The following is a 72,089-nucleotide window of genomic DNA, read 5'->3' on the forward strand; positions in this document are numbered from 1 at the left end:
AAAATTACAACTTGGAAAATCTGATTTTAATTTTTTTTAAGGTTTTTAATATATTTAGACATGAATTCGAGTAATTCTCTGGTTTGTTCAAGCAGCCTCGAACGCCCGTAGCGTCTAGATGTGACACTAGCTGCATTGACATTTCACATGTAAGGTGTTCGTTATTGTCGAAAATTTGACGAACATTATTTGTTAGTGTTTGAGTTTGTCAGCCCGGGGCACTACATCCTTGAGCTTCACTATATATCCCAGTTCTCTATCACTTAAGAAGTCTGGGATATCAACAGTGATGTCATTGATTGAACGTTTGTGTCTGGCTGTCAAATATTTTGCCTCGAAGTTGAGCATCATGAGGGAGTCGCCTTCCTCTATGATCACTGGTGGTATGTCAAGTCATGTCATGGGTTAACTTAATGTGTTAACGAACGTTTCTGATGAACGTTTTGCTTTAAGCATGTTGAGCATCTGGATGGGGTCGGCATCCTTCACGACCTCTGGTGGTACATCTAGCAAGTTGGACAGCGTGGGCAGAAATTTTCTTCGCTTTCAAATGTTCCGGAAGTAGATTTTGAAGTTCTAAAGGCAAACTGGGATTTCGTTTAACTATTGTGCTCTTTCTTAGAAGGTTTCCTTGGGCACAAACGAATTCCAGTTAACACTTTCTTCGGGATCCAGAGGCTCATGTTTTCCATAGATGTAAGCCTTCATAACTGCAGTCGCCATCACTACACAAATGCAGTATAATCTCCACATTTTTCCAGTAGTAAAGTTATGCACTCGAACTCTAACGATGATTTACTGATCTAGCTGCACTGCTCTAAATAACAAAGCGTCGCTTGCGTTAATGTCCGAAGGTGGAAAATGGTCAGATGGGTAGTTGAAGACTTGGGGTCGGTAGGTCCTATGGTGACCAAATGGATTGATTAAGATTAAGCCACCCAAAAGGTGGCGCGGGCATGAACAGCCCGAAAGTGGAGGCTCTTTGGAGCCATTACCAATAGCTGAAACTGGAGATCTGTAAATGGATGTTTTTTTTTTTTGGGGGGGGGGGCGGTCACGGAGGGCAAGCAATACCAATTTGTAGAGCTGGTGAGTTAATGAAGGCGTCTAGGTCTTCTGTGGTTTCTTAGTCAGTCTTGCTGCTAGTTGACATGGCTGTGCTGTCATTGGAGTTCAGTGATGTGGCCTCCATGAGATCTTGCACGCACTACGGGAAGTGTGACAATGGAGTTCTTAATGAAATTTACTCGTCTGAGTAGTCTGTGGCATAGTTCGTTGTTGGTGGTTTTGGTCTCAGCCTGAGTTTGAGGCTGGCTCTGAAGTCGACGAGTTGTGATAGAAGCTGGTTCGGTAACATCGGTGGTGGTTGTGGTCGTAGAGAGCACGTCTGCGAGCGCGTGTCTGCGGAGATAGTGATGGAGGTAGCTTTCGGGGTTGGATTGGAAGATGCTGTTTTTTGTGCAGCCTTTAGTGGAGCTGACGTCTGAGTTGATATCGACCTAGCAGTCGACCTTGTGGAAATCCCGGGTGTGATAGTGGAGGTAGTGAGACTTGCGTCAGGGGGGTATGATGGGGTCCAGGCCATTGTCTAGGTACAGCACATTTAGTTCTCTGATGAATCGGTGATTGTCGGTCCCCATTGGGGGGCCCTGGGGGCCCCATTGTGAAGGCTGGCTTGACTGGTAGGAGGAACCACTTTTTGATACTAGGAATCGTCTGGTTGGTTGGTGAGAGCTGAGGTGTTGGGTATAGCATCAGGGGCTCTGGTGGCGGGGTTGAGAAGGTTGGCTTTCTTGGTTTCAATCTGGGCCTTGATTTTTTCCTGTCTGCCGAGAAAGCGGTGTGAAATTGCAGGTTGATTGCCGTTGCAGAGATGGCAGACATGGGTTGTCGATTTACAGATCCAGTGGTTGGTCCGGCTAATAAAGACTGTTCGGTCGGCGATGTACTGAGGTGGGAAGAGAGGAAAGTGGTGGTGCACTTTGCTAAGTGTGCAATCTATATTTTTTTTTAGATCCTCCACACAAGAAAGAGAACAATATTCTCACTTTCTTGACTATGGTCGATGGGTGTAATCAGATGGCTTGTTTTAAGATCTTAAAGACGTCGTTTGTGGTGAAAGTATGGCCGTCCATGGAGAGAGTCCTGACTTTTAGGCGTTTGTGGCGCAATGTTGTTGTTAAAACCCCCTCAACGGGTCCTAGTGGCGATGGATGTCTTGTGTAGTTAGTCAGGATTGCTGGTGTGGACCGGGTGTGTGTGTGTGTGGTGGACCAAATGAATGAATTGATGAATATTAAGCCACCCAAGAGATGGCACGGGGCATGAATATCTCATAAATGGTAGATTTTTTGTTTGTATTTGAGGGTGTCCAGCTGCAGGACACTTCTTTTGACCAGAAGATTGGCAGTATTGATGGCTTCAGGGTGGTTACTGCAAGATTCAGGGACTCTTAAAGCTCTAATCAGGTCGTTGATTGCTTCACATTCCTGGAGATAGTGAAGTAGTGGCTTTTATGTGATTGTTTGGCAAAAGATGCATTCCCTCTGTCTGGGTTAATCAATCTCCCAGTTGCATCTGTAACCTAGACATAGTCTATATAACCGAACTGCTTTTTCCCTGTGTATTGCTTTTGGGGTATTTAACCGTTTTAACTTGGTGGCCTGAAGATACCATATTGCAGAGGGCGAACCTTCTGCTACTCCGTTGTTGAGGGGCTTTGTTGAGGTGCAAGTGTTTTTAGGTGATGGTGTTTTTTTATGTATTCGAGGCAGAGTTGGATTGTTTTATCAATCACTGGATAACTAGTTGCCAATTTAGCAATTTCATCGCATTTCTCATGTAATGGGATTCCAACATGGGATGGGATCCAGTTTAGGGTTATGTTGAGTCTCTCTTTTTCCTTTAGCTACTGCTCCAAGATACAAAATGGTGTAATTATTTCCACGTTGTCGTTCTACCGCTTATTTTCCTAATATTTGAAGTGCAGCTTTTGAGTCTGTGTGTATGATTGCATATTGAGTGTTTTGTGCAATCACACATGTGAATGCCTTTTGTATGGCAAACAGTTCAGTTTGGGTTGAAGATACTTGTCCTTCTAGTCTCCAATAGGCTTGTTTGCTATCCGTGCAAAAAGCAGCACCATCACTCTCATATTGTGTCAACCGATCCGTCTGTGAAGACGTGAGCGGCTACTGCTATGCTTCTCATTTGATTTTCTATGATGCACCTTATGATTGTTGGATCATAGGCAACTTTTTTCATTGGAAGACTTTCTTTCCAGTAAGATATATTATAGGTTCTATTACTAGCTTGAAGGTAGGCTACATGGAGCCTGACAGCGGAGTGGACTGCACTTTGGATTTGTATTCCTGAGGTTCCGGGTTCGATCCCCGGTGGAGGCGAAAACAAATGGGCAGTTCCTTTCACCATGATGCCCCTGTTACATAGCAGTAAATAAGTACCTGGGAGTTACACATGCTACGGGCTGTTTCCTGGGGGTGTACTCGCCTAATTGAGCTTGCGGGGGTTGAGCGTTCTCCTTGGTCCCGCCTCTCAACTGTCAATCAACTGGTGTACAGATTCCTGAGCCTACTGGGCTCTATCACATCTACATTTGAAACTGTGAATGGAGTCAGCGTCCACCACATCACTGCCTAGTGCATTCCATTTATTAACTACTGACACTGAAAAAATTCTTTCTAACATCTGTGGCTCAACTGGGTACTAAGTTTCCACCTGTGTTACCTTGTTCGTGTCCTACCCGTGCTGAAGAGTTTTTGTCCACCCTGTCAATTCCCCTGAGAATTTTGTAGGTGGTTATCATGTCTCCCCTTACTCTTCTATTTTCCTGGGACGTGAGGTTCAGCTCCTTTAGCCTTTCCTCGTAGCTCATACCTCTGTTCCGGGACGAGCCTGGTGGCATACTCACAAGGGTGGTAACAAACAAGGGTGGTAACAAAAAGGATGCTTGGTAGAGAACCGGGCCGCGGGGACGCTATGCCCCGAAATCATCTCAAGGTAACTTCAAAGTAAGGCTCCTCCCACAGTGGGGAACAAGTGTATTTTGGGTGTAGTTGATCACCCCCTCTATCAAGAATCGTGCTTTTAAACTGTAGTCGTTTGGAAATTTTCCCGCTCTGGCAGCCCAAGAGTTTCCATTGTTTTGTCGAAGTTCAACCACCAAGGACTATCTTGCTGGGACTGGATCTGGGGAATAAATTATCTTTGATAATCGTACCTGTTCTTTGATATTTTCTTTGTTGAAGAGAGTGCAAACTAGATTCCAGTCTGTTTCAAGACTGGTCTACATAGGGAGCTCCCAGAGCAGCTCTCATAGCATTGTTTTGGGCTACTTCAAGCTTTTTCCACTGTGATTGGATTGACTGCAGGTGCAGCATAGTCTATCTCTGATCTGACTGCCTGTACATAGTATGAGCGAAAGACTTGCAGATTGGCTTCTCCAGAGAGGGAAGTTAGCAACCTGAGGGTTGCCGTCCGGGCCGCAGAGTTCTCTCAAGTAGGAGACCTCAGCATTAAAATGTGTCCAGGATTATTCCTAGATACTGACAAGTGTCCACCCATTCAATTGGTTGACCCTGTACTGTCAGTGGGATGTTGGGCGTCTGTATTTTTATGGGCATGGCTTTTGTCTTGGTGGGGTTGAGTTTGATACCAAGCTGCTTTACGTTTTCACTGATGTAGTCTAAGCATTTGTGTGCAAGGCGCGCCGCATCCCTTCAGTTTATGATAACAATGTCGTCTGCGTAATTTAGCAGCCTGCTGTGATGTAGGAGTTTCAGCCTCATTATTCTTTCCATTAAACAGTTGAAGAGAAGGGTGCTGCGAATGCATCCTTGCGGTGTACCATATTCATGTCTTTTCGTGGCAGTCTCTGAATAAAAATTTCACTCTTGCTTCTCTGAGACAGTTTTTGGTCCAGGAGAGAAGGTTGCCTTTGACCTCTTTGTCGATGAGACGGCAGAGAATAGCTGGGGCGCGAGCAAGTTCAAAGGCTTTCTCGAGGTCCAGGAATATCAGCATTCCTGGTCTGTCATTCTAGTGGGCTAACAGTTGTAGTACATTCCACTGTACCAACTTATATAGGCATACATGTCCTGTTGCGTCTTAAAGGACATAGTTTAGGCATGTTCCAGTCAAGTCTGTTGCGTGCCACTCTCAGCCATCTTGGCTACAAAGGTTTGGAGAGAGAGAGATGGGCCTTGGATTAGCTGGATCTTCGGGTTTTGTGATCGGCACTGTCTGCCCTATTCAAAGCTGTAGGTCTAGTTTGAGAAGTCCTGGCTGAAATCAGTTAACCTAAGGTATGCAGCGTTTCCCTCTTGGCCGAGGTATCGAATTATATTATAGGTTGTCTCCAGAGAATGTATCTTTGTAGTTTTTCATAGACCGACTGAGCTCATCCAGTGTGAAATGGGTATTAGTATCAGATTTCTGCACATGCTGTACGGATTCTGTGCCACCTTTTGTCCTCTAATTGTCTGAACTGCTAGTTCATCTGATGGAAGCTGGTTACTGGCTGCTCTTTCAGCAAATTTGGTTGCTAGTACCAAGTGGTGAAGATGCGAACAAGCGTGAATAGTCCCCCCAAGCATATATGCAATCAAAAACTCCACACCTCAGAAGTGCCTCGAACCTATGCAGATAGAGGCACAGGGGCACTATGCAACTGGCGAACACAGTACCTTAACCACTCGATCATCCGTGATCGTACAAAAGACGATGGTAGCCTTGGCTATTTAGCCTACCGTCCCGACGGCACTTAGGGATGAACTTGGGCATAATTACTTCATCAAATCGCCTCATTCTCGTGGGGCCACGTGAGCAACATTATGAGGTGATTTGATGAAATAACTATGCCCAAGCTCACCACCAAGTGGTGAAGACTTCTTTAGTCGACCAGATCGGAATTGTGTGTTGGGAAGACTTCATGTTTTTGTATTCTGATAAGTAATCGCATAAAACTACATATTATATCAAATAACTATCAGAATTGTGATGAAAGGGGGGGGGGGGGGGTTAGGGGTAATTCATATTTGTCTGATCTCATGCTTGTAACTCCACAAAGGTTTTGCCTTTTTAAATTTATGCACATTATTAACTGACTGACTGTTTAGTTCGACAGTAATAGTTTGAATTTCCATGTCCAGGTAGGTAATCCAAGGCAGAGTTCAGGTGGGTGAGGGGGGCGGGTGGGAAAGTTCCTAGAGTCCTTGACTATAGATCAAAATTATTTCATTTTTTCGCAAAAGATAAATAAACTTTCCAGCATTGTTTTAATTTTTGCGAGTTTTAAATGTATCTTGTGAACAATTACAAATCTGAACATATTTTAAAACTTTAATTGCATACCATATCATTGCTTTTATTTAAATTGTCTGACAGATTGACTCTCTGAAATAAAGGTGTGGATGACAAACTATTCACAGCAGAGAAGAAATATATACTTACATTTAAGGATTTAATCATCATCATGAACTTTCATGATCAGAGAAATCATACGTATGTCATCCACAAACTTTAAAATTAATATTTCTTTCAAAAAAATCCTCATCACTTTGTTGATGAGGATTGGCCGTCCAAACCAACAAGTTCTCATGGCCGTCCAAACCAATATGGCCCCACACGCACGCTGCCGTTCATGTGAGAACTAATCGTCATAAAACTGGGAGTTGGGCTGTTTTATTAGAATCAGAACTGAATATATTAATTTGATTAATATAAAATGATTCAGATTTTATCTCTCTTACGAGACCTAGGAAAATAGTTGTAACTCAATCCTCACGGTGACGTCACAGATATGACTAATATTAAACGTATAATTCATTTTTTATGAGCGTGAATAATCCTCAAAATACCTAAATTTAAGTTAATTCGTAGTTAGTCTTAAAAGCTAAAAATCCTCATGGCGGTATATTATTAGTAGTGTGTTTTAAGTAGTTAATTATGTTACAATGGGAAATATTTCATAATTATAAGTGGAAAAGGATCCAGTTATAAATGAATATGTATTATAAAGGGAGGAGTCACTCTTACTATCTTGATTTTAATGTGTAAACATTATTACACTCAATTGGAAAATAAGATTTCTGGTATATATACAATAAAATTTATTAATATAAGATAAAATTTGTGTAACATATGTAAAAGATTAAAAATTATAACCTGTAGGTTTATAAATATACTGAATGGACACAAATTTAGTTTCAGTAATGGTCATCGAATTAAGTTTTCATTACTTTAAAAACAAATAGTGTTAGTAATACACATAATTTGATATAATTACAAGCTTTGTCGTCGTCTTGTAAATATGGGAATACATAATGGGATTAATTAAACTAATTAAAATTAATTAATAATTAATTAGAATGGGAATAAGTGAATATGGGAATACAGGGGTAATAGTATGCAAGCAATGCAGGGTGGTATTCAAGTGGATGTTTGATATTGACATGTTTGTAGATATGATAGCATTCTTCGGGTTATACAACTTGAAGCCCACTTTTGGGATACTGACATGGGTCTGTCGGGTATCTGTGCAGAGTTTATCACATTTTTTATGATTGCTTCATGTTGCGAGTGAACCCTGGCTCTTAAAATAGGCAAGTTTGGGAGCGTCTACCCAGCGTCGCTTAAATAGGGTGACGTGGGGGTTAAAATTAGTCCTGCAAGCGAAGTCCTCGGGTGTCCAGGAGGGGCAACTATCTGTTATACATTTTAGTGTATATTATTAAACACATGAAAAATATGCATATATACAAATATACAGAGCATTATAAAGGCAATATTTTAAAAATAAAAACAGGATAATAACATCGACTAAAATAATCGCCTAGATACCTTATTTCCTTTTCTATATTTTGTGGATAGTCATCAGCCATTATCCTTTTAAAATTAGGATCGTCCTTCCATCCCTGCGCATATTGGGAAGGAGAATTGCTGTCATTACTACTACTGCTGCTGACGCAAGTCTGTATAAATGACGTATCCCTCAAACCCCTGTTTTTCGAATTCACTTGTTCAACATTAACACTTGCTTCAACAGGGTTCATAAAAATATCATCGCTGTCTGATATTGTTTCCACTACTACGCACTTAGATGTGGAAGGACCCTGTAAATTCGAAGTAACCTGGGAGGGAGAAACATTGGTTTTTATAAGGCGTGCTCCGATACTTCTCACATAGGGGGTTGGCCTTCGTAATTTTCTCCTTACTGTCCTGCTCCTCCTACTAGGGGTTATTGTAGGTGTTTCATACATGGGCGTATCCCCCACGCGCCAAGGACCACCAGCGGCAGTAGTAGCAGCTCGAGATAACTCCGCATTTTCAAGCAGGTGCATGTTAATTTTCTTTATGGGTGATACTAAGATACTCGGGGATGAGGCTGTGGAATCCAACTTTGCAGTTACTGGAGTAGATGTTTGACATGTGTGGGACATTTGGGGCTTGACTCTATTTATTTAAATATTAATGTAATGAAAATCAATTACGAAGGATCACCCGCTTTTATAGTAAAGAGGGAAACTAAGAAAATATGACCATTAGAGAATTCCTAGATGAACCAGTAACTATGGATAAAATACTAGAGAATATGATCACTTATATAATTAATGGGCTGTATAATTTAACTGAATCAAAGCCTCAAACACCTACATTGGGGGGTTATTACTGGAACTTCATATATGCCCAGGAACTAGTGTGGTTCGTACACCAGTTCATTATGCAATAATCTAATCCTATGACCAATTATAGAATCATTGTATTTGTCACCAATAAGAACATAGATTATGAACATGCTAAATTAATAATTATAATAAACACATGTTAATCCAGAAAACAGTGTTCCGCATGAATTATACTACAGATAATGTAATTTAAGGAATACGGAAAGGGTCTTAGCTTGAAGACATTTTCCAAGACATCAGTTATGACTCATCCTCGGAATCTCCTGAACTCATCATGGAACACTGGGAGATGATTAACACGAGAAATGACAGCTCGGGGAATTCTTCACACACGCTGTTTGAAGCAAATATGAAGGCTCCATGTCCTTGTTCTCTCTTGCTCCGCGTTCCGCATTTGCTACACAAATTATTAACTACGAATAATATCATCTCTCGCAGTTGTGATTGAAATGCTCGGATAAGGACGGGTTAATTATTCAGAGGAGTTAAATAATATTATTCGCCCATTTTACGATGGTAAACAAGCAATGGAGATGAATTAAAGTCTCTCCAGGGCATTCCCGCGTGACGTTAAATTTATTACCAGATAACAGTTATAACTATAAAAGCTCTATTTGGCATTAGTTGGGGATCAGTTTATCTGTAAATAATTATCACACAGAACACCGTTGTTTTATAGAGAATCAAACTCAATTCTCAGACACACTGGATAGAGTTGTGTTTATTATAATGGAATCTGACACAATACTGGCGTCTGGTGACGTAAGAATTCTAGCTTTATTGTACAGATGTAATTATTAGTACATGTGAACTCTACGTTTGGTTAATTTTAATTACTACAATGATTAGTAGATTTAGTAATAATTAATAATAATACAACAGTGTTGTATTAGTGTTGGAAATTTCCAACATAACTCCGGGGGGAGAATTTTAGGGTCGCAGTGTGATGTGGAGTACTGACACACCCATCCCGAAGTTGGTATTATTATTAGTATGTTAGTATGTTAGTACACACATAACGAATGTCCCGTATTTGTCAAGGACATACAAGAAACTTAAGTCTTGCTGATTTCATGTTAAATGGAACATGTTATTAAGAATTACCTAAAGTTGATAATTAAGAAAGCTTACAATAGACTCTGGGACTGGTGTCGCTATGATATGTAATGTGTATGTTACAAAATCTCAAAGTCTGCAAACTCTCAGGTACTCTAGATAAATAATGTTATTTATAGCCTATACAACAATTAAAGATTTAAATCCACAATTCAAACAACAGAGAATCTACTGCAATGAGAATATCCTGGGTCACAGTGACTTGTAATGGTTTGTTACTTGATATCACACCACAGTATCATCTTGGTTGCTTAAACTGGATGTAACGGGATTTACTCTTGGTCAGAGCTGTAATAGGCTTGCAGTTTCCGCTTACATTGTTGAGCAGCAGCTCTAGTGGGGCGGTTGCTCGGAGGATCAGAATTACTGTCCTCGGAAACTACTGGGGATGCTAGTTCTGGTTGATACTCTCGTTCAGCCAATTCGAGAGGAACCAGCTTCTCTAAAGTTTTTAGAATAGTGTTGCCTCGGCATAAAACTTTCACTACTCTCAGGACACCTTGATGATCTGGATGAATGGCAACAATTTTGCCTATGGGCCACTCTGACCTTGGTCCATCACTGTCGACTAGTACTAGGTCCCCTGGTTTAAGCTGTACTTTATTGTAAGGACTCGAAGCTCCGTAGTGGTACTCTCGTAGAGCAGTGAGGTACTCTAGAGTCCACACCTCATTCCACCTGTTAATAACCCTTGAGAGATGCTGGTAGCTTTCCACCAAGTCACCTCTGGTCACATGTGACGGGTCTACGGGGTCCTCTTCGGCTAAAGGGATGAGAGGGCTCAGTAGACCTCCATGGATCAAGTGTGAGGGACTCAGAGGCTCTCTCTGGGTGAAATCATCAGACAGGTAGGTTAATGGGCGGTTATTGACTCGCGCCTCGATTTCCACAACAATGGTTTGGAGTTGGGAGTAACTGACCTTTTGTCTGTGTAAGGTTTTTCGTAAACACTTCTTGACTGTGCCTATCATTCGCTCATAGAACCCACCTTGCCAAGGGGCTCTTGGTGCTATAAATTTCCAGTGACATTGTCGTCTCTGTAAGACTGACTGTACTTCTGGGTGATTCCAGACTTCTCGCAGACAGGCTTCTCCTGCCACAAAATTGGAACCATTGTCCGATATCATTAGTTTGGGACAAGATCTGCGAGCAGCAAATCTGCGGAAGGCTTCAGCACTCATATCTGAAGTCACTTCTAAATGTACGCCTCTGGTTGTAGCACACGTAAAGAGACAAATGTATGCTTTCACTGGTATCTTGTCTGGGTTGCCAGTGAGAAGTAAGGCTCCTGTGTAATCAACACCAGTGGTTTCAAAAGGACGAAGATGAACCACTCTCTCTTCAGGGAGTGGTGGAGGTCCTGGGTAAGGACATACTCTAGCATCGTATCTTTTACAGATTACACAGAATTTAATTATTGACTTGACTGTCTGACGACCTTGAGGAAGCCAGTACTTTTGTCTAAGGTCGGTGAGAGTATCTAACACTCCACCATGTAAAGTACCATATTGATGGTGATGTAAAACAAGAAGTTTAGTGATGATGTGGTGACGAGGTAGAAGAATTGGATTCTTGGTGTCCAAATCAATTTTTGCATGAAGCAAACGTCCTCCACATCTTAGTATATTATGAGTGTTGGCATCATACCAGATACCTAGAGACTGAGTTAATTTATCTGGAAGATTTTCATATTCGCTTCCTTATGTCTATTGTTGTGCACGTTTGATCCAGTAGAGGATAGGATTGGGAAACTTATGTCGAATTCCTATCTTAGCAAGAAAGTCAAACACATGTGCTGTCACTCTTAATAACTTACTTAAGTTAGAATAATTGTGAGGATCAATGGCTAAGATTCGTTGAGGTTCTGGTTCTTTCATGGGAGTGGTGATATTGGTCACTATGACTTGTGGCTTTTGTTTCGGCCACTGACCACCAACAAGCCATGAAGGTCCATTGAACCACAGCGAAGACTTGATAAGTTGTTTTATCGTTAACCCTCGAGATAAATAATCTGCAGGATTGTCCTTAGTAGGAACATGTCTGAATTTATATCCAGCAGATAACTCATGAATTTCCCTAACACGATTACTGACGTAGGGAGTCTTGTTGTTGTTTCTTACCCATTGTAAGACAATCTCACCAAAGTGGATATTATTGAGTGTCTTTGTCAGGCAATGAGCCAATCTTACTCCCACCAGCAATGCAGTCAACTCCATTTGAGGTAAAGATCTCTTCTTAATGGGAGCAACTCTTGCTTTAGATGTGAGCAAAATTGATTGTGCACTATTAACCAAGTAGGCTACAGCGCCATATGCTTTGCCAGAGGCATCGAAGAAAACGTGCAAATTGGTGGGTAAGTTTGGTCCTGAAGCATTACGAGGAAATTTCAAAACACCTAACTGATTAAAATCCGTTGAGAGTATCTGCCATTTAGCTTGTAACTCACTTGGTAACGGATCATCCCATCCCATATGTTTCTGCCAGCACTCCTGCATTAGGAGTTTGCCCCTTATTAATATAGGACTAAGTAAGCCTAAAGGGTCAAATGGTTGACTGACAAACGAGAGCAATGTTCTCATGGTAAGGGTTGAGTTATCGGTTTGTACTGGCTTGACATTCATCTCGTCAGTACTGGTGTTCCATTCCACGCCTAGAACCTTTAATTGATTGGGTACCTGATAACCTGGAAATTCTTTCTCGATTACCTGGTTGAGTAATCCATTATTTGAGGCCCATGACTGTAGTGGCATATTGGCTCCTAATAGCTCACGGTTAGCCTCATGGTAGATTTCTACCAAACTAGTTTGATCATCAGTTGTTCCCTGGAAATTGTCAACATATAAGTTGTCGCTAATGTCTGCCTTATAAGGGCTATTTGATTTCCTCAAATGTGTGTCTAATGTTGCTTGCAAAAGAAACGGTGAGGACGTAGCTCCGAATAATACTGAGGCAAAACGATATGTGATGATATCACTGTTAGGATCCAGTGGGTCCTTAATCCAGAGAAACTTTGTGTAGTTACAATCTTCCTCCTGCAAACCTACTCGGAGGAAAGCTTTGCTGATATCAGCAGTATAGGCGAAAATACCCGTGCGAAATCGTAACAGCACATCATGTAGCCTTTGTGTTAGGCTAGGTCCGTTTGGAGACATTCATTTAAAGACACACTGCTTGGCTTTACTTTAGCACTACAGTTAAAGACAATACGAATAGGTGTTGTCAATGAGTCTTGCACCACAGCGTGATGAGGTAAATAATGACCTATTTTTCGGTCATCGTTATCAACAACTTCAATAAATCTACTGTTAAGTTGTTGTTGGATGAGTTGATGATACATGTTCAGTTTGTCTGGCTGCTTCTGTAGTCGTGCTAATTGAGACTGCAATTGTGAGGCTGCCATAAAATAATTAACTGGAAGTTGTGGATGGTTCAACTTCCATGGGAGTCTTACCCAGTATTGTTTATTTTCATAGACAACTGTATCCAGATATTGCTGGTAAGTCCACATATCATCAGGGCTTGGTTGTTCAGGGATAATACCTAAAGTGTGTAAATCCCACAAACGATGTACAGGTGGATCAGACTCAATATCTTCAGATATTTCTCTGAAACGTAGGGGTGACTGTTCTAAGCCTAGTCACGCCACTATTATGTTATTAGCCTGTTGGTTTGTTGGCGCTGGATTTTGTCGGAAAAGCACCGGTCCAGTAAGCAATTTGCCTCCAGCAGATGACAACAAATTCATTCCGTGTTGTCTGGTGCATCCAGTTATAAATTTGTAATAATGATCCGCGCCTATAAGTATTCCAACATCAGTGAGGCAGTCAGAATTTATTTTATAATCTGCTAGCCTCATGCGGTTTCGTTTAAGATGTCTCGCAGTGCGAGCTAACCCTGTGACCTGCAGGAAGTTTATCTACTACTACCACTTGTATTGGACTAGTGGAAGATCCAAGTCTCACTAATACCTTAACTACTTGGTATTCACGAGGTCCACTATTGGTCAAGAAACCAGAAATATTTAACCTCACACTTTTGGCAGGTTTTAAATTTAACTGCTCTACTAACTGTTGTGTAATGAAGGTTTTCTGTGATCCTTAACCAAAAAGACCTCTAGTGTTAACTCTAGATCTTCGGTTTATTAGTCTAAGTTGAGCTGTAGGCAGAGTGGTATTATTGCCTGACTCAGTAGCAAGTACATTTATTTCTTGATGCACTTTGCAATAATGCACTGTGGTAGAATTCGTGGAATTCTCCCCAGTGGTCATGGTTGGTGTAGAAGATTTTCTACATAAGGCGTAGTGATGTACACCTTGGTTGCATCTATTGCAGGAACCTAGCTGCACTACACATTTTTGGGGATCATGAGAGCCCATGCACTTGGTGCACTTGTGTATTTCTTGCAACCTGTTAATCCTAGTATTATAAGTAGGATAAACAGAGAATTGGTAAGTGGCATGTCCTTGATTACAGAACAGACACCTTCTCTGGTTAGTTGGCTTGGTCTCTTTAGTAGACAAGTCATTGGTTATCTCAGAAGGAGACACCGAATAAGTACCTACATTTCCACTTCTTTTCCCAGTGGATGGAGTAGTCTTGGATTTATATTTACTAGACTTATTCAAAGTCGGTTTGGGTTTAACTGAAGTGTCAGTATTAATTGGTTTAGACTCAGGTTTAATTTTATCACGAGTCTTCAACCTGTTAATCGTTATTCTCAGTCCCTCGAATATTTGGTCAAGAGTGAGAAACTCGGTATTATAGTGTGAGCAGAGCTCTGTTAAGACATTTCGAGGTAATTTCCTCTGCAAAAGTAACTTGATTGACCATTCTGAAGCTGGTATATCAACTTTAGTACCTAAGGCCTTTACTAGAGACTCTACTTCTAGTCTGAAGCTTTGAAGTGACTCTGGTCCACTATTTGGTGCATTCAGATCTAGCAATTGGTAATAGAGGGTAGCTATACTTAACTCTTTGTTGCAATAGTTCAACTTCAAAAGTTTTATAGCTTCCTCATAATTACTCTCATCGAGAGTTAGGTTATGTATGACCTTTTTAGCCTCTCCTTTGAGCAGACTAAGTAGGTACGAAAATTTAGAAACCTTGTCAAGAGACTGTTTCTTGTGTATATGAACTTCAAATGAAGTCCAAAAATTGTCCCAATTTTCTGTATCTAATCCTGAAAATGTAGGTAAATCTAAAGTAGGTAAACGAACCTCTGGTAGTTGGTTACTGAATTGAGACCCTGTGTTACTGGTATTGGATTTAGATTGTTTTGCTAGTTTAGATAGCATGTTAAGTTTATCTTGAGTCTCATCTTCATACTGGGAGATATCGTCTACAATTTGACTTACTTCATCAGGATCAGTTTGTGGTATTCAGTAGAGTAAGATAAGACTGACTTGTAGACTTAACTAGATCAAATTTCACATCAGCTACTCTTACTGATGTCTCTAAGTGATAAGAGTCAATGGGAGTATCTTTAGATAAGCCCTCAGCCTTGTTAATTAATCTGGTCAAATGACCTTTAAGGCCAATATAGGTTCTCCTTAATTGCTCAGGAGTAGCCATGTTGGGCTTGGGTCCAAACTTCATGGGATTAGTATACGTATTACTAATGAAGCTTGGGTACTTGTTCATTAGTAGACAAGTAACATTAAATGTAGCCTAATTTAATGTGGCTAATTTATATTCTACCTCACTTGTGGTTAAATGTACCTACCTACCTAACAAGTAGCTAGATATTTTGTGCATTGTTTGAACTTCACCATTAGTTCTCGTCCGGTTAGCTCTTCTATATCACCATCAGAGGTAATGGGGATCATCCAGCAATACATAAAATAGATACATACAAATAATGAGTACAAGAGAAATATTATGGAGACACTCCAATCAGAGTTATCTGAAAGTTTAATCCCACCCTGGATAGGGTCAGCACAAATAGTATAATACATACACTACTGACTAGCTTAAGTCTAGTCGTGATAATTCCTACCTAAGAACTATAAATTTATTTAATCTGGGCTTTTACCAAATTCAGCACAATCTCAGCCTAAATTCTACCTAATAAGATTGGTAAAGATTATTGTGGTGCAGTAAGGTGAATATAATTGTGCTGTATTTTTGGGTTTTTTGTTTTTATAAGGGTGCACTTGCACACACAAGTGAAAACAATTATGTACAGTTAAGTTTGACTTGCCAGCCACAGCCGTTTGTGATAGTTGATGGTGTTGATCAACATGCCAACCACATGCAACCTAGACTCACCTGACAAGTGTACACCATCTCTGGTCAGGTTTTGTCTATAAGGTCTGGCTGTAAATTGGATATAAGTGGCATCCAATCTCACTCGTTTTTTCAGCCTGAAATTTATGTACTTAGCAGCTCTCTGGTAGTATTCTGGTGTTACTCCCAAACGATTATCTTGACTTGGTTGGCGAGGTTCCACTAACGTGAATACTACCGAATTACTGATGAGCTTGAAAGAAGAAATTATGTCTTTAAGGTGCTTGATCACCTCAGCTGGATGCCGAGTAGGATGGATGTCATTACCACCTAAGTATATAATGGTTAGATGGTGAGGCCACTCTAACGCAGGTGTTAGTGTGGAATTGTTATAAAAGTTATGAGCTGTTGCTCCTGGTGACCTAAAGATTCTTACTTCTGTATGAGGTATAGGTCTAAGTGTTGTGGGTAATTGACTGTGTCCCACTAGTGCTACCTTATACATGAGGTGAAAGTAGCAATGAATTGGTGTGACTTAGACTAACTTATGTGTTACGCTGTTGGCAGACACAATTAATTAAATAGTTAGTCTAGATTACATCACACAAGGATTAGTTATTAATAATTAGTATTTATAATTATAGTTTATGTTTATCCGGTTCGAAGGACCATAATGTGGGACATTTGGGGCTTGACTCTATTTATTTAAATATTAATGTAATGAAAATCAATTACGAAGGACCACCCGCTTTGATAGTAAAGAGGGGAAACTAAGAAAATATGACCATTAGAGAATTCCTAGATGAACCAGTAACTATGGATAAAATACTAGAGAATATGATCACTTATATAATTAATGGGCTGTATAATTTAACTGAATCAAAGCCTCAAACACCTACATTGGGGGGTTATTACTGGAACTTCATATATGCCCAGGAACTAGTGTGGTTCGTGCACCAGTTCATTATGCAATAATCTAATCCTATGACCTATTATAGAATCATTGTATTTGTCACCAATAAGAACATAGATTATGAACATGATAAATTAATAATTATAATAAATGCATGTTAATCCAGAAAACAGTGTTCCGCATGAATAATACTACAGATAATGTAATTTAAGGAATACGGAAAGGGTCTTAGCTTGAAGACGTTTTCCAAGACATCAGTTATGACTCATCCTCGGAATCTCCTGAACTCATTATGGAACACTGGGAGATGATTAACACGAGAAATGACAGCTCGGGGAATTCTTCACACACGCTGTTTGAAGCAAATATGAAGGCTCCATGTCCTTGTTCTCTCTTGCTCCGCGTCCCGCATTTGCTACACAAATTATTAACTACGAATAATATCATCTCTCGCAGTTGTGATTGAAATGCTTGGATAAGGACGGGTTTATTATTCAGAGGAGTTAAATAATATTATTCGCCCGTTTTACGATGGTAAACAAGCAATGGAGATGAATTAAAGTCTCTCCAGGGCATTCACGCGTGACGTTAAATTTATTACCAGATAACAGTTATAACTATAAACGCTCTATTTGGCATTAGTTGGGGATCAGTTTATCTGTAAATAATTATCACACAGAACACCGTTGTTTTATAGAGAATCAAACTCAATTCTCAGACACACTGGATATAGTTGTGTTTATTATAATGGAATCTGACGCAATACTGGCGTCTGGTGACGTAAGAATTCTAGCCTTATTGTACAGATGTAATTATTAGTACATGTGAACTCTTCGTTTGGTTAATTTTAATTACTACAATGATTAATAGATTTAGTAATAATTAATAATAATACAACAGTGTTGTATTAGTGTTGGAAATTTCCAACAACATGCGCACAAGGCCGGCTCATCAGAAAACATGGGGGTTTATAGTCAGGTCTGGTATAGACTCATCCTTTGATTATTGTTGTTGTTCTCGGTCAGGAGTAGTGTTTAAATCTGCATTGGGGCTACATGCTCCCGCAGCCAATGGCAAAGTCAGGTTTAAGGTGGAATAAGATGTTGTCTCGAACAGTAGAGACTCAGTGTGTGTGTTTGGGGATTTGAGTCCATTTGCGTGGATTTTGTAGCGTAGCTAGGGTGAGAGGCAGCCTCCTTCGTAGCAGCAGTAGCTGCAGCAGCATCAGCAGATGGTGAGTTGGGAGTCTCAGGCGAGCTTAAAGTTCTGAGCAGCAGCTGGAGTAGCAGCAGAAAGAGGGATTCTAGAAGACCCCGAAAGGAAAGTAGTTATAGTTTCCGGGGTCAGGTTTGTTGAGGATATGATGACAGGTCCCATGATGACACACAAATTCCCAGCAGATGTGGACTGGGCACCTCCCTTGATAATTTCTGAAAATATAAGAAGAAAAGGAGAAAAGTTTCTATAAAAATAACCACATACGCAAAATATATAATATGTAATATATATATAATATATATATATATATATATATATATATATATATATATATATATATATATATATATATAAATATATATATATATAATATATATATATATATATATATATATATATATATATATATATATATATATATATATATATATATATATATATATATATATATATATATATTTAATATAAATATTTTGGTAGCAGTCTTTCTTGTAAACACACATTATTAAATATGACCGAAAAAGTAAGATTAATAATTCTAACACGAATTTTCTCAATATTTCTTATGTTTCTTTTAACTGTCGATGGTAATTGAAAAATCAATTCTCTAAAATTCATTTTTAATTCTAATCTGATGCGACACTTGAACGCGTTTCGTAATAACTTATTACATTTTCAAAGACTTTAGTTTACACACACAACTATAACCTGCAAACACTAAACAGAGTTCTACTATGCTATAATTTAAATGGCTTTCATTTTATATACCTGCATTTGGGTGAGGTGATATGTTACAACAGTTTTGGATGAGGTGAAAACAAACTTTCAACACAAGACAGAACACGAAACAATGGGTATAATATTGATTAAGTTAAAGGGAAGAATGGGAGTAATTGCAAAGGGCCTATTGGCCCATATTTCCTGATGCTCCTATATTGGTGTGGAGTCATGAAGTGGGTAGAATATAGTTGTGCATTAATTGGCTGTTGATTGCTGGTGTTGGCTTCTTGATGTGTAGTGCCTCGCAGATATCAAGTCACCTGCTATTGCTGTATCTATCAATGATTTCTGTGTTTTTTGTTAAGATTTCTTTGGTGATGGTCTGGTTGTGGGAAAAGATTATATGTTCCTTAATGGAGCCCTGTTGCTTATGCATCGTTAATCGCCTGGAAAGAGATGTTGTTGTCTTGCCTATATACTGAGTTCTTTGAGGCTTACAGTCCTCAAGTGGGCATTTGAAGGCATAGACGACGTTGGTCTCTCTTAAAGCGTTCTGCTTTATGTCTGGAGAGTTTCTCATGAGTAGGTTGGCCGTTTTTTTGGTTTTATAGTAAATCGTCAGTTGTATCTTCTGATTTTTGTCTGTAGGGATAACGTTTCTATTAACAATATCTTTCAGGACCCTTTCCTCCGTTTTATGAGCTGTGGAAAAGAAGTTCCTGTAAAATAGTCTAATAGGGGGTACAGGTGTAGTTGTCTCTTCAGAGGTTGCATGGCGTTTCACCTTCCTTCTTATGTCTTCAACGAAACCATTGGAGAAGCCGTTGTTGACTAGGACCTGTCTTACCCAACAGAGTTCTTCGTCGACTTGCTTCCATTTTGAGCTGTGGCTGAGAGCACGGTCGACATAAGCGTTAACAACACTCTTCTTGTACCTGTCTGGGCAGTCACTGTTGGCTTTGAGGCACATTCCTATGTTTGTTTCCTTAGTGTAGCCTGCAGTGTGGAAACCTCCGCTCCTTTCCATGACTGTTACATCTAGAAAGGGCAGCTTCCCATCCTTCTCCATCTCGTAAGTGAAACGCAACACAAAATTCCTCTCAAATGCCTCCTTCAGCTCCTGCAGATGTCTAACATTAGGTACTTGTGTAAAAATGTCGTCAACATATCTGCAGTATATGGCCGGTTTCAAGTTCATGTCAACTAAGACCGTCTGTTCGATGGTACCCATGTAGAAGTTCGCAAACAGGATACCTATGGGACAACCCATGGCGACCCCATCTACTTGCTTATACATGTGCCCATCCGGGCTCAAGAAGGGTGCCTCTTTAGTACAAGCTTCGAGTAGTTTCCTTAGAATGTTTTCTGGTATGTCAAGAGGAGTACAGGCCGGATCACGATACACTGTCCGCTATCATCCCGATTGTTTCATCCACAGGTACGTTGGTAAACAGTGATTCTACGTCCAATGAGGCTCTTATCCCTGTGGCCCGTGTTCCCCGCAGTAAATCAACAAATTCCTTTGGAGACTTCAGGCTGAAGGCGCAAGGGACATAAGGAGTCAGCAAGCTGTTGAGTCGCTTCGCCAGTCTGTACGTGGGTGTGGGTATCTGGCTGATGATTGGCCGAACTGGGTTTCCAGGCTTATGTGTCTTGACATTTCCATATGCGTATCCAGGTTTATATTCCCCAATAATCTTTGGCAGGTGGAGTACAGATTTTTTGGTGTTCAGAGTTTCGATCAATTTGTTGACCTTTGCTTTCAATTCGGTTGTAGTGTCCTTCGTTATCCTTTGGAATTTAGTTTGGTCAGAGTATGAGATTTATTTTCATCAGATATTCGTTTTTTTTAAGAATGACATATATTGGCGACTTGTCACCTCTCCTGACGACTATCTCCTTGTTCTCACGAAGCTTAGCTGCCGCTTTGAGCTCAGGGAACAGTATGGTGCTCCTGTAGTTGCCTCGATTCTTTCCTCCTTCTGCAATAAATTCTGCTTGTAAGGTGTCTTTGGTAGTGTCTTATTCTTATACGCCAGATATTCGTCTTAAAAAAGACGAATATCTGGCGAAAATGAACCTCATACTCTCTGACCAAGCTAAATTCCAAAGGATAACAAAGGACACTACAACCGAATTGATCGAAACTGTGAACGCCAAGAAATCCGGACTCCACCTGCCAAAGATTATTGGAGAATATAAACCTGGATACGCATATGGAAATGTCAAGACACATAAGCCTGGAAACCCACTTCGGCCACTCATCAGCCAGATACTCACACCCACGTACAGACTGGCAAAGCGACTCAACGGCTTGCTGACTCCTTATGTCCCTTGCGCCTTCAGCCTGAAGTCTCCAAAGGAATTTGTTGATTTACTGCGGGTAACACGGGCCACAGGGATAAGTGCCTCGTTGGACGTAGAATCGCTGTTTACCAAAGTACCTGTGGATGAAACAATCGGGATGATAGCGGACAGAGTGTATCGTGATCCGGCCTGTACTCCTCTTGACATACCAGAAAACATTCTAAGGAAACTACTCCAAGCTTGTACTAAAGAGGCACCCTTCTTGAGCCCGGATGGGCACATGTATAAGCAAGTAGATGGGGTCGCCATGGGTTCTCCTCTAGGTGTCCTGGGGGACACCTAGGGGAGAACCTAGAATGAATTAAGGGAGATGCGTCGTAGTGGGGTTAGGCTGGAGGGTTGATATTGGGGTGCTACATCGTGAGACACCTGAGCAGAGTTGCCAGTAATGTGAAATGTTTTTTTTTTATATTTTACTATAGGTTCTCTTCTGAAATAAGTAGCAGATTTGCAAAGGTAAAACCCCTAAGCACTACAGGGCATCAATTTTAAAGTAATATTACTGGTTGGTTTTGACAAAAAAATTGGATATACTTTCTTTGAGATCACTGCATTTGCAATTAGGGATAGATATAGGTTCATACAACGCTGCATTTGGGGATTATTAGCTAGCTCGTGTTAATTGTCCATACATTCACCGCTGCTGCTGCTGCAGCTGCTGAAAACATTAATTCGCAAGGTGTAACTCGTGAGGGATATTTGACCGACGATGTGTATTGCAATAAGGAATCCTGTCTTGTGTATGGGATGAACTGCATATCCTGCGACTCCTACGGTATATCTAAGGACTTAGCAGAAAAATATACATACGCCAGTGTGTATGAATCTCGCGAACGTTTATATGATCTTAAGAGATGCGTTCCTAAAGATAGACCTAAACCAGGAACAATTAACATCTCTAATTCTCGCGGACAAAATCTACCTTATTATAGCTGCCGCCACCCAATATGAAATAGGAGAACATTTAGAGAAGAATGAAATTGCTCAGGATATTTGCAAAAAATCTAAAGATGGAGCAATGGTAGCCGGTTTAAGAAAAGATACTTCCGATAATCGTTTATCACCTTTAAAGAGGTGATGAGTGATGTGGTAGATTTTATGTAGAAAAACCCTGAAATTTCACGAGTAGTACTGTCCTGAGGTATTGGACGTACATGTGCTCGAAGAGATGAAGTATGGGAAATATCCTATCTTCCAGTTATTGAAGAAATGCATAGGAAATTAAAACCCTTAAGTATCGATGTTATATTATTGTGTAATGAAGACAACAAGAAAAAAAAATACCACTCGGTAACCAACCTGATGCGCAGTAAGACTGGGGCGCACACGCCTCTAGCGGTATAATTGGATGGAGTTTTACCGATGTGTGGACATTGCCCCCGTTTGCAGCTATGGATATTCCTACCCGCATTGGTGACTTTGCTTCTCTAGCTATTTATAATAACGGGGACTGTTTGCTGTACGATTTAGATGCCACGAGTGTGCAGATGAACCCCCAGGTACAAACATTATGGGAACGATTCCCGTATGGCAGATTACATAGACAAAATATGCCGTACAAAAATTGTGCTGTGGTGGAAGATCGCGGTGTACCTGGATGTATACACATTGGATGGGCTCCTGAATTCAACAACAGGATGGGTGATGAGCCGTATGAGAGTTAAACGGTTCCTCCTCACCTTATTGGATTAATAATCCAATTTGCTGGTGCACCATCGACTTCCGCATTTTATGAGAAGCCCCCACATGATGTTCGAAGATTGGATGAGCATTTTTATCCTGGAGTGGAAAACGATACAGAATATCAGAGATGGCGCTGGTTCAAGAAAGCCCTGAAGACAACACTCGGTCATATTTATGAAAAGAATACACCAACAGCCTGTATTATTATACCATATGGGTTTGGGTTATCGAATTATATATCACATTATGAACGTGGCTTATGGAACTCGAAATATTTACCCGTGTTACGCAATATGGCAAAAACTCTACATAAACGCGGAATTGCCTTCTTGATGATAAAGCCATACACGTGGGAAGAAGATGCAGCTCCTCCCCCTACCCACGATATCTTTGGGAATCAGTTTAAACATGCCAGAATGCCGTTATCCACGAAGATTCTACAGACAATGCTGTTATGCACGAAGATCCCACCATCGATGGCGATAGAGTTAATGACGATGATGGATTTGCTGCAGATGATACTTACGTTGACGAAGATGTTTGAATAGAATGTCTGTATATATGCATATTTTTTCATGTGTTTTAATAAAAACTAAAAAACGCATAACCGCATTTATCTAAACCTATTGCATTTGTATTGCCTGTCGAATGTGGGAGGGGCTTAAAAGAGTACAATAGTTGGGAGCGTAAATTATTTAAGGTAGTCGGATCAAGATGCTGTCCGGGTACACTATTGCTAAATATCGCCAGCTCAAGGCCTCCCTAATAGAAGCTGACTTTATTAATGATTATAATTTCAAGCCGGGAGACTGTCTTATCTACGACTTGACAGCAACACACCATTTTTCTGGGGGATTTTCCCATCAACTCGAGAAAAAATACCCTTTTTGTCGTTTGCAGAAGGAAATATGCCCTAAAACACATTGTGCGGTTCTCAAGGATCGCAATAAACCAGGGGATATAATAGTTGCTTTATCCCTAGCTCTTTTGCTTTTTTCTTTAGTTTTTTTATGATAATATTTATCTTTATCTGGGAGCCGAGTGGACAGCACGCTGGACTTGTGATCCTGGGTTCGATCCCAGGCGCTGGCGAGAAACAATGGGCAGAGTTTTTCACCCTATTCCCCTGTTACCTAGCAATAAAATAGGTACCTGGGTGTTAGCTGTCACGGGCTGCTTCCTGGGGGTGGAGGCCTGGTCGAGGACCGGGCCGCGAGGACACTACAAAAAAAAAAAAAAGCCCCGAAATCTTCCCAAGATAACCTCAAGATATCCCCTGATCCATAAGTACAACCTCATCTTATGGCTGTTATTTGCTAATATGCTGCAGGTTTACCTATTGACGATGCAAGTAATGATGATGATGATGATACCAAGCAGGTGTTCATGAATCATAATAAAGATCAAGATTTAGTGTCGGGATTGCAGAAGGATACTATCATAGGCAGAAGATAGGCATTTAAATTAGTTATTCATAGTTATAAGCTTGACGAAACGTAATAATGCAATTAAACCGGTAATAATGCCATATGGGGCAGGCAGCAATTGCGGCATAGGATGGAGTAAAGAACAAGAAGAGTGGATAAATGCATACTATGTCGGAAAATCCGACACCATTTAATAATAATACATGCAGGCAGATAATATTGCTGCTGCGTTGTATAAACAAGCTACCCATAGAAAATGTAACTTGTAGTGGAATTCCCGTCTATAGAAAACAGGATATCATTACCACATACTATTATAAATTCACCACCTATTATGGTGGGAATTATTCTTAAATACATTAGTCTTTGGACTTTACCATCATAAAAACATCTCATATAAATTAACTTAATTATCAGAATTAAAATAGAGTAAATGTGGCCCTTCTATCACTTAATCTGGACAATGTAGGCCAGTAGAGTCAGTGAGGAGGGGTGGTCAGCCATTGTTGTTGTCACCTCCGAGACGCGTGGAGCAAATTCGGCTCCTATCATATCTGGACAATGTCGGCCAGTAGCGTCAGTAGTATGGAGTGTCAGCCATTGTTATTATACTTAGACCAGAGGCATGGGAGCAATTCGGCTCCTGTTAAATTTACTTGGACGAAGTGTTATGGAAACCAAAGGTGTACCATCATCAACACGCTGTCAACAAATACAAGTTAAGTGTTCTACCGAAGCCCATTTATCTATCATTTATGGCCATTAATGTCATTAGATAGGGTGGGCTGGTTAGAGCATGAGATCGCCTCATACTAAAGGTAATTAAGCCAGGTCTTCATGGTTCCATGTACAGTGTTTTCTCTGATATAGCTGTCATATATTAGGATTCTGGCTTTACAGCTAGCGCCCTTTTGACAGGTCAAGACGAGGAAGCATGCTTTGTGTACCAGTTACTGGGTGATGGAAGCAACCTCAAAGAGGATAATTTGGTGTCTACATCCTGGTTATACCTGGTGGACTAAGGCCTGCTGTACAATAAGATAAGGAACCTCTTCAATGTATGTAGTCTAATACTGTAGTTTGATTGGCTGCATATATATAAATTTAATATAAACCCCCCTAATGTGTAGAGGATCGATTTGTGAGATTGAGATTATTGCAGAAATACAGTCCACTTAACATCATACCAATTGCTATCGAAGTATATAAATTAACATAAATATAAATTCATATAAATTAAATAAATATAAATCTCACAGGTCGGTTCCCACATACTATCCTGCATTAGCACATTTAGTATATGTATTGAGAAAACAGAAAAAGGGTTTTGTCTTGGTGCGCACAAGGGAACAACGTTTACCTGAACACGATATGGCTGATCTACCAGCTGGGAGAAGAAGAAAAAAAAAGAAAATTAGGGAACCCATAATCTATATGAACACCCTCCGAGATGAGATTTAAATAGCCAATCCTAATGCGCAAACAAAGGTCTATGGCTAGCACGCAGGAAAAAAAGAGAAATGAAAAGGAATAAAACGCATATTCCCCCTTTTTATGCACGTATTCTCAATATGTAAAGTTATGTATGATGTGAAAGATTAATACAATAAAATAATATAAAATTGTCTTTTTTACCTGAGCAGTTGTAATTTTTTTAAATGATAAAATGTGCAATATACAACCCTTAATATAATTAAAAGAAGGACAAGCATGCCCCCCTTAATATAACTAAAAGGAGGACACGCATGCCTGTGATAGGTTAGGACTGGGATTGGAGAGGTTAGGTATGGTTATAGACTAGGCCTGGATTGGAGGATAGGACTAGATATATCAGAACTAGCTGGTCTGGGCTAGTTTAGGTATAGTTCTGCAGCGTTTAGATTGGAGGGTAGGTTAGGTTTGGATTGGAGGATAGGATGTGTTAATACCAGTCAGGTTAGTTTAGTTTAGTTTTGGAATGAACACAACACGATTATGCTAGCTGGCGCATGATAGGTTAGGCTTGAAATGGGTTAGGATATAATAGTGCTAGTTGGACTAGGTTGGGCTACGTCTTGTTTGGATGGGATATGCTACTGTTAGTTGGAGTAGGATAGGTTAGGTTGGTTTAGGTTTGGAATGGGGATGACATGATAGTGCTAGTTGGAGTAGAATAGGTTAGGAAAGGTAGGATGGGTTAGGCTTGTTTCGCTTTCTATAGGATTGGGCCCTGATAAAGCTAGGTTAGGGAATATTCATACAAGGATGGGATATGTTACTGCTAGTTGGATTAGATTTGGAATGGTATGTTAGTGCTAGTTGGAGTGGGATAGGATAGGATGGGTTAGGCTGTTTTGATTGAACTTGAGAATGCATAAAAAAAATTACATCTCCAGACGCATTTTTTTTCGCTGTGCTGAGTTGCCAGATGTACAAGAAAAAGTTGTGTAGTATAAAGTGCACAATTTATATACAGCACTGCAAAATTGCCGTTACTGTGGGGAATTCCCTCGTTTATGAAAATGCTTGAGGAACTGAAATGTTGCTCTCCCCCTGCAATGAAGCAGCGGTAGCAACACTAGGGCGGTTATTGCGATCAGCATCTGGTTTATTGCTCTTTCTAATGTGAAATGTATATTTTTGCCATAACACTAAAATGCAAACTATGTTTTTGCGAATAAAATATATATGTATAAAAAAAATTATTCTCCAGCCCTAGATGAGGATGGATATTAGGACAACTCGCTACGGAGTGGCTAGACATACGATTCTGCTTAAATTGCAGTATGACATTTGGGTATCTATTTTAGTGTTCGAACTAAACACTGCATAAGTGAATGATTGCAACTGTAGATGACTAAAATGTATATTCTTAAACCTCTGATTAGGTTAGGTGGGGATGGCTAGTCTAGCCATTTTTGAATAATAAAAAACAGTACATGTGCAGATAGGACGCTAAAGGTCACATTGGTCATCGGGTGATGTCACAGTTTGAAGTCAGATGCTGTGGTATCTTAACACTTATATGCTAATTGCTAATAATACCCTATCCCTATTGTGACGGTAACACGTTGGTGTTAGGCTGTTTCAAAAGCTAGGGGTATGGCCTTGTCACATAAAGAAAGAAAAAGAAAAAAGCTGGAACTTTCGTCTGTGGTAAGGTAATGGGAAGACACACAAAACACAAGTAAATTTAACAATGAAATTTTAATTACGTTAGAAAAGCAAAATATGAATAAAATTGGGCATAAAAATTGTTACAGATAAATCAATCAAACAAAATAATAAGAATAATCACTGGCAAATGAAAAGTTACGTTAAGACAAGTGAATAATAGCAAAGTAAATTATAGCAAAGGAAATAATGATGCAGGAATATTGGCTTCAAGCTGCCACCTCCCTTAGTACACGTAAGCCAAGGCTTAGTCTACCAATGAGACGTGTTAACTTGTGTGGAGCACGATATATTCTGCCTTCCCTAGGTCGCGGTAGCTCAGACATCAGCTCGTGTGGCGGGTGGTGGGAGCAGGTGCGACGGGCACCGGCCAATCAGCGACAGGCAGGCGATGGACAAGCAGTTTGCCGGTTTAACGGTGGCGGAGGTGAGCAGGTGTGCCGGTGTTGGATACGTTTTGCTCCCTGGGCAAAACTTGTTGTTGTACTTGTTGGATATATCTTCTATATTAGTTGTTACTGGGACGTAGTTTGGAGGGAAGAGCAGGCTCAATCTCTCTTGAAGGAGATTATCGTCACACTATACTGAGGTCGCTTTTTGCGACGTCGCTAAACAACTACTGGTCTGTAGAATGTATTTGTTTGTTATATAATAAGTTAGGTTAGGATGGTTTGATAGGGTTTATGAAATGAATAACAGAAAATGAGCAATGAGAGAAAATATGAGCAAAGGTAACTGAATATCGTCTCTGATGAAGCACAGAGTACAGTTGAGGTATTGAGAGTAATGAAGAGTTCGCACTAATGTGTGAACCTTCTAGGATCCGCATTTTGCACGTCGGCTAAAAGCTTTGAGCTCATTGATGCCTCTTGCCGCATTAGGGATGACGTCAAAAAGAAGGTAACTGCAGAAGGCCTTAGTTAAAAAAATGAGGCTTGCTTTCACTCATTGTAGTTATATATATAATATATATATATATATATATATATATATATATATATATATATATATATATATATATATATATATATATATATATATATAATATATATATATATATATATATATATATATATATATATATATATATATATATATATATATATATATATATATATAATATATATATATATATATATATATATATATATATATATATATATATATATATATATATATATATATATATATATATATATAATATATATATATATATATATATATATATATATATATATATATATATATATATATATATATATATATATATATATATATATATAAATATTGTGACGGTAAAGCGTTGGTGTTCGGCTGTTTCAAAAGCTGGGGGCAGGGCCTCGTCACATAACAAAAAAAAAAGAGAAGATTGTCCTTTTGTCTGTGGTAAGGTAATGGGAAGACACACAAAACACAAAGTATAAACAATGAAATTTTAATTACTCTAGAAAACAAGATATGAATAAAGACAATCTCGTAAAATTCAAAACAAGTCAACAAACAAAACATGAATAATTACTGGCAGTGAACAATTTACTCTAAGACAATAAAGTGCAAGTTAATATTGATAGTAATATAAATAAAATCAGGTGAGGTGCTGAGAATACTGGCTTCAAGCTGCCACCTTCCTTAGTACACGACAGCCAGGGCTTTAGTCTACTATAGAGAGATGTCAACTCCAAGGAGCACAGGGATATTCTGAGGAGACGGCGTGCTGCTGGCCCAGACGTCGACTCATGTAGTGGCGTGAGTGCAGGTGCTTCGACACACCAGCCAATCAGCAACAGGCAGGCGGAGAATGAGTAGTTTGCTGGTTTGACGGCTGGCGGTAGCCGGTGTGTCGGGTTGTGCATGGCACGCTTTGCTTCCTGGGCAAAACGTTTGGCGATACTGGTGGACGTATCTTCAATATAGTATCTTGTACTTGAACGACGTAAATGTGTAGGGAAGAGCAGGCTCAATCTCTTGAAAGAGATTATCGTCACAATATATATACTAAATGTAATAAGTAAGTTTTACGAAACGCGCTCGTGTCGCGTCAGACTAGAAATAAAAATGAATTTTGGAGAATTGATTTTTGATTTACCTCCAACAGTGAAAAGAAATGTACGAAAGATTGAGAAAATTCGTGTTAGAATTATTAATATATATATATATATATATATATATATATATATATATATATATATATATATATATATATATATATATATATATATATATATATATATATATATATATTATATATATATATATATATATATATATATATATATATATATATATATATATATATATATATATATATATATATATATATATATATATATATATATATATATATATATATATATATATATAATAACTATACTACATTCCGTGTGCTAAGATATATATATAAGTACACTGAGTATTTTGATTTGTTTTATTCTACAGCAAGGTGTGGGGAGGCATGTTTTTGAGTGAATGTGATATGTGCATATATATTTATGCACGCACATATATGTTTATGCGTTTATGAAGCAATATTGGATTACTACTGAAATCGCATTGAAGTCCCCACGCCTGGCAGGGGACTGTTTTCATACAAATGAGTGATAGTGGGTTTTCATTTTTATTTTGCCCTATGCTCGATAAGCAATCTCCGAAGAAAGATTGGCAAAGCTTAAATTACATTCTCTAGAAAGGCGAAGAAGAAATAGGGGTGGTATGATAGGGGTGTGACTGAATGGATTCATGAACTATAAGGCAATCACTAGCAGAGGTAACTAAAAACGGGTACGCCAAGTCACGACCTTTTAATCCCCTTGAAAGTACCTGTGCAGGGACACTGAGTGGCTACCTGATGACGTCATTGACCATTAGCAATGTCTGTGCAAGGATCACTGGGGTAACGAAATTTGGGTATGTCAGGAGCCGACCTTTTAATCCCTTTGAGCGAAATTTCGTAGATTATAAGGCCATCACCTGCTGGGGTAATTAAAAACAGCTATGACTAGGAGGGGCCTTTTAATCCCTTTGAGCGAAATTTCATGGTCTGTAAGGCAATCACCCGCTGGGGTAAATACAGGTTCGGTAACAAGGGTGAACGCAGAGATGCGTGCTAGTTCATGCCCACGCCTTGTGTAATGAAAATCATTTGCGCCAAGTCGTGTCCACCAGGAAAAAATTCTCTACTAGTTCACAGGGGTATCGAAAAACACACGAGACAACTCGTGTCCACTGAAAAAAAGCAAAACGGACATGCGTAGGCACATTTTCCACTACTGTGGTGTTGAGAGTTGGAAAATATAGTACTGGTATGGAGAGGCGGAGAAGATGGTGGCGGTGTGGAGGGGCGGACAAGATGGTGGCGGTGTGGAGAGGCGGACAAGATGGTGGCGGTGTGGAGGGGCGGACAAGATGGTGGAGGTGTGGAGAGGCGGACAAGATGGTGGCGGTGTGGAGAGGCGGACAAAAACACTGCATAAAACGACACCCATGAATGATTGAGGAGCTGAAAGATGCGTTATTGGCCTCCTAAGAGATGTCGAACGCTCCACCATGTGATATTAAACCACAGAAGTGCAAGGTCTCGAGATAGTCAAAGAAGTTTCGTTGGAGTAGAAGGCGCTGGGAAACCTTGATAAAACCGTACCCATTTTAAACTCTTAAGAAACAGACCAAGTTGGAGAGTTTGAGAAGCTGAAAGACTAGTTAGGGATAAGCTTTGTGTTTGTCTCTGACCATTATCTGCCTTTGGATCCAGACTTTTTGAAAGTATCTCGGTGTTGGAAGGGGAGAATCTATTAAATGCTTCGGATGAAAATCTTGAACGTTATGAACTTTCAGAGAACTGTGATTTCTACCTTAAAGTCATGCCTTAATTATATATAATGTTTGTTTTCTGATATCTTCAACATCTTCATTTTTAAATTCTTGATTAAATTAAAGTTGAATGATTATATATAATATATATATATATATATATATATATATATATATATATATATATATATATATATATATATATATATATATATATATATATATATATATATATATATATGTCGTACCTAGTAGCCAGAACGCACTTCTCAGCCTACTATGCAAGGCCCGATTTGCCTAATAAGCCAAGTTTTCCTGAATTACTATATTTTCTCTAATTTTTTTCTTATGAAATGATAAAGCTACCCATTTCAATATGTATGAGGTCAAATTTTTTTATTGGAGTTAAAATTAACGTAGATATATGACTAAACCTAACCAACCCTACCTAACCTAACCTATCTTTATAGGTTAGGTTAGGTTAGGTAGCCGAAAAAGTTAGGTTAGGTAGTCGAAAAAACATTATTTCATGAAAACTTGGCTTATTAGGCAAATCGGGCCTTGCATAGTAGGCTGAGAAGTGCGTTCTGGCTACTAGGTACGACATATATATATATATATATATATATATATATATATATATATATATATATATATATATATATATATATATATATATATATATATGTATATATATATATATGTATATATATATATATATATATATATATATATATATATATATATATATATATAATCTATTTTCCACTGCTTTAATGTGTTGAATTAAAAATTATATATTTCAGGTTTTATATATATATATATATATATATATATATATATATATATATATATATATATATATATATATATATATATATATATATATATAATCTATTTTCCACTGCTTTAATGTGTTGAATTAAAAATTATATATTTCAGGTTTTAAATTTTAATTGTGGTATTGGCCCGTCCTCTCAAAAAAGTGACTTCAGAACCCCTAACGGACAAATAACAGGGTACTGTAAATTATAACGGCCTAACGGCTTAGGAACAATACAATATAGATTGTGCTTAGAGGGGAAAAAGAAAGACCCAAAGGAATAGGAAACTTGCAGCAACGGGAGACAAGTACCTGATAGCAAACTTTATCAAAGGCTTTTGTGGTATCTTGGGCAACGAGAAAAGAATCACAGCTGCCATCACAGGCTGGCGAAAAGTTCAGGAAAAGGGAATTGATGTTTATTCGACCAGACCGGATTTGTGTGTTGGGAAGACTTCATATTTTTGTATTTTGAAGTTAGGTAATCACATTAAACTACATATTGTATCACTTAACTGTCAGAATAATGATGAGGAAAGGAGGAGGGGGGGGGGGGGGAAGGGGAATTCCTATATTTGTCTGATCTCATGCTTGTAACTCCACAAAAACGTTTTGCTGTATAAAATTTATGTACATTATTAACTGACTGACTGTTTAGTTCGACAGTAATAGTTTGAATATCCTTGTGCAGGTAGGAAATCCAAGGCAGAGTTCTTGCAGGGGGAACACAAATCCGAGCTGACAGGTAATCCAAGGCAGTCAAGGTGTGGGAGGGGGTGGGGCATAGTGCCTAGAGTCCTTGACTAAAAATAAAAAAAAAATTATTTTTTTTCGCGAAAGATAAAGAAACTTTCGTGCATTCCGTTTTAATTTTTGCGAGTTTTAAATATCTTGTGAATAATTACAAATCTGAACATATTTTAATCTGGAAAAATATTTTACATATCATATCACTGTGTTCCATATCATTGCTTTTATTTAAATGTCTGACAGATTGACACTCTGAAATAAAGGTGTGGATGACAAACGAAATTCACAGCAAAGAAATTTATACTAACATTTAAAGATGTAACCATCATATAATTATGCTTGCATGATCAGAGAAATCATACTTGTCATCCCAAAGTTTAAAAATACTATTTCTTCCAAACAAATCCTCATCACTTTGTTGATGAGGATTGGCCCACCAAACCGTCAAATTCTTTTAGCCGTTCAACCTGTCAAGTTCTCATGGCCAGCCAAACCAATGTGGGCCCCTCACGCACGCTGCCGTTCATGTGAGGACAAATCATTATAAAACTGTGTTGGGCTGTTTTATTGGAATCATTACTGAATATATTGATTTGTTTAATATACAATGTGTTAGAATTTATCTCACTTACGAGGCCTAAGAAAATAGTTATTACTCAATCATCACGGTGACGTCACAGATATGACAGTAATAGTAAACGTACAATTCATATTTTAATAATGTGAATAATCCACAAAATACCTAAATTTAAGAATTCGTAGTTAGTCTTAAAAGCTAAAAATCCTCATGGCGGTATATTATTAGAATTGTGTTTAAGGAGTTAATTGTTATAATTATGAAATATTTCCCATTCTAAGTGTGAAATGATCCAGTTATAAATGAATATGTATTATAAAGGGAGGAGTCACTCATACTATCTTAATTTTGTGTAAACATTATTGTACCCAATTGGAAAAATAAGAAGATGGGAGATGAAATTTCCCAAAAAATTGGCAAATAAGGTTTCTGGGATATTTACAATAAAACTTATTAATGATATAAAATACATATTTTTAACATATGTAAAAGATAAAAAAAATTATTGTTTATAAAAATACTGAATGGAGACAAATTCAGTTTTAGTAATTGTCATTGAACTAACAGTTCTCATTACTTTTAAAACAAATACATAGTATTTGTAATAATTACAAGCTTTGTCGTAGTTTTAGTCGTCTAGATTTTTTTTTTTTTTTATCTTTCCCCAAATGACTATTTGTCCTTAGGACAAATATACAGGGTATTGGTATTTGGTATTATCCAAGCAATGCAGGGTATTATTCAAGTGGCTGTTTGATATTGACATGTTTGTAGACACGATAGCAGTCTTCGGTGTATACACATTTAGGCCCACTCTTGGGATACTGACATCGGTTCCGTCGGGTATCTGTGCAGAGTTTATAAGATTTTTTACGATTGCTTCATGTTGCGAGTGAACCCTGGCTCTCTTAAAATAGGCAAGTTCGGTAGCATCTACCCAGCGTCGCTTAAATAGGGTGACGTCCCGCCAAACACACACCGAAACTACGACGTTGGTACAACGTTCGAACAAGTTTTAACTCCTAACTAGTTATAACAACCAATATAGCCAATTGTAACAACGTTCTAATACGTCATAAACACGTTAAACCAAGATGTAACAACTTTATTACAAGTTGTAACAAGCGGAAAATAGACAGTTTCGGTTGTGTTTCATGGGATGGGGGTTAAAATTATAGTCCTGCAAGGGAAGACCTCGGGTGTCCAGGAGGGGCAACTATCTCCTTCCTCAGATCAAGCAGTTTCGGCGTCGTCTTAACCTTTATGTATATCACGTTTGTGTCGAACCTTCCCAGGCCACCTAAGACCACGTCGAGCTTCCGTTTATTTTTGAGGAAAAAGAGAGCACGTTGTTAATATGGAAACAGTGCATGAATAGTAAGTTAAAAAAAATCATTTAAAGAATTACAAAGCTTAAATTACTTTCACTAGAAAAGCGAATATTGAATTAATATGAACAAATCCTCAAGGGCCGTGATGAGGGTTCGAACCGACGTCTGGGATGATCCCAGACGCCTTATTTTAATGTGCCACGACAGGGTAAAAAAAAAATGGAAACCTTGAGTGCAACTGCCCTCACAAGGCTCGCGCAGCTTCTCCGGGGGAAGGGCCGTCAGGGATCAACCCAGGTTCAAACCCTCATCACGGTCCTTGTGGATTTGTTCATTTGATGCATCACGCTATTGTGATTTCTGTGTGTAATATGATGATAATAGTTCGGTAACATGGGTTGAAATTATGGGGAACAATTACCGCGTAACACATTAACAGTGGAGTAGCTTTTTGTTTCAAGCATAGGTTAGACACCCATATGAATGAGATTGTCCACAACCGTGGACATCTTCAAGAGGAAACTAGATTTATTCCTCCAAGGAGTGCCGGACCAACCGGGCTGTGGTGGGTATGTGGGCCTGCGGGCAGCTCCAAGCAACAGCCTAGTGGACCAAACTCTCACAAGTCAAGCCTGGCCTCGGGCCGGGCTTGGGGAGTAGAACAACTCCCAGAACCCCAACCACCAGGTATCAACCAGGGTGCATATAAACAAGAGCTATCTCATATTGGCCAATAGGCCTTCTGCACTTACTTTCATTCTTATGTTTTTAATTAGGTTAATAAGTGCAATGAAGTTAAATTTGTGACTGATTATGGGGAGACAATAAATGCTACGAAATGGACTAGGATTAATCGAATATTTACGAAACCTGTACATCTTTCCTCAATTATGCGGTTTAGTTTGCATTTATTGATCAATTTAATAGGTACGAGGTTGTTGTACTTACCATGAACTTCGCAATCAGTTGACGAATGTCGACCGCAACATTCTCATCTGTCTGCTTACGCTTATCTACCTCGCTCCATCTTTCTGAAATTACAAAATAAGAATTTTATAATTTAATATTTAACCTGCTATGTATATACGCAAATACAGAAAAAAAATTTAATTTAAAAACAAATATACATAGTTTTACCGATACATTGTATACTGTCGCTAATGTTGGTACCTTCGTAACTCCAAGTAACTATACCTGAGATTTCTTTAGTCATGGTTCAACTGATAGTAAGAGTGAAGGTTCGCGAGTGCAATTCCATTGCAGTCCCACCATATTTTAGCGCAGATAAATCACTCATGTGAGTTCATTATATGCAATATATTAAAATCCAAGAACCTAACATACCTTCTTTCACCACAAGCTAATAAACAAGCAGCTTAGTTTGGATAACACAAACTATTGATCCTCGAATGACTGTAAACTTCCCAGTGACCAATTCTCCTAACTCTCATCCTCACTACTTATTTACCAACACTTCCCCAACTCCTTACCTCGGTCTAGTATGAAGTAGTTTTAAGCTTGTCATTTAAGTTTATCATGCCCGAAACGCTTTGCGTAATAGTGGCTTTAGGCATTGTATGTACTAGCTCTACCTATAAGTCTACCAATCCTTGTAAAAATTTATTGTATATATGTACCTTACCTAAATAAAATTGTATTGTATTGTATTGTATTGTAAGTAGCCGATGTGGATGTGCCCGTGGTCTGGGTCGGCTGCAACATGTTTGAGCTCCTTGGCTTTGCTCCAGAGAGAATCTTGCAGTTTCTTCATGCAGAGTTTTACGCTATCTGGCAGGTCCAAGTAGGCGTAGTGGGTAGCTTCCTTCCTGGCGGGCATTTCGGATGCGATCTGCAATAAAAATAACGCAAGTTTAATATATGTCTGGCAAGTTAAATATATAAATGTTTATTTAATCTATAACTAATAAGATTGTAAAGGATTCCAGCCATTTTCTTACGTCGTGAAAGCATTTGTGATGCGATCTGCACTGATAATAACACAAGTATAATATACCAGCCCATCCTCCAGTTTTGGTAGTACTTACAGTAACGATGAGGACCACAGTATATTTACCGACGTACAACGAAATTAGAACGTAGAAATCTGAACTCTGAACAAATTTGAACAAACCGGAAAACTATTTTTTACTTATTTTGACAGACTAAACTGTAAAAAATGTCATCTGAATATATTGTGGAAAGGTTTGTAATGTTGTGTACCTTGACTTTAGCAAACCTTTTGATACATTACCAATCTTTTGACCATTACAAAACCATATTTACATCGTCTTGAAGTTATTAACCCAACTTAATATAGAAGCCCCAAATACCATGAGCCTCTATCTTTATTATTAATCTTTCATGTGGCACTTGAGCAAAAGCTTTGCTAAAGTCAAGGTACACGACACAAACCTTACCTTTATCGAGTGCCTCAACTCATCAGTTTTTACTGATCCAGGACGGACCGAAACGTCGCCGCTTGTCGACGAAGTAGAAGTTTATATAACAAAAAATGAAAAGTTTGAGTTGTGCGGTCATCATAGATACTCCTCTGTAATGGTCGACAGATTGACAGATGTTGGAAGCGTTTACCCCTCACATTTACATTTTCCTATAATAAAAATGTGTTCGTGGTTAATGGATAGTAATGAATGGGGAAGGTAGGAAGAAAGACATTGGGGAAAGGAAAATGAGAGAAGCATTTGCAAAGAATTATGGACGAGTTGCACTAACGTCCCACATAATAAAAATATTTGAGTGATTATTCAGGTCACCAGTTTCATGGAGACTAATGATATTCACAACTAAGTCCAACATGGATTTAGAGCGGGAAGATCGTGCCTCTCACAGCTACTTGACCACTACGACAGTCACTGAGGCACTAGAAGAATAACAGAATGCAGATGTATACCCGGACATCGCAAAGGCATTCGATAAATGTGACCATGGAATGATAGCTCCTGACCTGAACGCACAAAATTAGGTCAATGGGAATAACCGGTAAAATTGGACGCTGGATACTCGGTTTTCTGTCGAATAGAACACAAGAGTAACAGTCAACCATATAAAGTCGAGACCAAACTCAGTTAAAAGCTCTGTCTGTGCCTCTTACCTATATACAAAAGTTCACCTCACGTCACAGAACAGAGCACCTCATGTTTTCACCTTATCTTCACCTGTTTCAGTAATAAAATGGGTAAATACTCTCATGTCAACCCTAACTCCACCTTTCCAGTGAGTACAATATAAGCTTTGTTAATCTGTTCACATGACCGCTAATTCCCCATATTAGAAACCTTTGTCATTCTACGCTGGACACGTGCAGGTGAATTTATATTCATTCTATAGTATGCCGACCAAAACTGAACTGCATAATCTAAATGGGGCCTAACCAGAGGAAGATATAGCTGAAGAACACCACCAGGTGTCTTGTTACTAACGCTGCAATTAATATATCCCTGTCCTATTTGCCTTATTACAGACATAGTGATCCTTTGGTTTTAAATTATAACTAAACATAACTCCTGGATTCCTTTTGCAATTCGACTTCGCAATCTCAACACCATCTAGCTCGTATCTTGTAACTCTATCATCATTATCTAGCCTTAAGACTTTACATTTATCAGCATTTAACTGCATCTGCCAATACTGTTAACCATTTCTAAACCCTATTTAGATCAACTTTAGAAGTAATAGTGAGTCGTCTGTCGTGTTTATTTCTTTACCTATTTTTGTATCATCGGCAAATTTGCAAAAGTTGTTTCTCAAACCTGAATCTAAATCATTTATATATATATTATAAACAGAGGTCCCATGTGTGTCCTCTGGACATCCTTGAGGCACTCCACTTACATTTTCCCATTCTGACTTAACCTTAAACTAACTTTTTCTTATACCAACTGTTTCCTTTGGTATAGCGATGCCTAATCCAACTTAATATAGCACCCCAAATTCCACGAGCCTCTATCTTTCAATCAGTCTTTCATGGGCACTGTATCAAAAGCTTTGCTGAAGTCAAGGTACTTAACATATAACAATCCTTATCACTATCTACTGCCTTAACTATGCTGGAATAAAAAAGATTGCATATTTGTTAACATGAACGGTCATTTGTAAAACCATCTATCTTGAGGTTATCTTGAGATGATTTTGGGGCTTTTTTTTTTTTTTTTTTTGTGTCACCGCGGCCCGGTCCTCGACCAGGCCTCCACCCCCAGGAAGCAGCCTGTGACAGCTGACTAACACCCAGGTACCTATTTTACTGCTAGGTAACAGGGGCATAGGGTGAAAGAAACTGCCCATTGTTTCTCGCCGGCGCCTGGGATCGAACCCAGGACCACAGGATCAAAAGTCCAGCGTGCGGTCCGCTCCATGCTGCGAATCATTTATTAATTTGTTTTTCAAGATGAAGACGAAGTGTATTTGCAATTGTCGATTCAAGTAACTTTCCCACAATAGACGTTAGGCTAATTAGCCGATAGTTTGACGCAAGTGATCTATCGCCTATCTTAAAAATTGGTATCACATTAGAAACCTTCCATGACTCTGGCACTCTGCCTGACTTGATTTATTAAATATGGTAGACAGTGGCTTGCAAAGCTCCTTTGCATTCTTTAAGCATATTGGCAAACACTTTATCCAGGCCTGGGGATTTGTTCGAAGTTTTACTATTTGTTTAATTACATCCTGGTAACTGCTAAACTAATCGACCTGTCCTCGTTCCAACCCGCATAGACTTGTTGGGCTGAAAGCATATTGTTAAGTTCGTTTTTAGTAAAGAGATAAAATATTTATTAAAAATATTACTCATCTCTTCGTCGCCATCCGTTATCTGACCTGTCTCGGTTTTTAATGGACCTATTCTTTCCCTAATCTTTGTTCGATATAACTAAAAAAAATCCTTTAGGATTTGTCTTTGCTTGCCCTGCTATGCGAACCTCAGTTTCTTTTTTGCCATTCTTATCTCTTTTTTTTTTAACATTTCTAACCAGTTGTAAGAATTTGTTCTAAACTGACTTCCCCATTCTTAATCCTTTCGTACCATGCTCTCTTTTTACCTATAAGGTTCTTCAGATCATTTGTTATCCATTTTGGATCATTAATATTAAATTTATTAAATTTGCATGGTATACTACGTTCCTGTGTTTTGCTTACAATATTTTTAAATAAGGTATATTTTGAATCCTCATCGAAATCTCTTTACGTCACCTATCGCTGGGTTTACGTCTCGCTCCAAGACCGGCCCACCCCTCCATGCCCAAGACTTTTCAATCTATTTGACCCAAAAAATTTCTTAGGCTATTAAAATCAGCTTTTCGAAAATCTAACACTTTAAAAGAATTTTCTCCTGCAGATCTATTCCATTCTAAATCTGATTTTATCATCACTGTTCCCTAGCTCACTCCTTATTTCGATTTTATTAATTTGTTTTCCCGTTAGTTAACACTAAGTCTAAAATATTATTTTCCCGCTTTGGTTCCTTAATGTGTTGCGTAAGAAGCAAGCGTCAATTATTTCTAGAACATCTGCTTCATTATTCCCTGTTCTGTTAAACCAATTTATTCCACTAAAATTAAAGTCACCCTTGACACACATACTGCTAGATCTAGATGCTCTAGATATTTCATCCCATAGGTGCTTTGCTTCCATCCTGTCTTAGTTTGATGGTCTGTATATAACTCCTGTTATTCGTAATAAGGCAAATAGGACACTGGGATTTATTAATCGAAGCTTTAGTAACAAGACACCTGGTGTTATACACAGAAATCACAATAGCGTGATGCATCAAATGAACAAATCCACAAGGGCCGTGAAGAGGGTTCGAACCTCTCGGACGAACTAACGTACTTGTTCACCTGGTGGTGTTCTTCAGCTATATCTTGCTCTGGTTAGTCCCCATTTAGATTATGTAGTTAAATTTTGGTCGCCGTACTATAGAATATATAAATTCACTAGAATGTGTGTAGCGTAGGATGACAGAGTTAATTCCCCAAGTTAGAAACCTGTCATATGTAGAAAGATTAACAAAACTTAAGTTGCATTCACTGGAAAGGCAAAGCGTTAGAAGTAACATGAGAGAGGTTTACAAGTTGATGAATGGACATTAGAAGAGAGATTAATAGGGTATTAAAAGTATCAACACAAGACAAAACATGAAGCAAAATCTAAACTTGTCCAGGTATAAACTGGGTAAATTTAGATTTCGGAAAGACCTGGGTAAATACTAGTTCGATAACAGGGTTGTTGATTTGTGGAACCAATTGTTGCGTAATGTGGTGGAGGTGGGGTCCCTCGATTGTTTGAAGCGTGGGTTTGACATGTTTGAGTGGGATTGGGTGGTAACATATAGGAGCTGCCTCGTATGGGCCAATAGGCCTTCTGCAGTTACCTTTATTCTTATGTTCTTGTTACTAACTCTTCGATTAATAAAGCCCAGTGTCCTATTTGCCTTATTACGAACATTTATGCATTAATATTTTCGTTCTAAAGTCTTGCTAATCACAACTCCCAGATCCCTTTCAAAATTCGACTTTGCAATCTCAACACATTCTAGATCGTATTTTATAACTATTATCATTACCTATCACCATCTTTTTCTTTATAACCTGAAGTAATTAAGCTAATTGACTGTTAAGAAGGAAACGGCCAATTAGGAATCCCAAGAATCTGGATCCCCCAATTACTGAAAGAGAGGGGCGAATTTACGCTAAGTCGGCTTACTCAATCAAGGGAAAATATTACTAAATGATGATGCTTGGTGGAGCCACCTGATATTTACAAAACAAATTATCAGGATCATGGACTAAGAAATATTGATGGAGGTTGTCTAAACAGAGGAAATAAATTAATCCCTTTTTATATAATAAAATAATTAAAGTATAAGATCAGCATACCCTACCTCGACCTTGAGGTTACCTTGGTGTTTCTGGGGCTTAGCGTCCCCACGGCCTGATCGTCGACCAGGCCTCCTTGTTGCTGGACTGATCAACCTGGCTGATGGACGCGGCTGCTCACAGCCTGACGTACGAGTCAGTCTAGTTGATAGTATCCTTTGGAGGTGCTTGTCGAGTTCTGTTGAATACAGTGATGGCTCGGCCAGTTATGCCCCTTATGTGTAGCGGAAGCGTGTTGAACAGTCTCTGGCCTCTGATGTTGATCGTGCTCTCTAAGTGCCTATTGCAACTCTGTTCAACAGGGGTATTCTGCATTTTCTGCCATGCCGTCTGGTCTCGTGTGGTGGTGTTTCTGTGTGCAGGTTTGAAACCAGCTCCTCTACTATTTTCCACGTGTAAATTATATGTATCTCTCTCGCCTGGGCTCAAGAGAATGCAGATTTTGGCTCTTTCGTCGGTCCCAGTAGTTCAGGTGTTTCACTGATTGGATTCTAGCAGTAAAGGAGTTCTGTACGCTCTCCGGGTCAGCAATTTCTCCAGCTTTGAAAGTGGCTGTCATTGTGCAGCAGTACTCCACTCTAAAGAACACTTGCGTCTTGAAAATTATCATCATTGGTATAGAATCTCTGGTGTGAAAGGTTCTTGTTATCCAACCTGTCATTTTTCTTGCAGTTGTAACGGATACTTTATTTTATGTAAATTATTTTTATACCTAAAATATACCTAAAATATAATTTTTACCAACATAATTAATTTATTCTTGTGCCTCATTAATATCTGTATTCCCTTAGAATCTGATAATTGAAAAGGAAAACAAAGGAAATAATGTAAATAAATGTCATGCTATAAAAACTTCATAAATTATGAGATTATATTTTTATAGCTAAAATATGTACAATCTTAGCTCAAACTAGTTTAATATCGCATCAAATATTTAAATTACACAATTAAAAATTAAAAAAAAGCATTTGAAAAAGCAGTGACGAAGTCTTCTGAAATGATATCATAACTTAAACGTTTTCCTGATTGGAAAATGGCCACCTCGACCAGGTTTTCGATTCTTTGCAGGATTGGCACGATCTCTGGATCGAGCTTCCTTCATCTTCTTTAGCTGCGCTTCCTCTTCCTCTCCTTCAACAATTAGCAATTCTGCATCAATGTCCTTTACCTTTAATTTCCCTTCCAACTTTTCCATAACTTCTTTGTTGAAATCTTCGTCCTTGAAGCGTATGTAGCCCTTGGTTATACCATGGCTAGCCATACCACACACCACTAGCTTAATGATTCCTGGCTTGAGGCACTTAGTACAGTTTTATTAAAATATTTTTTTTAATAATCAATACAAGATTTTACCGTAAAATATGTAAAAACTCCCAGCCGATGTTCTGGCTTCCTTTGGGTAGTGGTCCCACCTTCCTGCCCCTGGCCTCCTTGGGGTAGTGGTCCCACCTTCCTGCCCCTGGCCTCCTTGGGGTAGTGGTCCCACCTTCCTGTCCCTGGCCTCCTTGGGGTAGTGGTCCCACCTTCCTGCGCTGGCCTCCTTGGGGTAGTGGTCCCACCTTCCTGCCCTGGCCTCCTTGGGGTAGTGGTCCCACCTTCCTGCCCCTGGCCTCCTTGGGGTAGTGGTCCCACCTTCTTGCCCCTGGCCTCCTTGGGGTAGTGGTCCCACCTTCCTGCCCCTGGCCTCCTTGGGGTAGTGGTCCCACCTTCCTGCCCCTGGCCTCCTTGGGGTAGTGGTCCCACCTTCCTGCTCTGGCCGCCAAAACCACACGACTCAAATTCGTTCATCTCCCAAGCAAGCCGACCTTGGCTGGTTGCCAACTAGTTGACATAGTTCTTTAACAAAGCTAAATCATCTGCACTTGGTCAAAGAGATTTCGTCTTTAGACTTAAATGATGGTTAATTACTTGGGCAAATGAACAAAGTAGTTATTGAATAAAATTACTGATAGTAACATGAAATTCTCTAAATTAATGAATTAATAAACAAGGGAGCATGTGGCAATCTACAGCTGACTGAGAGAACATCTTGACCTGAGCTGAGGGCGACTCGTTGCAATGGTGCCAAACCAACAAGTGCCAATACTCTGAACTCATTATCACATCGTTCTGATTCTACCATCACTTTTAAACGAACTACTACTTATTTCCTTGCTTAGTGAATAGCTTGGTACAAGCCCCAGATATACAATACTCTCAATATAAACCAAGTGGTACACTTATACATGGCAATATTACCTTAGAGGTAAACATGGAGGAGGGGGGAAGGCGGCCTCGCTGGCGACCTGACCTAGGGTCAGTGGTGCCAGCTCACCAAATGACAAGCCGCCAATGTACTAAATGAACCGGAAGACAACTTACATGACTCCATACAACTCTTCACTCCTCCTCCAACAGTAGGTAATCCCACTGTTTTGTAATAACTTCACTAAAGGCATTAACTACACTGTCAAAACGTATCTACAATATCATTGACTGTCACACCGTTAATGTGTTACTGAGCATGTCTGTTAAGACTTCACACCGTAACAAACAATCCTCCTTTAGTAACATAACCGTTTTTGGTGTAGTAACAAAACTGTCATCTTGCAGTAATATACCTAAACTAAGGTGTCTAATAATTCATATCTAAACTAGCGAGATATGGGAGGGTTGTCGACCACCGCTGCGTCCTGTATCTGGTCTAACATGCCTCTGATGGCCAGCAGGTGAGGTACACATTGAGCAGAGCCCGGGATCTGCTTCCCTCTGGCGTTGACCTGAAGCTCCCGGTGTAAGATTTATGAAGCATTGAAGGCTGGGGATGGGGCCTATGTTCATGGGATTGTGATGGTGGCGGGGATGGAATGGGTCGACTTTTCATAGTCTGTGGTTTATCAGGTAGTACAGTTTGCTTGTTTCATGGGCCTGCCTAGCACAGGCGATTGTTTGAAATATCTTCATTGAGTGGTGTGCAAACTGTATGGTGAACACTCGTCAACTGAAAGCTACAAGAAGCTGGAAGTCTGGAGTAAAACAGGACAAACACTGGGGGCAGAGAAAGACCAGAACGGTACCCATCTTTGCCGGCTTGGTTATGTCACATTTGTTCTTTACAATCAAGGTCGGAAAGGAGTTTCTTTTAATAAGTTAAAATGTCTCCCCGTCAAAATACAATAAATCAATAATCTACAGAACACTGTCCAAAAACCGCACATTGTCTACCAGGTTCCAAAGTGGCCGTGGTGAATGAAGGGGCCCGGGGTGAATGAAGGGGCCCGGGGTGAATGAAGGGGCCGGGGTGAATGAAGGGGCCCGGGGTGAATGAAGGGGCCCGGGGTGAATGAAGGGGCCAGGGTGAATGAAGGGGCCGGGGTGAATGAAGGGGCCGGGGTGAATGAAGGGGCCCGGGGTGAATGAAGGGGCCCGGGGTGAATGAAGGGGCCCGGGGTGAATGAAGGGGCCCGGGGTGAATGAAGGGGCCCGGGGTGAATGAAGGGGCCCGGGGTGAATGAAGGGGGCCGGGGTGAATGAAGGGGCCAGGGTGAATGAAGGGCCCGGGGTGAATGAAGGGGCCCGGGGTGAATGAAGGGGCCCGGGGTGAATGAAGGGCCCGGGGTGAATTAACAGCCCTTCAAATCCTTGGTGGCATGTACTCACCTAGTTGTGTTTGCAGGATCGAGCATTGACTCTTGGATCCCGCCTTTCGAGCATCGGTTGTTTACAGCAATGACTCCTGTCCCATTTCCCTATCATACCTGGTTTTAAAATTATGAATAGTATTTGCTTCCACAACCTGTTCCTGAAGTGCATTCCATTTTCCCACTACTCTCACGCTAAAAGAAAACTTCCTAACATCTCTGTGACTCATCTGAGTTTCCAGCTTCCATCCATGTCCCCTCGTTCTGTTACTATTCCGTGTGAACATTTCGTCTATGTCCACTCTGTCAATCCCTCTGAGTATTTTATACGTTCCTATCATGTCCCGCCCTCTCTCCCTTCTTCTTTCTAGTGTCGTAAGGCACAGTTCCCTCAGGCGCTCCTCATACCCCATCCCTCGTAGCTCTGGGATGAGTCTCGTTGCAAACCTCTGAACCTTTTCCAGTTTCATTATATGCTTCTTCAGATGGGGACTCCATGATGCGGCGGCATACTCTTAAGACTGGCCTCACGTATGCAGTGTAAAGCGCCCAAAATGCCTCCTTACTTAGGTTTCTGAATGATGATCTAACTTTTGCCAGTGTAGAGTACGCTGCTGTCGTTATCATATTTGTATGTGCCTCAAGAGATAGATTGGGTGTTACGTCCACACCCAGCTCTCTTTGGCGCGTCGTCACAGGTAGGGTGTTCCCCTTCATTGTGTACTGTCCCTTTGGTCTCCTATCTCCTAGTCCCATTTCCATAACTTTACATTTGCTCGTGTTGAATTCCAGTAGCCATTTCTCTGACCATCTCTGCAACCTGTCCAGGTCCTCTTGGAGGATCGTGCAATCCTCATCTGTCACAACTCTTCTCATCAACTTTGCGTCATCCGCAAACATCGACACGTAGGACTCTACACCTGTAAACATGTCGTTAACATGTACAAGAAATAGAATTGGTCCCAGCACCAATCCTTGTTGTACTCTACTTGTTACTGTTCGCCAGTCCGACTTCTCGCCCACTTACCATAACTCTTTGGCTCCTTCCTGTTGGGTAGTTCCTTATCCATGCTAGGGCCTTTCTTCCCCACCCCCGCCTGCCTCTCGAGCTTGAACAGCAGTCTCATGTGCAGTACTGTATCAAAGGCTTTTTGGCAGTCCAGAAATATGCAGTCTGCCCAACCATCTCTGTCCTGTCTTATCCTCGTTATTTTATCATAGACTTCCAGAAGGTTTGTTAGGCACGATTTCCCTGTCCAGAACCCATGTTGAGTTTGTTCACAAACCTAATGTTCTCCAGGTGTGCAACCAGTCGTAGCCTAATTATTCTTTCCAGTATTTTACAGGGGATGCTTGTCAGTGATACAGGTCTATAGTTAAGTGCCTCCTCCCTATCGCCTTTCTTGAAGATCGGCCCGACATTTGCCTTCTTCCAGCAACTGGGCAATTCTCCTGACATAAGTGACTCATTAAAGATAATTGCCAGAGGCACGCTGAGGGCCTGTGCTGCTTCTTTTAGTATCCACGGTGATACTTTGTCTGGTCCAACTGCTTTAGTTGCATCTAGAGTTGTCAACTGTTTCATTACCTCCTCTGCTGTCACCTCTATATCTGATAGTCTTTCATCTAGGATAACCCCTTCCAACAATGGGAGCTGCTCAGGCTCGGTAGTAAACACTCCATGGAAACTGGCATTCAGTGCCTCACAGATTTCCTTGTCACTTTCAGTATATGCCCCCTCTGTCTTCCTTAGTCTTGTCACTTGGTCGTTCACCGACATTTTTCTTCTTATATGACTGTGTAGTAACTTAGGTTGTTTTTTCGCTTTGATTGCAATATCGTTCTCATAGTCCCTTTCCGATGTTCGTCTTATGTTAATGTAATCGTTCCTAGCTCTGTTGCATCTGATCCTGTTGTCCTGTCCTTTGTCTTCTGTACTTCCTCCACTCCCGCCTGCTGGCAATTTTTGCTTCCTGACACTGTCTATTAAACCATGGGTTATTATATTACTTATTTTTTCTCTTTACTGTTGGTATAAATCTCTCTTCGGCCTCCTGGCATTTCTGTATGACTATGTCCATCATATCTTGGACTGTTTTTCCTCTAATTTTTTCCTCCCACTGCACCTCTCCCAGATAGTCCCTTATCCTCTTATAGTCCCCTTTCCTGTAGTCAACTCTCCTTTCTCAGATCTCTTGTCCCATGGTCATAAGTTTGAATTCCATCATGTAGTCAAAGACTAGGATGTAATGGTCACTGGCCCCTAGAGGTATTTCATGCTCTAAATTCTCGATATCTATTACGTTCTGGGTGAAAATCAGGTCTAATAGGCTCGGTGCATCTCCTCCTGTTTCCCTTGTGTCTTCCTTCACATGTTGTGTTAGGAAATTCCTGTCTATAACATCTACTAATTTTGCTCCCCACGTTTCGTCCCCTCCATGGGGATTCCTTGATTCCCAATTTATCTCTCCATGATTTAGGTCCTCCATGATCAGCAGCTTCGCTCTCATTCTGTGGGCTAGTGTTGCTGCCTTCTGCAGTTCATCTATACATACCTTGTTGTTATCATACTTCTGCCTGGGTCTTCTACTGTTTGGTGGGGGATTGTAGATTACCAAGATCACAATCTTCCTCCCATCTACTGTCAGAGTTCCATGTATGAAGCTTGTGCACTCATTGGTAACCCGATTTCCCAGGTCTTCAAACTTCCATTTCCGCTTTATTAGGAGTGCCACTCCCCCTCCCTGTCTGTGTCCTCTCTTTTCGTATCACCTGGTACCCTTCAGGAAAGATTGCATCTGAGATCATGTCATTAATTTTAGTTTCCACAATTGCAACTATATCAGGATCTGCTTCACTCACTCTTTCTTTTATCTCTTCTGCTTTATTAGATACCCCATCAGCATTGGTGTACCAAACCTTGAGATTCTTCATGGAAACTCTTGTACCAGAGTTCTCCCTTTCTCTGGGGGTCTGAGGAGATCTGGGGGGTGTCTGGGGGGTGACTGGGGGCAGGGGGGACCTGGGGGATCTGGGGGTGTCTGGGGGATGATTGGGGGCGGGGAGGATCCGGAGGATGTCCGGGGTGATCCAAGGGGTGTCTGGGGGGGGGGTTCGGGGGTGTATGGGGGGTGAAAGAGGTCAGGAGGGGTGCTTGGGGGGCTAATGGGGCTGGGCTTCTAGGAAGGTAGGTAGGAAGGAGGGTCTGGGGTAGGGCCTGGGTAGGTAGGTCTGGAATAGGAAGGGCATACTGGGCCTGAAGATTAGGGAGGGTCTGATAGGCAGAGAGGGGTTGGGAAGGGGAAGGATAGAGGGGGTGGGAGGAACCTCCCACCCCCCTCGCTAGGGTGGGAGGGTCACATGGAAGGAGGGGGGATGAGAAGGGGTGAGTGCTGGGTAGGTTTTGGGGGTTGAGAGGATGAGGGCTGGACGGGTTTTGGGGGTTGAGGTGATGAGGGGGTCCTTGGAATGTGGGATGAATTTGACAGCAGTGGGGTCAGAGGGGTCAAGGGAGGTGTCGGAGAGATAAGCAGGGGCAGGGAAGGCTGATTTGGGGAGGAAATGACCTGAGGTGTGAGCTGGTTAGCATGGGGTGGATTAGCATTGGGGTGTGTAGCTACGCTCAAATGGGAGGAGTTGTATTGTTGTTTGCTTGCTCTGTGGGCTATCTGCTCCTCCTTTGTCATGAATTTGTCAATATATACGTTGTAGTAATTTTCGCTACCTCTGAGTAAGTGTTTGTGATGCAGTATGTAATCCACTGCCTCTTCGTTAGTGAACTGTACCAGGACAGGTCGTTTCCTGTTACAGTTGTATGGTCCAATGAGTCGGTGGACGTTCACCTCATTCCCTGCCATCTGGGCTCTCATATGTCTGTCAAGATCCCTTGTAGCTCCAACTCCTCAATCTCCATCCTTTCCTGCCTCGATGGTGCCCTGGCTTCAAGCAATCCATGGATTATGATTGTTCTCTTTCTCAGTTCAGGGTCATGCTGGTGGCCCCCTCCCTGGCTGACCCCCAATCTTATTATTTATGTGTTCCCAGATGATTGTTATAAAGCCTAAATGCCAATTAAATAAAATTCGGAAAACATTTAATAAATAACCATGACTCCAGGCCCTTAACAGAGCGAGTCATAACCCCATTCGTTGTTAAGATGCCTATAATGATGCTCTTTACAATGAATGTAATGTTTAAGAAAAAATATTTGTAGTGCAATATTAAAATATTTTGAGGTTAAAAATGAGCGAAGCAATAATATATACTGTAAACATGAAACGTGGACAAAAAGTTCATTAATCTTTCTCTGTGATTTATTTGGAGCAACATTAACAGACGGATTATAGAAAAAACGATGTCCCAAAACATGAGATGATTGGGTTGGTATAAAAGCCGTTCTCCCTGTTGAAGGAATACAGTTAATGTTTGCCTTTATCTTTGTAGGCAACAGATAAATGCAGACTGGAATCGTTATCATAGAAGCATAGATAATGCTTCTGACGCAGCATTGCATATTCTTCAGAACGGAAACTTGTAAATGGAATTATGTAAACTCAGTTATGCATTACAGTCTTCACTGAAATTCTCTTCTCAATATGCAGCTCAAGGCTCAGAACTTGGTAAATGAAGATACGACTTCAGTGTATTGTATATAACATATTTAAATTGCATGAATTATGTTCCTAGGCCAGACAATTTATCAGAGACTTGTACCGTGCAGGAACTAATGTTGTGCATCTGCTGGCAAAGCTTTAAGTTTTGGATGAAGTACTCGTCTAATTATACTCGACTCAACTGGCTTATGAGGTTGAGTATCGTCTCTTTAACCCCAACATTTAGATTAGTGGTTTAATGCTGTGGATCCACTCTTTTTTCCCAACCCGTCTTCGACTAAAGTCCATTACATCCAGCCGCCCGTCCTCCAAACACAGACCCAAAAGTGATTCCATACACCTGCTAAACCCCCTGTTTATGAATGAAAAACGGTTTACACACGACTTGCAACTGATTTCGTTCGAACACTTCCGGAACAAGTGCTTTACTGACGAATTTTGTTTGAACGCTGTAAATGCTTCACCCACGTACTACAAATACAAATAATCGCCAACCGAAGCTACTGGAGGACGGGCTGTTTTTCCTTGTTTAGGTGTGAAAACGGTGGATTTATGATTCAAAACGTCCTCTAGTTAATTCCCCTTAATGACGATACTTTACAGAAAACAACCAGACATGTGTTACTGATCCATGAACAAATCCACAGGTGCCGTGATGAAGGTTCGAACCCATGGGCTGGGTATTCCCGGCACGCTCTCGTTGACTGCTCCACGACATGGTCAAAAGAATTGCAATCTGGGGTATAACTACACGCACTTGGATTCCCGAGGTTTCCACTGAAGCCAAACTAGGGTTTCACACATTTCGCCCCCATGCACTCTGGTTATGTCGTCCAGTAGTTCTACCTCTGACGCCCATCTTTCAATGCAGAGAGAAATCACATTATCCTGATATATCAAGTAACAAATCTAGTCGTGTGGATGTGTTCATTAACGTATCACGATAATGTGATTACTGTGAACTGATCCATGTTTCCAGTTTAGTTATGACATTAATATGGCAGTTGTTTCTATATCTATTTAAATTGCCCTTTGTACCTTGTACACCCTCCTTATACCTACCAAATTTTTCTTGTAATGTAATGAGGTCCAACTCTTCCTTCATAGCTTAGTCCCTTTAGCTCAAGAACCAGTTTTTTTTATATAAATACCTTTTCTAGTTTTGTTTTGAATTTCTTCAACCAGGGTTAGTATGCCTTGGGAGCATACTTGTTTTTTCCTTTATTAACAAGCTTAGGTATACACAGCAATGTGCTGTTACCCAAGTCTATATGAAGGATTACACAGTAAATAAAACACTAGCTAAAAGTTCTTCTAATATTTCCATCTCACAGGATGGTTAGTAATACAAGGAATCAGGAGAGAAAATACCTGCTTCTACAACTTTTTTTTTTTTAAATAACACTGATTTTCATAAGAGCTAAGCACTGAATCACTGAAATTCAGTTCGAATTCACTCGGTTTGAATGTTTTATTTTTTATTGTAACAAGCATAGATATATACAGCAATGTGCTGCTACCCTATTGTGTATGAAGTGTTATACAGTGTAGATAAAAAAAATAAGCTACCAGCTCATCCAACATACCTCACCGCACAGGAAGGTCAGTCATACATGGATTCAGGAGAGAACATGAAATGTACGGCTGATCTACTAACTTCCACTAACAAAATCTGGGTCAGACAGAGGACGAGATCTCACAAAGTACGCACAGTAGTCTAAAGGGTCATTTGTAAATTATTTTTAAAGAATAATCTGAAGTTTGGTAGTATGTCTTACATAGGGCATTGTTATTTGGTTGAGGGCGCATGTTTTTTGTTTTTCTTTCTTTTAGATCTAGAGTATTTCAGAAGTGGGAAGTTGCCTTCTTAATCATGTGGGATGGTGTGGGGCGTCTTCACATTGGAGACAGCTTTGAAATTCAGCTTGGCAGTTCCTGTAGTGGGAAGCAGGCAGAGGAAGAAAATTCAGAGGTAGTCTCAACCAGTGACAGACGCAACCGTTTCAGCGTTTATCTGCACTAGCTGTGGTTGGGATGCCATTCTTGGGATGAACTTAATAGCCTACAGCAGACGTTGCACCCAAGCAGACCCCCAGGGCACATTTCAATAACCCCACGTGATTGACGGATGTCTACTACATGGTTTCCTGCACAGATACTGCATCTCTGACCTGGCTGTTGCATTTCTGGACGTAGTGAGTGCATTGGTAACACCTGAAGCATTGACATAGACGGCATTAACGTTGCCTGGAGATCTGATGGGGTGTGCAGGCCACGCCAAAACATTTGAGGCCGTTGTCAGCCGCGAGAGTGGCCTCTGCAGGAGACTTGAGGGTGGGTTTCAGGTTTCCATCCTGCTGGATGAGGTTTGCTGAAACAGCAGTCAATGACTGGTTCTGAAGGTTGATGCTGTGGATGATATAGGCTATCGTTCTTTCCGCGATAAGAGTGCTCAGTCGGTAGACGAATGTGCTTCTTACCGCCTCATATTGGTGGGGAGGTTCAAGGATCGGGTTTTCTGGCTCTAATGCCTTGATTGTTGTGGGATTGAACAGGCCTTGGAGTGTTAAGTGTTACAGCACTGCTGGACAGAATCTGGAGTCCCTTTTCCTCCATGATGACGTCGATTGAAGCAACATCAGAGTTCGCCGTCAAGAGGGCCAGAATCTCGGCCCAGAATCTCGGAACCTGTACAAACTAGACATTATATATATATATATATATATATATATATATATATATATATATATATATATATATATATATATATATATATATATATATATATATATATATATATATATATATATATATATAATGTCTAGTTTGTACAGGTCAATGCTAACATTAAAAATATTGTGCCATTGGTTAATTTGGGCTGACTTGATCAAATTGCGTTCATCAAAACCCCTGCACTTAGCAATATGTTTTGGCTCTCTCCAATTAATATTATGATTATAAAAACTGTCATGTATCTTATCTTGAGGCTTATCTCGAGATGATTTCCGGGCTTAGCGTCCCCGCAGCCCGGTCCTCGACCAGGCCTCATTTTTTGATACACCCCACCAGGAAGCAGCCTATAGCAGCTGTCTAACTCCCAGGTACCTATTTACTGCTAGGTGAACAGATGCATCAGTGCGAAAGAATCTCTGCCCATTTGTTTCCGCCTCCACCGGGGATCGAACCCGGAACCTCGGGACTACGAATCCGAAGTGCTGTCCATTCAGCTGTCTGGCGTCCTTACATCCACTTATTCACGAGCCATTTATTAGCTTACAAATTCTTCACATACTGTCAATGTCTCACTCCATTTCACTATTTTAAGTACATTCACATTTCTTGATCTATATTTTTCATAGATTCCACAAGTCAATCTTAAAACCTTAAAATTACTATACACTCGCGTATTTTCATCATAGATACTATTGCTAACTATAGTCCCTTGCGCAAGATGGCAAGAGAGGCAGCCAAATAACAAACTCTCATAGCTGATGGAACAAGTTCTAGTTGAGTGAGTAAGGGGCCGTAAGAAACCACACCCGTCGATGACCTATTTGACCAAGTTATGTGGATATAAAAAAAAGTCCATGGGGATTAATACATGTAGCTTCTCTTCTGGGGAAGAGAGATGGTATCTCTAAATCATTAACAATTAACATGGGGTCAAAATAATTCTTAGTATACAACAGAACAACTGCCGGCCAAGCAATATTAATATGAAATATTGTTGCATCTTTGGTGAAGCAACTTTTGCTTTAGTCACAGACAATAAAACAGCTTCAAATATCTGAAGCAATTCCCATTGAGTAAAACAATCTTCCTAACGTCTACTGGGAAGAAAGGAAGTAGAGCGATAAGGAGATGGCTGAGGAGTCTTGCTGGGGGTCGGTGGAGAATATTTTGTGACTAAAATCTGGATGATGCGGTTCGACACACCAACCACCAAAGAAAACAACTGCATTTGGCAACCATTGGAGTTGAGCACTGGATCAGCCTCGTTGGCACTGATGATGATAACAGGAAGTGACACAGCAAAGAGACATCCACTAATGTACATTGAAGATTGATACATTGTGATAAGTGCCAGGGGAAGGCCAAACCCCATGAAGTACGGCCAGTTCTCTTCGATGAAACTTAATCTCTTGATTAGTTGCCAACCCATGTTGAACCATCTGTACTCAAAGGCAGAGAGTGCATTAAGCATACACAGGTGAATACCGTTCAGGATCAAATCTACACCCACCAGAGGCACCAGCTTCATCAAGCTAGCCTGTATGAGAAAAAGAAACTGGATAAAGATGGAGATGAGAATATTGGCTACAAGTTTACTGATGCTGCTGATCAGGTGGGGACGTCCTTGGCACTGGCGATATACATTATCAGCTGTGCCTTGAAACCATATGGTGTTAATGATCCTGGAGAGCATCATTATACGTTTGGATCCTGGATACGTTTTGCCTCCTGGTCAAAATGTTTTGTGCTACTGGGAGACGTATCTTGAAGGTAGCATCTTATTCTTATGTAAAATACGTAACTTCATGTAGAGAAGAGCAGGCTCAATCTCTCTCTTGAAAGATTATCGTCACAATATTTTGGATTTTTTTTTTCCAAAACAGTAAGTTAAGGGTCCGCTGGTAGGTTAGGTGGAGAGGAAATTCTCCTTTTAGTTTCAAAACGTCATAAAAAATGTTAATTGAAAGTTTCCTCTCCTAACCTTTCTGAGTAAGCCAGAGGACTCAAATAGAAAACGGGACAGTACATCTCTTTTGTGAGCAGATCATTTAAAATTACGTCCATTTTTGGCCGTAGGGCGCATACGAGCGAAAAGCGACGTTATTTTTAAGAGTGCGGGTTGGTGAGGATGGGCAGCACCAACGATAACACTGGCCCCTGTTCCTCATCCAGGAAAAGCCCCAGCACCTGCTTCAGTCCCGGCAGGAACATTTAATGGAAGAATGCTACACTGAGGCCGATAACAGCACCGTTGAGGATGCAACACTGCAATGCAAATGCTATGCATTGTAAGCATGTAAATGCAATGCATTGGATTGTTGGGCCCATTCTAATCACACAATGTATATAAGTGTGAACTCAAAGATTTACTAGTTTGTTAAAGCTTCACACCCAATTGGTACAAGGGATCGAAAACAAACCTCACTCACTCACTCTGCTGAAGACGGGGGTGAGTTCCTGATTAAAATGGGCTTAATCATATTATTTTTTAACCATTAGATTCATACTCAAGTACTCAAGAACTGGGGAAAGTTTAGCTCGCTGTTTAGAGTAACACAATTGAATTTCTAATTTCCGGTTTAGCTTTGGGGAGTATGAGAGTAGTGTTGGAAATATTCAACACTTTATTACTAATATTCAGTACCTTCAGAAACTATTCTTGTAATGTGTAATATAATTTTACTAACACTACTAACCACTAGAGTAGTGAAAATAACATGATTTAACTAACTCATAATAACGCCTCATTTCCCCAGAAATTCTAGTCAAGTGTTGCATCAGATCACATGACGAAAGGGAAAATATTTACATTAATAAGAATTATATAAAATTCTCCTAATTTCACATTCTTTAATGAGTATTATTTAATAACACTTTTGCAAGAATTTACTTCGTGAACTAAAGCAGATAATACATTTATTTTCGTTTATATAGAATTGTTTATTAGCTGGTAATAATTCTTGCAATTACCAATTGCTATTCCAGCGCATTCACATACGACTGAATTTATATTCAGTTCTCTCTCATATTGAACAACGTTCATTTAATTATTATGAAATGAGAATTTGAATATTGTCAAATAAGACAAAGCAATTCTCTGTAATTCCTGATAATCTTTAGTTCCTATAAACCGGGATATTAATTAAATCATAGATAATATTAAGCGCGCCATAGCAAAACTGCGCATGATGAGGTACCCGGGAAGGAGGAAGGTCTGGCAAGCGACGCCATTAAGCTAGAGATTGTCTGGAAGCTGGTCAAATTACCGGCTCATCAATCCGCCGTCCCTTCCACTATGGACGCTAGGAGGACGTGACTGCTTCATCATATCACAGACATCAGTATCGGCATATCTATAAGTTCATTTCCCTTGTTCTTTGTGATCACATTTCACATAATAAGTAGGATAATTTGTCGTTATGCTGCACGTCCATTAAAAATAACCAGTAAGTGTATATACAGTGCTTTACCACATCTAATTTAGAAATGTTGTATTATAACTCTCTAGAAGATTTCTACATAATACTCGCCTTTCAGCTTGGAATTGCTGATAATAAGGAAGATATGATGCTGCTTCGATCAAGTGTTCCCAGGATAGCCTGATGAAACAAATTTCTCATGACGAAAATATCCCAATGTATGGTAGCTTTCCTTCGTACAGCTAAGCTGTTATTTCGTTCTTGTAGTTTGTAGAATATTATATTTTATTAATCCAAAGATTATTTAAAATCTCCAATATTTCATATTTTCTTCAATATTTCATGTGTATTAATCTTCATTTATTTGTACTTGAAATGCATTAATTTTTCTGTACTAATGAAACCCCCCAAAGTGTGTGGAGGGATTAGGCTTCGTAATTTATTATAACTACAGTTCATTCATTATACAGTAATAGATTTCCATCATACTTATATAAGAGATCCAGAGGCACTGGTTCTCCAATTATTAGTTCCTTATCTTAAGGATGGTCCTTCAAATGATTTATGAGATTTATTATCTTGGAGCCAGATTCCCTCAGAAGCAGAACGTATAAACATAGTTGCCTCTAAAAAGTGAGAAGAAACATGTTCAGGGGTATTGTAACCACATCCCAAATTCTAAATATATTTTAACTATTTTTTCATAAAAAAAATTAAATGATACAGGAAACGCTCGAAAGTATTGCTCACTTAACTTTATGATGATTAAAATAAAAATTAACACACACAGTTTCATATAAACATTATATATGAAATACCTGCAATCTCTGACTGTCCCCTGGGGATATCCTGGCTGCCTTAAGGTCAGGTGACCTTGTGGCTGCGGCTGCTTACCTCCTCCTCCTCCTCCCTGTGATCGCCATTGCGTCCTTTTATATTTGTTTGTTTATTTAATAATTTCCTCTCTGGTAACCACTAAACTTGTCAGGATGTCATCTGCACATTCTACGTAGATTTGTTTTGCTGTATTCATAAAGTTCTTTGGTATATTCTTATTTCGTAATTTAAACCATTTTCATTATCAGTTATTTGACTTATATTTTAATAGCCAGGTGTCGGAAAATCCGACACCATTTAATATATCATACAGATAATAGCTGTATTACCAACAAGTTACCCATAGAAAACGTAACTTGTAGTGGAATTACCGTCTATAGAAAACGGGATATCATCACCACATACTATTATAATTCACCAGCTATTCTGCTGGGAATTATTCTTAAATACATAAGTCTTTGGACTTTACCATCATAAAAACATCTTATATAAATTAACTTAATTATCAATATTAAAGTAGAGTAAATGTGACCCTTCTATCACGTTCTGAAATCTGGACAATGTAAGCCAGGCGTCAGAGTGGGGAAGGAGAGCAGCCATTGTTGTGTCACCTCCGAGACGTGTGGAGCAAATTCGGCTCCTATCATTCTGGACAATGTCGGCCAGTAACGTCAATAGTATGGAGTGTTAAACAGCCATTGTGTATACGAGACCAGAGGCACACGGGAGCAAATACGGCTCCTGTTAATTTTACTTGGACGTAGTGTTATGGAAACCAAAGGTACCATCTCCAACACGATGTCTACAATTCAAGTTAAGTGTTCTTTCCGAAACCCATTATTTATCATTAGTGGCCATTAATGTCATTATATAGGGTGAGCCGGTTAGATCACATGGAAGCCTCAAACTAAAGGTAATTAAGCCAGGTCTTCATGTTACATGTACTGTTTTCTCTGATATACTTGTCATATATAGGTATCTGGCTTCACAGCTAGCGCACTTTTGACAGGTCAAGACGAGGATGCAAGATTTGTGCACCAGTTACTGGGTGATATGGAAGCTACCTCAATGAGGATAATTTGGTGTCTACACCCTAGTTATACCTGGTGGACTAACCTGCTGTACTATAAGATAAGGAACCTTTTCAATGTATGTAGTTACTGTAGTTTGATTGGCTGCATATATATAAATATAAACCCCCCCTAATGTGTAGAGGATCGATTTGTGAGATTAAGAGATTATTGCAGAAATACAGTCCACTTATCATTATACAAATTGCTATCGAAGTATATAAATTAACGTAAATATAAATTCATATAAATTAAATAAATATAAATCTCACAGGTCGGTTCCCACATTATTTGGTCCTTCGAACCGGATTATTTGGTCCTATGAACCCACATTTGGTCATCTTAGTACCGGATGAACCAGTTAACCAGTGGATTCATTAAATATACTAGTGCAGTGTGATTTAAACAAAGGCCAGCAGTCAAGACGGCAGCCTAGCCTCGAGGGAGCTCAGGAGCCTCCCTCAGCCCAGTTCAGCTTCGTCAGCGGTTTCATGCACACCCACAGATATTTGGTGGCGTGTTATTTCGTGAAATGACAGCGCTAATATAGAACCCAGCCAAATTAGTGACTGTGTCGCGAGATTGTTCACGGATTTCATGGTGTTACATTTCGCGAGAGATTATCTACGAATTTTGTGGAGTTTATTTCGCGAGGTCAATAATAATATTTAATACTTCTAGATAATATTAGAAGTTTCATAGAGGCTAATTAAGAGGCTATTATCAATAATTGTGTATATTATTTCTCCAAATAGAGAATTATTTAATATATATTGCACTAGTGATCACAGTATAATATTTACTAAATGCCAACCCACAACAGGGTAGGATATGACTAGTTGAACTATTATTGTTCATCCTAGTCCCATTATTACCATAGTCAGTTGTACTATATTGATTAACCTAACACCATTAATGCATGGTCCAGACCCTATTTTGGGTGTAATTTTTATCAACTCGAGTTGAGTTGTGTATATATAATAATTTACTTATGATCATTACACCTTTGAGTGATTAATTAGTGTCTCTACCATCCTAGGGTGATATAGAAGAGCTAACCTAAAGGTACTTCCATGACACTGGTTTATCACTCAAATCATTAGTGTGGATGATTGTATATATATAATGTGTATTAATTTTAAGTGCTAACCTCTAGTAGAGGTAGGATTATTGCCTAGTGAGTGCAGAATTTACCCTAGGCTACCATCAGTGCTTGTTCAGTATTATGAGCAGCCCAAATACAAGCCCCACAAGGCTTCACCAACTAGCCAGTATGGATAATGCAGGGAGAATGAAAAGAACCCTTGCAGGTCTTAAAGGCCACTTAACAAGACAGATCAAGAAATGTGAAGATTTGTCACAACAATCTCAAGTTGATTATGCTGACCTGGAAAGCTATTATCAAGCAGCTGCAGGTAAATTTGAGCAAATCAAATGCCAAATAGCAACATATGTGGCTGAACTTGCCAACACTAATTTATCAGAAACAGAAATAGACGACATTATGGTTGATCTTGCGAATTATGAAGATCACACTCAGGCCACGTTACAGCCTTATGTCAAATTAATTGCCCAAAACAAGGCAACAGCAACAACAACAACAGTTGCATCTAATACGAGTCAAGCAGAAGCTCGACTCCCTCCAATTAATTTACCCACTTTCTCAGGAAAAGATGAGGAAGATTGGGATGAATTTTGGAACAAATTCGTTGACCTTGTAGACTCAAAACAATCTTTACCAAAGAGTAGTAAATTCTCTTATTTGCAAGGCCAATTGTCAGGTGAGGCTAAAACAGTAGTATCCCATCTGAGATTAACTAATGACGGCTATGATCTGGCAGTAAAACTCCTCAAGGATAATTATGCTGATCCAGAAGTAAGAACATCACATTTAGTTCATGAGCTGTTGCATTTACCCCCACCGGAGGCTTCAGCTGATTCACTCCAAGTCTTCAAGCTGGAGGTAGAATCATTGATCAATGCCCTCAGCCTGACAGCAGATACAAACGGGGCTGAGTGGGTCTTGAAAATAATTGTCCAGGAGAAAATACCTAGGGACATATTGAGACAAATGAGTGCTCATTACAATAAAAGCATCTTATCTATGAATGAAATATCTGAAGGTTTAAAGTCAGTAGTTCATCAATTACGAACACATGACAAATTAAAACCACCAAGTAAACCCTCAGAAACTAATAATAGTAAACCACAGAGTACCAAAGGTACTCCAAATCAATCTAGACAATATAATTTAACACCAAAGTGGAACAGTGGCAGTGTGGGCGTATATGCAGTGGGACCCTCCAAGCCTATAGTTACTGTGTCACCCAAGAACGTGACACCAAAGGGTACTGGAAGCTATGGAACGTGTTTGTTCTGCAATGAGAAACATTCAATGTACCACTGCTCTAATTTTCCTGATAGTGACACCCGTGTTGAGCGACTCAAAGATTTGCAACATTGCACGAGGTGCCTCAGGAAACATAACATCAACGACTGTGATACCCAATTACACACCTGTAATAGGTGTAACAAAGGTCAACACCATGCAGCATTGTGCAGAGACACCAAAACAACATCTCCAAACCCCAAGGTGGAAGATAGCATTCCCACCACAGTACAGTACTGCAAGGTGCAACAAACAAAGAGTGTCCAATCAGCAAAGTCTAAAGGTAATACGACTTTGCCTACTGCCCAAATTACCATCCTGAATAAGAGGGCCAAGGTCCATACCCGTGGGTTGTTTGACCAAGGATCTCAGAGAACATATATCACTAAAAAGCTGGCAGATGAATTACAATTAAGGCCTGTAGCCCAGATGTCATTCAACATCTCAGGGTTTGTAACAGATGCAGGACCTCAAGTCTACCAGGTGGTACAACCATCAGTACGTTTAGGCAGGTACGTCTGTCGAGTACAAGCCATTGTGGTGGACAAAATACCAGTAGACCTACAAGTTCAAGGTCTGCGAGCAACAGCCAAATTCCTGAGAAATAGAGGAATAAAATTGGCAGATAATATTAAGTCTGATCACCTCACCGACTTCGGTCTCCTTGTAGGGACAGACTATTGTCATCGATTCATCGGTAGCCCTACTAAATATCAGGGTATAACCATGTTAAACTCTGCAGGAGGTAAATTACTCTCAGGCCCAGTATCAAGCCTGAGGAGACCTATGCCTGCAGATAAACAATACCAGTAGAAATCTAAATTTGTCAGCTGATTATATTTCTCCAGTAGCATTATACTAAGGAGATTACAGCTGACTATACCAACAGAGGTTGATGTTAGTATCATCATTTAAAGCTGGAGATGAGTTCATGAGGCCTCAGTGGCAAATCAGTGAACAGTAGCTTAAACAGCTACAAGTCACTGCGACCAATGTCACTGAACCCACTGCAGTCTCAGAACCATACTTTACTTTAATGATGAGCTATTCAATCCTCTGAATCAATTAACTAAATTAAACCCCAATAAATCTGATGACTGATTTGATACATTTATTATTTAATCAAGATGTATTCCATGGGCCTCAGTGTTTATATATCAGTGACCAGTTACCTGAACAAACTTCAAGTTATATCTAATGTCACTGATCTCACTGCAGTCCCTGAATCATACTTGACTGTAGTACTTGATCACATCCAGTCTTCTGGGTTAAATAATATGTAATAAGGCTTGAATATTAGCCTTTCAAGAGTTGACAGGGAAATGAAATCGCATTAGACTTCTAACCCCTACAACTCTAGTACGGGACATCCGTCCTGTACGAACAGACACACAAATGTGTGATTACTAACTACTAACATCAAATTAATCAAATAATTCGAAGGAGGAGTATCGGTGTTCGTCTGTTCTAAAGAGGACTTCGACCCGTGAGCAGCCCCCTGGGGAATTATGTCGGAAAATCCGACACCATTTAATATATCATACAGATAATAGCTGTATTACCAACAAGTTACCCATAGAAAACGTAACTTGTAGTGGAATTACCGTCTATAGAAAACGGGATATCATCACCACATACTATTATAATTCACCAGCTATTCTGCTGGGAATTATTCTTAAATACATAAGTCTTTGGACTTTACCATCATAAAAACATCTTATATAAATTAACTTAATTATCAATATTAAAGTAGAGTAAATGTGACCCTTCTATCACGTTCTGAAATCTGGACAATGTAAGCCAGGCGTCAGAGTGGGGAAGGAGAGCAGCCATTGTTGTGTCACCTCCGAGACGTGTGGAGCAAATTCGGCTCCTATCATTCTGGACAATGTCGGCCAGTAACGTCAATAGTATGGAGTGTTAAACAGCCATTGTGTATACGAGACCAGAGGCACACGGGAGCAAATACGGCTCCTGTTAATTTTACTTGGACGTAGTGTTATGGAAACCAAAGGTACCATCTCCAACACGATGTCTACAATTCAAGTTAAGTGTTCTTTCCGAAACCCATTATTTATCATTAGTGGCCATTAATGTCATTATATAGGGTGACCCGGTTAGATCACATGGAAGCCTCAAACTAAAGGTAATTAAGCCAGGTCTTCATGGTCCATGTACTGTTTTCTCTGATATACTTGTCATATATAGGTATCTGGCTTCACAGCTAGCGCACTTTTGACAGGTCAAGACGAGGATGCAAGATTTGTGCACCAGTTACTGGGTGATATGGAAGCTACCTCAATGAGGATAATTTGGTGTCTACACCCTAGTTATACCTGGTGGACTAACCTGCTGTACTATAAGATAAGGAACCTTTTCAATGTATGTAGTTACTGTAGTTTGATTGGCTGCATATATATAAATATAAACCCCCCCTAATGTGTAGAGGATCGATTTGTGAGATTAAGAGATTATTGCAGAAATACAGTCCACTTATCATTATACAAATTGCTATCGAAGTATATAAATTAACGTAAATATAAATTCATATAAATTAAATAAATATAAATCTCACAGGTCGGTTCCCACACCAGGTATTGTCTGTAATCTTTGTTTCATCTGGTGAAACACTGAAGGCTTTCTTTGCTTGCCCTGCAATACGTACATTTTTCTTAAATAATCGTGTCATAATTCGTTTGTATTGAGCCTTCTTTTTTCTGATTAGGTTCTTTAGTGCCATGGTTATTCATTTTGGGTCACTACTATTTTAAATCAGCAATCTATAGCGTACAACGTTTCTGGGCTTTATTTGTAATTTTTTAAATAAAAACATTACATCATGATCCAGTAACCACCTCGGTAAACAAGACAAGGCTCAAAAACTGCCCAACTCCCATGTTCAGGTCTGCCAAATTTAAAATTCCCTAAGAACCCCTAAATATATGAATCAGAAGAGAAAAATCTGGCGCCTTAAGTTTCTCTCAAATAACTTTTTCGTGTCTCGTTTAAGGTAATTTCCTCATGATCTCTGTTGCCTAACTCACTCCCTTTTAAGATGCTACTTATCAGTGTCTCCCTGTTACACAAGTCTATATTATCTTATTCTGTTGGCACAATATTATTTTGTTTAATGAAGCGGGTATAAATTTAAAACTAATTTCCTGTGTAGCAAATAAAGTTTATTGTACTCAAATTAGTCGGTGTTTGTTAGACACCAATTTTGGTGTTTACTGATGTTTATTGTTAGTTTGTTTGGGGAGCCGGTGGCTGAGCGAACAGAACACTGGGCGCGTGATTCTGTGGTCCCGGGTTCGATCCCGGGTGCCAGAGAGAAACAATGGGCAGAGTTTCTTTCACCCTGATGCACCTGTTACCTAACAGTAAATAGGTACCTCGGTGTTAATCAGCTGTCACGCACTGCTTCCTGGAGGTGGAAGCCTGGTCGAGGACCGGGCCGCGGGGACACTAAGCCCCCAAATTATCTCAAGATAGGAGACCTAGATGCTTTAGATATTAGTTACCATAAAATCTATTCTTCCCTCTTAAAGTTTGATGGATTGTGTGTAACTTCTATTGTTAGGTAAATAATTTCCATTTAATTCTCTCAAAAGTTTGCTGAGCAAAATTTTCAGTCCCACTCTTGCACTGCATTTAATACTTAGACGTATTGCCACGGCCCATCCTCGACCGAAATAGATCAGTGTAAAATAATTGGTATCTTCTATATTAATTGTTCCTTGTTTTCCTCATACATTGAGGTTTGTTAGTGGTTTCATTTACTTTTGTCTGTCGTAAACTCAAACCCAGATTCGTTTTGAATACAATATTTACCCTACTGTATATAATTAGCCTCATGAAATTGTTCACTTCATACAATCTATTTTCGCCACCTAGACCCTTGAGGTGTACCAATAGGTTTGTACTGGAAATTGGTAACTCTTGGCAATAAACGCCCTGGACACACCTGCCCATCATCTACAACTCATAACCTCAAATTAAGCTCCTAACCCAGAATCATTACTTCAACACTCCACACCCGGTTAGTCTCCCATACAATACTCTCACATTGCAGACTCGACTGGAGTCAACAAGATCACATCAGGTCCCCACATTAGGCTAGTTTCTCTGTCACTGCCACAAGCAGATAAAGAGGAGTACTTGATGAAACCGCGGCTTCCACAAGACTGCCCTCCAACTGGTCATTGTATTCACCACCACACTCAGCATCCCAAGGACGCTATAATTACATTAAATGTATATCTATATGTTTCCACGAACTTTGGGTCAACTTTTGTGACCTTTTGGCTGTAACATTTGCTTACGTGACCTAAGGTTGTCTTAATCTTTGACCACACCTCGGTGTGACCACAATCTGACTACTCGTGTGTATTACCACTCATTTCCCTCCACCATTTGATAAGTAATGTAGTTCTTGATTCCCTACCTCATACTTTCTCCTATGTTGTATATTGCAACAGTACATTGACCTAATTCACGTTGAAGCGGCTACAACAGCAGCCAAAGCTTCCAATGGTCATAACCAAATCACTATTACTGTGATGCCTACAACAGTCCTACGCACTTAACTCTGTCAGCAAAAGCTGCCACACGCCTTCCATGAAAAGTATATCGTGTAGCTAGCATACATGGTGTTCTTGCAAATGCAAGCTTTCCAATTATTCATTAATGGAATTGCATTACTCGTACAATACCTTTGCCATTGCAACTATATTTAAATTCCTCTTTGTTTGTAGCTCGGTGGATATTGTTTACCGAGAAGCGGACAGTGGGCTTGATCATATTGCGTCACACTATTTCTTATTAACTTTATCCCTTGCCCGCGGAGAATATACCCAAACACTTGCATTTGTAGAGCAGAAGGTTTTGCCTAACCAGCGCATGTGCCAAGATCCCAACACATCTCCAGACTTTTGTTGTGATGTTGATCTACATGTTGATTCAAAGCGACATTTTCCTTTCCTTAGTATATTTAAACACTTTTTGGGGATGGTTATGTAACGTATGATTGTTACGTCGTTGGGTAGATTAGATACACATTGTTTAGTGAGTTTTCATATTTATTTATTAGTCTTGATTACAGTAGTCGATTGGTGGTATTGTCGTAAACGTTCAGACGGAGTTTGGAGCAGAGCAGAGAGCTGAGTGAAGCCGGAGTCTCGGAGTTCTATGTGGGAGAGCGTGGAGGCTCGATTGCGAATTGCCAGTGTCTGAACTCGGGGAGCGAGAACGTTGAAGCTCGATGCCGTCGTAGTCTGCTGTCTGCTCTGTGTTGAAGCTGTAGCGTCTTGGGTCAATTAGATCTGTACACGCTGAGTGCTACATTGTTAACTGTGGAAATTGTACTGTTCGCTATTCCTCATATCGCTTGCTTATATGGTGACTACACCTCGGCTCCCTCCAACAAGATGAGAAGAGTATTACCGGTAATTGTGGGAAAGGACTGTAGCTTCTGTAATTAGTGCTAATTAGTTATGCTATTAAGATTATGAGATAATGGAGCGAGTATAAGATTAACTCACTACAGTTATAACTGCATTCTAATTCTTTTATATTTCCTGAATGTTTGCAAATGTCCCTTACATATATGTACTTGTATAGATTTATATATACATTTTAAAGTTGTATGCACTAGTTAATTAGCTCGAAATTTACTTAAAAGAGCTTTTCTATTGCAGGTGTGTTGGAGCTGCAGGTGTGTGCAAGGGCACTTCAGGTGTGCATGAGAAAGCTACAGGTAATGTCCACCGTCCCCTCCACGTGGTCACTGCTGTTAAAACCACTTGGGTCGCAACACGTGGGGAAGCTCAGGTTACAATACACGAACACATTGCAGGTATGATATGTATACAGGTGTGTGAGGAAACTACAGGTATGTGCGAGGGCGCTGCAAGTATGTGCGAGGGCGCTGCAGGTATGTGCGAGGGAGCTCGGGTTACAATACGGGAACACATTGCAGGTATGATATGTATACAAGTGATGTAGGTTTTAAATTACTGAGGACAACACTGGTTGTATTAACATCAATTCAGAAGTTTCGTATCATAGTGATTAGACATCAGCAAGAGAACTCGGAGAGATTTTACTAGTCATGTATTAATGATGAAGATGCTGTTGATAATGTTCGAAGACTGACAACAACAGTAGTATCTACTGAAAATGTTTAAAATATTAAACTAAATATTTTCAAGCATAGTGAAGGTCAAGCGGACATAATATTCAATTATTAATATACTTTTAAGTGACTGGTGGTGTTATACGATACGTTTTTAAAGCCGTGTGTATATTATTCCGGTATGTATGAATCTCGTAATCATGGAATTATTTTGATAGAGCATGAACAAATCGGCAACAAGAATACAAACATAAGAACATAGGAATGAAGGAAACTGCTGAAAGGTCTATTGGCCCATACGTAGCAGCTTTAACTTATATCCACCCAAACTCAAGAGATCCTACGTCTGTTATGTTACCCAGTAATTTGTTCTACAAGTCAACAACCCTGTTACCAAACTAGTGTTTACCCAGGTATTTCTTAAATCTAAACTTGTTCGATTTATATCTATTATTTCGCGTTCTATTCAGTGAAATATATAATACCTTATTAATATCTCCCTTATTATGCCTTATTATAGACTCGTTCCTCTCAATGTTTGCTGATGATGCAAGAATTATGAGAAGAATCAAAACAGATGAAGATAGACAGAGACTAAAGGATAACCTGGACAAACTGGAGGAATGGTCTATAAAATAGCTGCTAAATTTCAATTCAGGAAAGTGTAAGGTAATGAAATTAGGCGAAGGGAACAGGAGGCTGATCACATGATACAATCAGGGAGGTGAAATCCTGCAAGAGTCAAATAGAGAGAAAGATCTGGGATTTGATATCACATTGAACCTGTCCCCAGAGGCCCACATCAAAAGAATATCATCAGCGGAATATGCTAGACTGGCCAACATAAGAACTTCCTTTAGAAACTTGTGTAAGGAATCGTTCAGGACCCTGTATACCACTTATGTCAGACCAATCCTGGAATATGCAGCTCCAGCCTTGTGTCCATACCTAGCGTCAGAAAATCCGACACCATTTAATATATCATACAGACAGATAATAGCTGTGTTGTATAAACAAGTTAACCCATAGAAAACGTAACTTGTAGTGGAATTACCGTATATAGAAAACGGGATATCATCACCACATACTATTATATTCACCACCTATTATGGTGGGAATTATTCTTAAATACATTAGTCTTTGGACTTTACCATCATAAAACATCTCATATAAATTAACTTAATTATCAATATTAAAGTAGAGTAAATGTGACCCTTCTATCACTTTCTGTCATCTGGAAAATGTAAGCCAGGCGTTAATGAGGAAGGAGGGAGCAGCCATTGTTTATACTAGACCAAAGGCTCACAGGAGCAAATTCGGCTCCTGTTAATTTTACTTGGACGTAGTGTTATGGAAACCAAAGGTGTACCATTATCAACACGCTGTCAACAAATCAAGTTAAGTGTTCTTCCGAAACCCATGTATCTTTCATTTATGGCCATTAATGTCATTATATAGGGTGACCTGGTTAGAGCACGTGGTAGCCTCAAACTAAAGGTAATTAAGCCAGGTCTTCATTGTTCCATGTACAGTATTTTCTCTGATATACCTGTCATATATAGGATTCTGGCTTTACAGCTAGCGCCCTTTTGACAGGTCAAGACGAGGAAGCATATGCTTTGTGCATCAGTTACCAGGGTGATGGAAGCTACCTCAAAGAGGGAAAATGTGGTGTCTACACCCTAGTTATACCTGGTGGACTAACCTGCTGTACTATAAGATAAGGAACCTCTTCAATGTATGTAGTCTATTACTGTAGTTTGATTGGCTGCATATATATAAATTAATATAAACCCCCCCTAATGTGTAGAGGATTGATTTGTGAGATTACGAGATTATTGCAGAAATACAGTCCACTTATCATTATACAAATTGCTATCGAAGTATATAAATTAACGTAAATATAAATTCATATAAATTAAATAAATATAAATCTCACAGGTCGGTTCCCACACCTAGTTAAACACAAGACACAGAGAAGAATCAGCGGTATGCCACCAGGCTCGTCCCGGAACTGAGAGGTATGAGCTACGAGAAAAGGCTAAAGGAGCTGAACCTCACGTCCCTGGAAAACAGAAGAGTAAGGGGAGACATGATAATTTCCCTGAGAATTTTGTAGGTGGTTGACAGAGTGGACAAAGTCAAACTCTTCAGCACGGGTGGGACATGAACAAGGGGACACAAGTGGAAACTTAGTACCCAGATGAGACACAGAGACGCTAGAAAGAAATTTTTCAGTGTCAGAGTAGTTAATAAATGGAATACACTAGGCAGTGATGTGGTGGAGGATGACTCCATACACAGTTTCAAATGTAGATATGATAGAGCCCAGTAGGCTCAGGAACCTGTACACCAGTTGATTGACAGTTGAGAAGCGGGACCAAAGAGACAAAGCCCAACCCCCGCAAGCACAATTAGGTGAGGTGAGTACCACACACCTTTCACTGACGAAAGAGCAGAGTTCAACCCCAGCAAGCACAACTAGGGGAATACAACTAGGTGAATACACACACACACACACACACACACACACACACACACACACACACACACACACACACACACACACACACACACGAGTAAATGCAAAGTAATGAAACCAGGAAGTGGAAACAGGAGGCCAGGCACAGGATACAGAATAGGAGATGAAGTACTTAATGAAACAGACAGAGAGAAAGATCTAGGAGTTGATATCACACCAAACCTGTCTCCTGAAGCCCACATAAAGAGAATAACGTCTGCGGCATATGCGAGGCTGGCTAACATCAGAACGGCGTTCAGGAACCTGTGTAAGGAATCATTCAGAATCTTGTACACCACATATGTAAGACCAATCCTGGAGTATGCGGCCCCAGCATGGAGCCCGTACCTTGTCAAGCACAAGACGAAGCTGGAAAAAGTCCAAAGGTATGCTACTAGACTAGTCCCAGAACTAAGAGGCATGAGTTATGAGGAAAGGCTGCGGGAAATGCACCTCACGACACTGGAAGACAGAAGAGTAAGGGGGGACATGATCACAACCTACAAAATCCTCAGGGGAATCGACCGGGTAAACAAGGATGAACTATTCAACACTGGTGGTACGCAAACAAGGGGACACAGGTGGAAGCTGAGTACCCAAATGAGCCACAGAGACGTTAGAAAGAACTTTTTCAGTGTCAGAGTAGTTAGTAAATGGAATGCATTAGGAAGTGATGTGGTGGAGGCTGACTCCATACACAGTTTCAAATGTAGATATGATAGATCCCAATAGGCTCAGGAATCTGTACACCAGTTGATTGACGGTTGAGAGGCGGGACCAAAGAGCCAGAGCTCAACCCCCGCAAGCACAATTAGGTGAGTACAATTAGGTGAGTACACACACACACACACACACACACACACACACACACACACACACACACACACCTAAAAAACATTATATTAAATAAAAAAATAAAACATGCTTCAATATGACGGTCAGGTGATGTCACCCGTCAATACGACGGTCAGGTGATGTCACCCGTCAATACGACGGTCAGGTGATGGCACCCGTCAATACGACAGTCAGGTGATGGCACCCGTCAATACGACGGTCAGGTGATGGCACCCGTCAATACGACGGCCAGGTGATGGCCCCCGTCAATACGACGGTCAGGTGATGGCACCCGTCAATACGACGGCCAGGTGATGGCCCCCGTCAATACGACGGTCAGGTGATGGCACCCGTCAATACGACGGTCAGGTGATGGCCCCCGTCAATACGACGGTCAGGTGATGGCACCCGTCAATACGACGGCCAGGTGATGGCCCCCGTCAATACGACGGTCAGGTGATGGCACCCGTCAATACGACGGCCAGGTGATGGCACCCGTCAATACGACGGCCAGGTGATGGCACCCGTCAATACCACGGTCAGGTGATGGCACCCGTCAATACGACGGCCAGGTGATGGCACCCGTCAATACGACGGTCAGGTGATGGCACCCGTAAATACGATGGTCAGGTGATGGCCCCCGTCAATATGACGGTCAGGTGATGGCACCCGTCAATACGACGGTCAGGTGATGGCCCCCGTCAATACGACGGTCAGGTGATGGCACCCGTCAATACGACGGCCAGGTGATGGCACCCGTCAATACGACGGCCAGGTGATGGCACCCGTCAATACGACGGCCAGGTGATGGCACCCGTCAATACGACGGTCAGGTGATGGCACCCGTCAATCCGCTGGAGGTTCGAACCTTCCGTCACCCACAACTTCACTACTGTAACCAGCGCCTGGGAGCCTCGTCAACATTCTCAAGGGCCTAACACCAATGGATGGGAACTATCAGGAGAAAGTGCAAAGCCATTACGACTATATAGCACTTGGAAGGCATCAGGATAAGGATTTGGCCTGGGACGGGGAAGGGGATGTGAGGAATGGTGCTCAACCACTTGGACAGTCGGGAATTGAACGCCGTCCAGCAAGACGCAAGACCGTCACTCTACTTTTTAGCGCAAGTGGATTTAATTTGGGTTTGTCCTTATAATGTGATAATTATGAAGGAAGAGGATTACTTCATTTATGTTAAAACCAGTTCTCACATTTTGAAGACAAAGTCACTTTTCTTGAAAATTGACTAGGAACATAATTGTTAAAAATTTAGTATTTTACGTATTTTCTTTCCTTTAGAATTGATGCAAGTTAAGTCAGCTTGCAAATACGTGTGACTTGGGTCTTCACTTATTTCTATTATCTCGTAATAACATGTGATGTTTTCGGTGTTCCTTACTTGGCTAAGATAGAGGATGGCCTTTCTTTCATTTATTTCCTTGACCCTCATACAGGCTGGTGCTTCCACACGCGACAGCCTGTAATTGTCTGTAACACAAAGAGTTGCCTTTAAGTTATAGGCAAGGTTTCCCGTTATGCCTAGCTCCTCCTCAATGATGTTATAGACGTCGGTATCATGCTCTACACCGACGTTGATGCCTCCAGATTATATCACTTTCTGCTGGATAGCTTCGTCCAGAATAATCTTCTCTGACCCCAGAATGTTGACGAGACTGAAGATGCCTGGCGCTGACGCCAAGATGTCAGCCGCGTCAGATGGCATAATATTGCCTGCATTTAGTACAACAACTTTACCTACAGCGTCAGAGGTCAGCGCCACCGCTTCACTAATGGCCTGACTAATTACTGAACAATGCTGGGAGACGAGCCACGTCATCTACGTCGTTATCGAAAATACATCCAAACTAGTACTCTATAAATCCTGTATTTAAGACCGCAGGTTCAATTGTTTCAGTTAAGCTGACTTGTACTAGCCTGTTTAGCTATTAATGATAATCATTTAAACGGTAATGTTACGCGGAAGCGACAATTAACACAAAAAGTTTTCAAAACTTTCATTAATGTTGTTTACGTCAATAATAACAGCGTGTTTAAGGACGAAAGTTTCACTGTTTCTTATTTCATAGTTACTCATGTAATTATACAGGTTCCACCTGGGTAACCTGGCAATGGGTTCACAAAACTCACATATTTTCATACCGTTTTCATACATCTCAGCATTACTGGGGTACAAAAAACATTTCGGACA

At 40.1% G+C, this 72,089-nt stretch overlaps 1 pseudogene; it reads right to left on the reverse strand.

Moving 5' to 3' along the window:
- Nucleotides 1–53,761: 53,761 nt before the first annotated feature.
- Nucleotides 53,762–54,202, reverse strand: LOC138364014 (etoposide-induced protein 2.4 homolog pseudogene; annotated as a pseudogene).
- Nucleotides 54,203–72,089: the final 17,887 nt, after the last annotated feature.

Source organism: Procambarus clarkii, chromosome 12, assembly GCF_040958095.1.
Source record: "Procambarus clarkii isolate CNS0578487 chromosome 12, FALCON_Pclarkii_2.0, whole genome shotgun sequence".
Taxonomy (NCBI): Eukaryota; Metazoa; Arthropoda; class Malacostraca; order Decapoda; family Cambaridae; genus Procambarus; species Procambarus clarkii.